The sequence below is a fragment of the Moschus berezovskii genome, chromosome 6, assembly GCF_049115385.1.
Source record: "Moschus berezovskii isolate FMDL1 chromosome 6, NW_MosBer_1.0, whole genome shotgun sequence".
Classification (NCBI taxonomy): domain Eukaryota; kingdom Metazoa; phylum Chordata; class Mammalia; order Artiodactyla; family Moschidae; genus Moschus; species Moschus berezovskii.
Window position 1 is genome coordinate 80095804 of NC_142465.1, and position 71378 is coordinate 80167181.

Sequence of the window (71378 nt, forward strand, 5' to 3'; positions counted from 1 at the left end):
CCCCAGCTGGAGGCTCAGATCCATCCTAATCTACAACAGGAAGAATAAACAGAGTGATAGATGTTTCCCAGCCCTCCTTAAAACTCTGTTCTTACCTCTGGGTCAAACCTTGTTTCTGAGAGCCAGAGGTACTTATGCCTGACAACTGAATCCCTACATTCCTCTCCATGACAAATTCTCTATTCTAAAAACTCAAGATGATCCTCAACTTCATAAAGAATATCTACCAAAAGACCTACCACTAACTTCATAGTAATGGTGAGAAACTTGAAACTTTTCCCCTAAGATAAGGCACAAAATAAGGATATTCCCTCTTAGTACTCCTTTCCAACATTATACTGAAAGGTCTAGCTTATGCAATAAGACAAAAAAAGGAAATAAAGGTGCACAGATTGGGAAGAAAGAAATAAAACAGTCTTTGTTAGTAGCTGACACGATGATCTGTGTAGAAAATCAAAAGAACTGGCCCAAAATATTGTCTTGAAAATAATAAGCAATTACAATGTTCGCAAGATATAAGATTAATATTCAAAAGTAAATCACTTTGCTGTGTACTAGCAATGAATAAGTGGAATTTGAAATTAAAATGACATATTATTTATGTTAGCAACCCCAAATGAAATACTTGGGTATAAAGCTAACAAAATATGTACAAGATCTACATGGGGAAAACTCTGATGAACCAAATCAAAAAAACAAAATATATGGAGAGATATTCCGTATTCATGGGCAGACATACTCAATCTTGTAAAGATGTCAGTTCTTCCCAAATTGATCTATAGAGTCAATCCCATCCCAATTAAAATCCCAGGAAGTTATTTTGTGGATATCACCAAAATGATTCTGAAGTTAATATGGAGAAGCAAAAGACCCAGAATAGTCATCACAATATTGAAGAAAAGCAAGTTGGAGAACCAACACCACCTAATTTTGACTCACTGTAAAAACTACAATAATCAAGACAGTACAGTATTGGTGAAAGAACAGATGAATAGATCAATGGACTAGAATACAGAGCTTAGGAATAGACCCACAGAGATACAGTCAATTGATCTTTGACAAAGGAGCAGATGCAATACAATGGAGCAAAGATAGTTTTTTCATAAATGGTGCTGCACAAGTTGAATCTAGACAAAGACTTTATATCCTTAACAAAAATTGACTCAAAGTGTAGATCTTGGTATAAAATTCAAAACTATCAAATTCCTGGAAGGTAACACAGGAGAAAGTCTAGATGATTTAGGTGTGGTGATGCCTTTTTAGGTGCATGCCACCAAATATACAATCCATGGAAGAAAAAACTGATAGGATGGACTCCATTAAAACTAGAAAACATCCACTCTGTGAAAGACAATGTTAAGAGAATGAAAGGACAAGTCACAGAATGGGAGAAAATATTTGCAAAAGACACATTTGATAAAAGATTATTGTACAAAACACTCAAAGAAACTCTTCAAACTCAACAATAAGAAAATGAACAACCTGGTTAAAAGATAAACCAAAGACTTTAGCAGATGCCTCACCAAAGAAGATATGTCATCAGGGAAATGCAAATTAAAACAACAATTTTATACACCTATTAGAATGGCCAAAATTCCGAACATTAACATTACCAAATGCTGGTGAAGATGTGGAGCAGTAGGAAAGTTTATTCCCTGCTGATGGGACTGCAAAATGGTACAGCCACTTAGGAAGACAGTTTGGCAGTTTCTTCCAAAGGAGGTGAAAACTTACGTTCACATGAAAACCTGCATATAGATGTTTATAGCAGCTTCATTTAGAGTTGCCCAAACTTGGAAGTGATCAAGATGCTCTTCAGTAAAGTGCATACGAAAGTGAAAGTCACTCAGTTGTGTCCAACTCTTTGTGACCCCATGGACTATACAGTCTATGGAATTCTCCAGGCCAGAATATTGGAGTGGGTAGCCTTCCCCTTCTCCAGGGGATCTTCCCAGCCCAAGGATTGAACCCAGGTCTCCTGCATTTCAGAGAGATTCTTTACCAGCTGAGCCACCAAGGAAGCTCGCTCTTCAGCAAGTGAATGGATAAATAAGCGGGGATACATTCAGACAGTGGAGTATCACTCAGTACTAAAAAAAAAAAAAAGATTAGTTATCAAGATGTGAAAAGACACAGAAGAAACTTAAATGCGTATTACTAATGAAAGAAGCCCATCTGAAAAGGCTACATACTGTGTGATTCCAACCATATGACATTCTGGAAAAGGAAAGACCATGGAGACAGTAAAAATATCAGTGATGGCCGAAGGTTAGGAGAGAAATGAATAAGTGGAGCACAGAGGAGTTTTGCAGTTGCTCTGTTGTAATACTGTAATGGTGGATATATATCATTAGACATTTGTCCAAACCCAGAATGTACAACACCAAGTGTGAACTCTAATTTAAGCTATGGACTTTGGGAGACAGTAAAGAGATGGGAATACCAGACCATCTGACCTGCCTCTTGAAAAATCTGTATGCAGGTCAGGAAGCAACAGTCAGAACTGTACATGGAACAACAGACTGTTTCCAAATAGGAAAAGGTGTACATCAAGGTTGTATATTGTCACCTTGCTTATTTAACTTATATGCAGAATACATCATGAGGAACGCTGGGCTGGAAGAAGCACAAGCTGGAATCAAGATTGCCGGGAGAAATATCAATAACCTCAGATATGCAGATGACACTACCCTTATGGCAGAAAGTGAAGAGGAACTCAAAAGCCTCTTGATGAAAGTAAAAGAGGAGAGTGAAAAGGTTGGCTTGAAGCTCAAATTCAGAAAACAAAGATCATGGCATCTGGTCCCATCACTTCATGGGAAATAGATGGAAAAACAGTGGAAACAGTGTCAGACTTTATTTTTTTGGGCTCCAAAATCACTGCAGATGCTGATTGCAGCCATGAAATTAAAAGACGCTTACTCCTTGGAAGGAAAGTTATGACCAACCTAGATAGTATATTAAAAAGCAGAGACATTAATTTGCCAACCAAGATCCGTCTAGTCAAGGCTATGGTTTTTCCTGTGGTCATGTATGGATGTGAGAATTGGATTGTGAAGAAAGCTGATCGCCGAAGAATTGATGCTTTTGAACTGTGGTGTTGGAGAAGACTCTTGAGAGCCCCTTGTGCTGCAAGGAGATCCAACCAGTCCATTCTAAAGGAGATCAATCCTGGGTGTTCATTGGAAGGACTGATGCTAAAGCTGAGGCTCCAATACTTTGGCCACCTCATGTGACAAGTTGACTCACTGGAAAAGACTCTGATGCAGGGAAAGGTTGGGGGTGGGAGGAGAAGGGGATGACAGAGAATGAGATGGCTGGATGGCATCACCGACTCTGTGGACATGAGTTTGAGTGAACTCTGGGAGTTGGTGATGGACAGGGAGGCCTGGCGTGCTGTGATTCATGGGGTCGCAGAGAGTCGGACACAACTGAGCGACTGAACTGAACTGAACCTCTAAGTCTCCTTTCTAGCGCTGGAGCAGTGGCTGCACTGTGCTGGAGTGACTTTGAGGCGATATCCCATGTCCAAGGGCAAAGGAGAAGCCCCAGCAAGATGGTAGGAGGGTCAAAACATGTTTAGAATCAAATCCCATATCTGCCAGAGAGGCACAGAGGGCTCACACCTTGTGCATACCGGGACCCAGAGACCCCACAGAGACTGAGACAGAACTGTGTTTGAGTGTCTCCTGAGGAGGGACAGGTCAGCAGTGGACTGCTGTGGTGACAGGGGCTCTGGGTGCAGCAGACCTGGGTACGGCAAAAGCCCTCTTGGAGGAGGTTGCCATTAACCCCACCATTGAGCCACCAAAACTTACATGGGACTGGGGAAACAGACTCTTGGAGGGCACAAACAAAACCTGTACACACCAGGACCCAGGAGAAAGAAGCAGTGACCCCACAAGAGACTGACCCACACTTGCCCGGGAGTGTCCAGGAGTCTCTGGCAGAGGCGTGGGTCAGCGGTGGCCTGCTGCAGGGTTGGGGGCACCGAGTGTAGCAGTGTGTGCATGGGACCTTTTGAAGGAGGCCACCATTGTCTTCATTACCTCCACCAGAGTTTGGCCTCAGGTCCAATAACAGGGAGGGAACATCACCCCACCCTTCAACAGAAAATTGGATTAAAGATTTACTGAGTATGGCTCCGCCCATCAGAACAAGACCCAGTTTCTCCCTCAGTCAGTCTCTCCCATTAGGAAACCTCCATAAGTCTCTTATCCTTCTCCATCAGAAGGCTGTTGCTGCTAAGTCGCTTCAGTTGTGTCCGACTCTGCGACCCCATAGGCAGCTCACCAGGCTCCCCTGTCCCGGGGATTCTCCAGGCAAGAATACTGGAGTAGGCTGCCATTTCCTTCTCCAGTGCATGAAAGTGAACAGGGAAAGTGGAAATCGCTCAGTCGTGTCTGACTCCCAGTGACCCCATGGACTGCAGCCTACCAGGCTCCTCCATCCATAGGATTTTCCAGACAAGAGTGGGTTGCCATTGCCTTCTCCAGAGGAACCAGAGATCAAATTGCCAACATCCACTGGATCATCGAAAAAGCAAGAGAGTTCCAGGAAAACATCTAATTCTGCTTTATTGACTCTGCCAAAGCCTTTGACTATGTGGATCACAACAAACTGTGGAAAATTATTTGAGAGATGGGAATCCCAGACCACCTGACCTGCCTCCTAAGAAATCTGTATGCAGGTCAAGAAGCAACAGTTAGAACTGGACATGGAACAACAGACTGGTCCCAAATAGGAGAATGAGGACGTCAAGGCTGTATATTGTCACCCTGCTTATTTAACTGATATGCAGAGTACATCATGAGGAACACTGGGCTGGATGAAATACAAGCTGGAATCAAGATTGCCGGGAGAAATATCAATAACCTCAGATATGCAGATGACACCACCCTTATGGCAGAAAGTGACAAAGAACTAAAAAGCCTCTTAATGAAAGTGAAAGAGAAGAATGAAAAAGTTGGCTTAAAGCTCAACATTCAGAAAACAGATCATGGCATCCGGTCCCATCACTTTATGGCAAATAAATGGGGAAAAAGTGAATACAGTAAGAGATTTCATTTTCTTGGGCTCCATATCACTGCAGATAGTGACTATAACCATGAAATTAAAGATGTTTGGTCCTTGGAAGAATAGTTATGACCAACCTAGACTGTGTATTAAAAAGCAAAGACATTACTCTGCTGACCAAGGTCTGTCTAGTCAAAGCTGTGGTTTTTTCTAGTAGTCGTGTATGGATGTGAGAGTTGGACGATAAAGAAAGCTGAGCACAGAAGAATTGATGCTTTTGAACTGAGGTGTTGGAGAAGACTTTTGAGAGTCCCTTGGACAGCAAAGAGATCCAACCAGCCCATTCTAAAGGAAATCAGTTCTGAATATTCATTGGAAGTACTGACGCTGAAGCTGAAACTCCAATACTTTAGCCACTGGTGCAAAGAACTGATTCATTTGAAAAGACCCTGATGCTGAGAAAGATTGAAGGCAGGAATAGAAGGGGACAACAGAGGATGAGATGGTTGGATGGCATCACCAACTCAATGGACACGAGCTTAAGTTAACTCCAGGAGTTGGTGATGGAGAGGGAGGCCTGGAGTGCTGCACTCCACAGGGTCACAAAGAGTCGGACACGACTGAGTGACTGAACTGAACTGGACTGATGAGTCAGTGCAAGTTCATCACTAGTGACTAATGTGTAGGTCTGATTTATGGGGGAAGCTGCCCAGATGTAGGACAGGTATATGGGAAATCTCTATACTTTCCTCTCAAGGTTGCTGTGAGCCTAAAATTGCTCTAAAGAAAAGTTTTAAAAAATCTTTAAAGCTCAAGTTGGAGGCCTGCCTGTTCTGTCCACACCCCAACCTCTGCCCCATCCCAGCTGCTTCCCTAATCTTGCACCTGGTACCCTGGGTCCCAGCCCTGGAGCATGGGGCCCAGCTCCCCCTTGACAGCAGTGCTTCTGAACAAACCAACTTTCACTGTCACTGTAATCAGGGGTGGGGACACCCCTCTCCTTGGACGACAGCTGTCTGTCACTAGTGATTGCCCGGAGCCTCTTAGTTCCGGACTCCACTGCCCAGAGACCCTGTGAAACAGCCCAGCATTTGAGGAGGGAGTCTGGTTTGTCACGCAGGGATTTTCCTGGACTTCATCACATGAGGGCAGTTGTTTTATCTGTCTCTGCATTGATGAAACCCTGACAGGCTCTTATCTTCCTCATGACTCCAAACCACACAGCTGGGTTCCTGGTATCTCTACCACCGCCTTGACCCACCCTCAAAAAACAGAGATGGTTTTGTGCATGGTTATCTGGCCTCATTTGCAGTTCCCCATTTTTGACACAGATGTCCCTACCAGTGGAGAGATATGTGGGGGGTGCTTCTCTGGTCCTGGAAGAGCTAGTGGTCCAGGGCAAAGCCATTGAGATGGTCCAGGGAGAGCAACGGGAGGTGGGAGAGGAGTGGTGATAGCAACTGCTCTGGAGATCTGTCTGCCCTGAGGCCTGCTCCTGCACTCCATTCATCCACTCAGCTTCACAAAAAAATGTCTGGGGCCACCCCTCCTAGCTCTGCGGAGTTCTGTGATGATATCATCCAGTGCTCTGTGATTCAGTTCAGTTCAGTTCAGTTGCCCAGTCGTCTCTGACTCTTTGCAACCCCATGAACTGCAGCACTCCAGGCCTCCCTGTCCATCACCAACTCCCAGAGTTTACCCAAACTCATGTCCATTGAGTCGGTAATGCCATCTAACCATTTCATCCTCTGTCGTCCCGTTCTCCTCCTGCCTTCCATCTTTCCAAACATCAGGATCTTTTCAAATGAGTCAGCTCTTCACATCAGGTGGCCAAAATATTGGAGTTTCAGCTTCAACATCAGTCCTTCCAATGAATATTCAGGACTGATTTCTTTAGGACTGACTGGTTTGATCTCCCCGCAGTCCAAGGGACTCTCAAGAGTCTTCTCCAACATCACAGTTCAAAAGCATCAATTCTTCTGTGCTCAGCTTTCTTTACAGTCCAACTCTCACATCCATACATGACTACTGGAAAAACCATAGCCTTGACTAGATGGACCTTTGTTGACAAAGTAATGTCTCTGCTTTTTAGTATGCTGTCTAGGTTGGTCATAATTTCCTTCCAAGGAATAAGCATCTTTTAATTTAATGGCTGCAACCACCATCTGCAGTGATTTTGGAGCCCAGAAAAATAAAGTCAGCCACTGTTTCCACTGTTTCCCCATCTATTTGCCATGAAGTGATGGGACCAGATCCCATGATCTTAGTTTTCTGAATGTTGAGCTTTAAGCCAACTTTTTCACTCTTCTCTTTCACTTTCATCAAGAGGCTTTTTAGTTCTTCTTTGCTTTCTGCCATAAGGGTGGTGTCATCTGCATATCTGAGGTTATTGATATTTCTCCCAGCAATCAGATTCCAGCTTGTGCTTCATCCAGCCCAGCATTTCTCATGATGTACTCTGCATATAAGTTAAATAAGCAAGGTGACAATATACAGCCTTGACGTCCTCCTTTTCCTATTTGGGACCAGTCTGTTGTTCCATGTCCAGTTCTAACTGTTGCTTCCTGACCTGCATACAGGTTTCTCAAGAGGCAGGTCAGGTGATCTGGTTTTCCCATCTCTCGAAGAATTTTCCACAGTTTGTTGTGATCCACACAGTCAAAGGCTTTGGCATAGTCAATAAAGCAGAAATATATGCTTTTCTGGAAATTTCTTGCTTTTCGATGGTCCAGTGGAAGTTGGCAATTTGATCTCTGGTTCCTCTGCCTTTTCTAAAACCTGCTTAAACATCTGGAAGATCATGGTTCACATATTGCTGAAGCCTGGCTTGGAGAATTTTGAGCATTGCTTTACTAGCGTGTGCTGCTGCTGCTGCTGCTGCTGTTAAGTCACTTCAGTCATGTCCGACTCTGTGTGACCCCATAGACGGAAGCCCACCAGGCTCCCCCATCCCTGGGATTCTCCAGGCAAGAACACTAGCGTGTGAGATGAGTGCAATTGTGCGGTAGTTCGAGCATTCTTTGGCATTGCCTTTCTTTGGGATTGGAATGAAGACTGACTATTTCCAGTCCTGTGCCCACTGCTGAGTTTTCCAAATTTGCTGACATATTGAGTGCAGCACTTTCAGAGCATCATCTTTCAGGATTTGAAATAGCTCAACTGGAATTCCATCACCTCCACTAGCTTTCTTCGTAGTGATACTTCCTAAGGCCCACTTGACTTCACATTCTAAGATGTCTGGCTCTAGGTGAGTGATCACAGCATCGTGATTATCTTGGTCATGAAGATCTATTTTGTACAGTTCTTCTGTGTATTCTTGCCACCTCTTCTTAATATCTTCGGCTTCTCTTAGGTCCATACCATTTCTGTCCTTTATTGAGCCCATCTTTGCATGAAAAGTTCCCTTGGTATCTCTAATTTTCTTGAAGAGATCTCTAGTGTTTTCTTCTATTTATATTGTTTTCTTCTATTTCTTTGCATTGATCACTGAGGAAGGCTTTCTTATCTCTCCTTGCTATTCTTCGGAACTCTGCATTCAAATGGGTATATCTTTCCTTTTCTCCTTTGCTTTTTGCATCTCTTCTTTTCACAGCTATTTGTAAGGCCTCATCAGACATCCATTTTGCTTTTTTGCATTTCTTTTTCTTGGGGATGGTCTTGATCCCTGCCTCCTGTACAATGTCAAGAACCTCTGTCCATAGTTCATCAGGCACTCTGTCTATCAGATCTAGTCCCTTAAATCTATTTCTCACTACCACTGTATAGTCATAAGGGATTTGATTTAGGTCATACCTGAATGGTCTAGTGGTTTTCTCCACTTTCTTCCATTTAAGTCTGAATTTGGCAATAAGGAGTTCATGATCTGAGCCACAGTCAGCTCCCAGTCTTGTTTTTGCTGACTGTATAGAACTTCTCCATCATTGGCTGCAAAGAATATAGTCAATCTGACTTCGGTGTTAACCATCTGGTGACGTACATGTGTAGAGTCTTCTCTTGTGTTATTGAAAGAGGGTGTTTGCTCTCTCCAGTGCATTCTCTTGGCAAAACTCTATTAGCCTTTGCCCTGCTTCATTTTGTACTCTAAGTCCAAATTTGCCTGTTACTCCAGGTATTTCTTGACCCCCTACTTTTGCATTCCAGTCTCCTATAATGAGAAGGACATCCTTTTTGGGTGTTAGTTCTAAAAGGTCTTGCAGGTCTTCATAGAACCATTTAATTTCAGCTTCTTCAGTATTATTGGTTGGGGCATAGTCTTGGATTACTGTGATATTGAATGGTTTGCCTTGGAAACAAATAGAGATCATTCTGTCATTTTTGAGATTGCATCCAAGTACTGCATTTTGGACTCTTTTGTTGACTATGATGGCTACTCCATTTCTTCTAAGGGATTCTTGCCCATAGTAGTAGATATAATGTTCATCTGAGTTAAATTCACCCATTCCAGTCCATCTTAGTTCACTGATTCCTAGAACGTCTACGTTCACTCTTGCCATCTCCTGTTTGACCACTTCCAATTTGCCTTGATTCATGGACCTAACATTTCAGGTTCCTATGCAATATTGCTCTTTACAGCATCGAACTTTACTTCCATCACCAGTCACATCCAGAACTGGGTGTTGTTTTTGCTTTGTCTTTTCTTTTTATTCTTTCTGGAGTTCTCTCTCCACTGATCTCCAGTAGCATATCGGGCACCTACCGACCTGGGGAGTTCATCTTTCAGTGTCCTATCTTGTTGCCTTTTCATGCTGTTCATGATGTTCTCAAGCAAGAATGCTGAAGTGGTTGCCATTCCCTTCTCCAGTGAACTACATTCTGTCAGACCTCTCCACCACGACCCGTCCATCTTGGGTGGCAGCACATGACATGGCTTAGTTTCATTAAGTTAGACAAGCTATGGTCTGTGTGATCAGATTGGCTAGTTGTCTGCGATTGTGGTTTCAGTCTGTCTGCCCTCTGATCCCCTCTCTCAGCTCCTACCATCTTACTTGGGTTAGCCGCAGGAGCGGGCAGCTGCACAATTGAGCAGGAGCGGCAGAGAGGAGCTACTTCACGTCCAAGGTCAGGGGCAGCAGCTGCACTTTGCTGGGGTACCCGTGAAGAGATACCCCACGTCCAAGGTAAGAGAAACCCAAGTAAGTTGGTAGGCTCTGTGACTGTATCCTTTAAACACGTCTGGAATGTACTCTCTTTTCTCTCCCCACTGTCACCACCATAGTCCCCTCCAGCATCATCTTCATCCAAATGACTCCCTACTCTGTGATAACCCTGGCTCCAGCCATCTTAGTGTGGCAGCCTGAGCCATCTGGTCAAAAAGCAAATCTGGGGCTTTCCTGGTGGTCCAGTGGTTAACAGTCCACTTGCCAGTGCAGACTGGTATAAGATCACGGGTTCAATCCCTAGTCTTGGAGGGCCAACTATGCCTGTGAGCCACAACTACTGAAGCCCATGTACCCTAGAGTCCATACTCCCCAGCAAGAGAAGCCACGGCAATGAGAAGCCCACACACAGACTAGAGCATAGCCCCTACTTGCCCCACCTAGAGAAAGCCTTCGTGCAGCAACGAAGGCCCAAAACAGCCAAAAATTTTTAAAAAGAAAAATTATAAACAAACAAAACAGCAAACCTTATTCTATCTCTGCTCTGTTGGAAATTCCTATGACTTCTTAGTGTTCTTAGGCTAAAGTCCCAGATTCTTACAGTGGCCTACGAGTCCCCCTAGAACGTGAGCTGTCACCAAATTCTCCATCTCCTCATGTCCCCCACTCTTCCTGTTTCCCCAAATAGCTCATATTCTTTTATCTCTGGGACTCTTATTGGACAGTCTTCCCTCCCCAGCCAACTCCTACCCACCCTTCTGGTCTCCCCTTAAAAGACGCTTGCGGTGGGATGCTGCCCTGAAGTTCAGGCTTGATCAGGCAACCCTGTGGTTTGCCTCCCGTAGCAGCTTTACTTTTCCTTTTACGATATTTTGAAAGGTCCATCAGATTTTTTGATTGTTATCTCTGTCCTGAGCGAACGTTTAAACTTCACAAAGGCAGGACCATGGCTGCTTGGTTCACTGCCCTGTTCCCAACGTCCTACACTGAGCTCTAAAAACCGTAGGAGCTTAGATTATTCAATTAGGATTGTATTCATTTGCAATTGTTTAATTTCTTTTCACAGAATAAGTCTGGAAGTGAAGGATCCCAGTGTTGGTCCATTGCCCCGGTGATGTCAGAGGCAGTGTGTGGATGATTCTCTTGGCTTTTCCCTCATCCCTGTTGTTCCATGGATGAAAGAGAGTTGTGCTCAAGGCTTTAAGTTCCTCTTCAAGGACAGAGGCGGGCAAAGACAAGAGGGCAAAGACCACCTCTTCACAAACCTATATCTTTTTATTTGTGAAGTGGAGCCCTCTCCTACCCTCCTTGTTTTGGTCAAAACAGGTCAGATATTCATACTGTAGGCCAGTCACTGCCCAAGCAGAAGGAAGCTTCCAAAACTGCTTTATTAAATTATGACTCTTTAAAAAAGTCACGATTCTGATTATGGAATGCAATAAAGAACCGTCTTCCCTGAGCATAAGGATCTCCCCAGATACCTGGAAAATCATTGTTCTGTTAGAAGAAGTGGGGAGCAGTTGAGAGGAGTACACAAATTGTTGCTGGGTATTGAGTTACTCCAAAATAAACAATTTAAAACAATAAACATTGTCTCATATAGTCTCATATGAGGGTCAGAAATCCAGGAGCACTTTAGCAAGGTGGTTCTGGCCCAGGATCTCTCATGAGGTTTTAGTCCAGCTGTTGGTTGGGCTGCATTCAGCTAAAGGCTGGACTGGGGCCAGAGGATCTGCTTTCAAGATCACTTCTGTGTTTGTTGGCAAAAGACTTCAGTTCCTTGTCACGTGGGTTTCTCCATAAGGCTGTTCATGACATGGCAGCTGGCCTCTCCAGAGTGAGTGAGCTGGGCAAGAGGGTTGGGAAGGAAGGAGGGAGGAGAGAAAAAGAGGAGGGGGGGCAAGATGGAAGCTGCAGTGTTTTTTATAACCTAATATCAAAAATAATACGCTACCTTCTGCTCTATTCTTCTGGTCACACAGACCAACCCTGGCCCACTGTGGGGTCGGACTCCATCAGTGTGAATCAGGAGAATCTGGGAGACAGTTAAGGCATGCCTGTAGAGTAGACAGCAGACCTTGGCTGCCATGGTGTACCTCTGATGAGTTGAACTGAAGGAAATGAGTTGAAATGAAGTGTCCTCGATTTCAGGGTGAAGAGAGGACTGGTATAAGAAAGATCACACTAGTTTCATGCCTGCTGTACACTAGCCGTGCAGCATAGGTAACTGCACTGACTTTCCCCAGCAGTGCTGAGACAAACAGGTGGTGACATCCCCATCGCACAGATAAGAGCACCAGGAGGCCGAAGCTCAGCCTGCTTCCTTTGCATCTGATTCCTTCGAAAGTCATCCCAACTCACAGCTGGCTGTCAACCCACGATACTTGGATTAGTTGAATCTGATTCTCTTCTGTGAACTTGAATGAAGAAGACTTGGTGAAAGAGTGAGGATATGGTCGCGGGAGCAGAAGCTGCAAACCACACTGTGGTGGACACACAGATACACACTGAGACCCCCACTGAAAAGGGCCTGTTAACCCAGGGGCTGAGATTCTGCTGACTCCATTGAAAGCCCATTAAGGGAGTTCCACCTTGCCCAAGTCATGAGCTTTCCTGAGGGACAAGGGAGAAGATATATAATAATTAATGGGTATAACACAAAGGCCTGGATATCCTGGCGTGACATAACTCTGAAGGAACATTTTAGCTCCTATGGGACTGGCCAGGACACCTGTGGGCCTGAATCACAGTTCAACTTCTCCCTCTACTTAGTCCTGTTCCCATCCCTTCCCCTTCGTGGCCTTTGATTCTAAGGATTCCTTAGTAAACACCCTGCACGCTGAACTATCTCCAAGTCTAATTCCTGAGAAACCTGACCTACAACAATCAGTAGCAGGAATGGTTCAAGAAAGCTGGCACAAAGATAAGGTTTTGGATCTGCCCAGCCAGGAGTGGGACCCCATTACTTGTGGCAGGTTGAACATAAATAGCCCCCAGCACAAAGTGGCAGGTCAAATGTACCAGTGGCAAATGACAGTGGCAGATGTTAGTGTCACTCTTAGAGATCTAAAGGATGCAGAGAAAAATAAATAAATAATTGAAGGATGTAGAGGTGGTGGTCTCCATCATGACCCCACTGTGTTCATCAGTTAATGTCCACTGAAAAAAACGCTGAGATCACAGAGAATGGCAGAGGTGTCAAATGGCAGACAAACTCAACCAAGTAGCAGCAGCTCCAACTGTGGCTGACATGGCAGATGTGGTGTCCTTGAAAGAGTGGATAAACATGGCCTTATGTCCATGGCATGTAGTCATGGCTTTAGTGAACGTATTTTCCACCCAGTCAGAAAGGAGGATCAGAAACCACTTGCTCTGGCATGGGATGGACGTAGTCTACAGTTAGAGATTTTCTGCAGAGCTCTGTTAAATCTCCAATCCCAGGTCACAATAGAAGACAAATATAAAGGCATCTGGACTATCTGGACACCCTGGAGAATATCAGGTTGACCCACTGAGTCAATTATACCATACTCATTAAACCAGATAAGCAAAAAATGCCCAGCACACTCAAGGCCTGGATAGTTCACATGTATCCCTGTGGGTAGGAAATAAAACTTATGAAAATTCAGGACTTTCCATTTCAGTACAAACTTCAAGGGTCTAGTGGTCAAGAAAGTACTGGGGCAGTCCATCCAAAGTCAAGGACAAAACATTGTGTCTTTGCATATTTCACCACAAAGGAAAACATTCAGTACTTGCTAGGGTTCTGCAAAGCTTCTTTTCAACCTGGGAACGGTTCTCTGACTCACATACTGGACCACATTAAAGCTGCCAGATTTTTCTAAGTTTATTTTTTAAAATGATCATTTATTTATTTACTGGGGTGCACTGGGTCTTCATTGCTGTGCTCATGTTTTCTGTAGTTGCAGCAAGCGGGGGCTACTCTTCACTGAGGTACACAGGTTTCTCACTGTGGTGGCTTCTCTTACTGCGGAGCACACACTCTAGTCACGTGTGCTTTAGTTGTTGCACCATGTGGGCTCAGTCATTGGAGCACACTGGCTTAGTTGCCCTGAGGCATGTGGAATCTTCCTGGACCAAGGATCGAACCTGAGTCCCCTGCATTGGCAGGTGGATTCTTAACCACTGGACCACCAGGGAGGTCCAAGGCTTCCAGATTTGAGAAGGACCCAGAGAAGGGAAGGACTGCGAAGCAGGGTTGAGATACAAAGCAAGCAGCCCTACCACTTGGGTCCTAAGGCTCAGCAGAATCTATGATAGTGGAGGTATCAGCAGCAGGAAGAGATGCCATGTGATAAGCCCTGGTGGGAGAACTGTAACAGAGACCCCTGGGGCCCAGGGGAAAGGCCACACCTTCGGTCATGGAGAACTGTGCACCTTTAGGAAAATAATCCTGTGCCATTGCTTTGCAGGGCCCTAGTAGAGACACAGTGCTTGCCTATGGGATACCCCGGGACCACATGGCCACAACCGGACATCAGGGCTTCACTTCATGAACCACCCAAGCCTTAATGTGGGGGAGGCTCAGAGCATTATGTCATCAGATGGAAGTGGTCCACCTGGGATTAAGCGTGAACAGGACTGAGGGGTGGGGGATGAAATCAACAAACCGCAGGCCCCAATGCCTCTCTCTTAGCTCATGCTTAGGCTACATAGGGTGGGAGGGTTGCTTAGGACAAGCCAATAGAGAGAGAAAAAGCTTGGTCCATTTATGGGTCAGCTAGTATATGGTTACCCGCAGAAAGGGCATGGTGGTTGTCGGCAGCCCTAGTGATGAGTGGTCTTGAAAGATCAATGAAAAATCCCCCAGTGGGTCATTTTGAGTAGAGCATTTGGCTATATGTATAGAGGGAGAAGTGGCCCAGGGTTAGAGTAAATATAGACAAGTGCTGGCTGTGGTGGGGCCTGCATCACAACTCAGCTTCTGCTGCTAGTTCTGCTTCCTCTCCTCTTCTCTTACAGGTTTTGATCCCAGGGCACATGTTAATAAAACTGCCACCATACACTAAACATCATCTCAGAGCCTGCCTAACAGGGAGCCCAGCCTGAGACATAGAGAGAGAAAGCAGATGGCAGGGAGCCTGCGATGGAAGAGCCCATGGGAGCCATGATCAATACGGGGATTCAGGCTGAGGATGCTGACAGGCAGGGAGGGGCAGGAGGGAGGGGGTGGAAATAGAGGGGCGTGGTCACCGTGGTGGCAGGTGCTGCTGCTGAGCGGATGACAGTGTAACCAGTCCCTATCGCTGTCTCAAATCTCAGCCACCTGCAAGTTCCCAACTGCTTTCCCAGTTCTGCAAAGCTTGGCTCTGTGGGTGCCCGGGGGTGTCCATTATCCTGCACGGGGCAGAGGCGGCCCATTGTCTTCACTTCCCGTTTCCTAATAAAAGGATCTGTGGTGGATACAGAGTGCGGTGGGTTCTCCAGAACAAGTCGGCACGCCAACCCCCAGAATGTGTAAATGTGACCTTACTTGAAAAAGGAGTCTTTGCAAATGTAATTAAGTTAAGGATCTCGAGATGAGACCATCCTGGAATATCCAAGCGGCCCCTAAATCTGGTGACAGGCGTCTTTAGAAGAAGAAAGTAGAAGATAGACACAGAGGGGACGAAGGACTGTATGAAGACAGAGGCAGAGATCGAAGTTTTGCAGCCACAAGTCATGGAACACCTGGAGCTATGAGGAGCTGGAGAAGGCAAGGATGGATCCTCCCCAGAGCCTCCAGAGAGAATACAGCTTTAAGACGTAATTTTGCACTTTTGTTTTCTGAAACTGCAAGAGGAGAGATTTCTGTGGTTGTGAGCCACCAAATTTGTGCTCATTTGTCACCACAAGCTGACATACACAGTTACCATGAATAAAGACAGTCTCCCAGTTTCCCGTGCAGCTGAGTGTGGCCATGAGACAAAGCCCCATCTGTAGGAATAAGCAGAAGTGATGTGTGCCTCTCCTAAGCTCTGTTTCTACCAAATGAGGCAGCTTTGAGAAACTTAAAATCCAGGGGAAGAACAAAACTTACCTGCAGAGGTACCTACCTCTGAGGAAAAACAATAAACCAACTGTTCCCAAATTTGTGGCCAAGATCAAGCTTTCACCAGTCTGAAATATAATGGAGAAAGTTAAAGCAATTATATTCAAGACTCCCATGGTGATACAATGTAAAAGAATATGCCCTCTAATGTAGGAGACACAGGTTCAATCTCTGGCGCAGGAAGATTCTACATGCTGTGCAGCAAAGAAGTCCATGAGCCAAAACTACTGAGCCTGCGAGCTGCAACTACTGAAGCCATGAACCTCAAGCCTGTGCTCTGCAGTAAGAGCTGCCACACTGAGAAGCCTGTGCACCGCAAAGGAGTGTTGGTCCCACTTGCCTCTACTAGAGAGAGCTCAAGCACAGCAATGAAGACCCAGCGCAACCAAAAAAACTAAATAAATGACTTTAAAAACAGTTGTATTCAATTTATGACAATTTATTCTGGGATTGTATCCTTGAAAAACAAACAAAAAAAAAGCATCTTTCTCTAGTGAAGTTAACAATGATAGACAATGCGATGACTGGTTTTGACGTTTTCATCCCATAGTTCCTTTTATTTACCTGATATTCCAGGAAGGGAACTAGAAGTAAGCTGAACACCCCCAGTGTAAGAATCAGGAATTGATGGCAAGTTACAAGAGCAGCCTTGAACAATAAGGAAACTGACTGATCTGTGTTTGCTTTTGAAAATGTCCTTAACTGCTCCTCCACCTAAATGCTGGCAACGCTATGGTGGTTGCTTTAATACTTTGGGAAAAACTGGGGTGGGAAATGTTATCAGTGTGTCACTTTGCAAAATCTGAGACTTCTGGGGTAGAGCATCATGCAGGACAGATACCAAGAGCCTGACAGCATCTTATTTAAAGAATCCATGTCCTTAGAGAACAGACTTGTGGTTACCATGAGGAAGGGGTGGATTAGGACTTTGGGGTTAGCAGATGTAATCCATTATATATAGAATATATAAACACATATATATATATAAATATATAAATAAATTCTATATATAAATATTATATATAAATGTATATTATAATTATATATAATAAATAAATATATATATATAAAGAAAAATATATATATAAACAGCAAGGTCCTACTGTATAGCACAGGGAAGTATATTTAATATCATGTCACCCTGCTTATTTAACTTATATGCAGAGTACATCATGAGGAACACTGGGCTGGAAGAAGCACACGCTGGAATCAAGATTGCCAGGAGAAATATCAATAACCTCAGATATGCAGATAACACCACCCTTATGGCAGAAAGTGAAGAGGAACTAAAGAGCCTCTTGATGAAAGTGAAAGAGGAGAGTGAAAAGGTTGGCTTGAAGCTCAACATTCAGAAAACAAAGATCATGGCATGTGGTCCCGTCACTTCATGGGAAATAGATGGGGAAACAGTGGAAACAGTGTCAGACTTTATTTTTTGGGGCTCCAAAATCACTGCGGATGCTGATTGCAGCCATGAAATTAAAAGACGTTTACTCCTTGGAAGGAAAGTTATGACCAACCTAGATAGTATATTAAAAATCAGTGACATTACTTTGCCAACAAAGGTCCGCTTAGTCAAGTCTATGGTTTTTCCCGTGGTCATGTATGGGTGTGAGAGTTGGACTGTGAAGAAAGCTGAGCACCGAAGAATTGATGCTTTTGAACTGTGGTGCTGGAGAAGACTCTCAGGAGTCCCTTGGACTGCAAGGAGATCCAACCAGTGCATTCCAAAGGAGATCAATCCTGGGTGTTCATTGGAAGGACTGATGCTAAGGCTGAAACTCCAATACTTTGGCCACCTCATGTGACGAGTTGACTCACTGGAAAAGACTCTGATGCTGGGAGGGATTGGGGGCAAGAGGAGAAGGGGACGACAGAGAATGAGATGGCTGAATGGCATCACGGACTCTGTGGACGTGAGTTAGGGTGAACTCCGGGAGTTGGTGATGGACAGGGAGGCCAGGCGTGCTGTGATTCATGGGGTCGCGGAGAGTCGGTCACAATTGAGTGACTGAACTGAACTGAATAAACCACAATGGAAAAGAATTTTTAAAAGAATGTGTAGGACTTCGCTGGAAGTCCAGTGGTTAGGACTTCATGCTCCACTCAACTCTGCAGGGGGCACAGGCTCGACTCCAGTTCAGGGAACTAAGATCCCACATGCAGAGTGCCATGTGCCATGGCTGAAAAATTAAAAAGAATATATATATACGTATACATATATAACTGAATCACTTTGCTGTACAGCCGAAATTAACACAATATTGTAAATCAGCTGTACTTCAATTTTTAAAAATCCACGTTTTAAATGTTTCTGTAAGGAAATTCTCCCATTTTTAGTTTTTCAATTTTTATGTATGTATTGGCCGCACTGGGTCTTCACTGCAGCGCACAGGCTTTCTCTACTGTGGCACGTGTATCTCATTGCCCTGCAGCATGTGGGATCCTGGTTCCTCGACCAGGGATCAAACCCGCGTCCCCTGAATTGGAAGGCAGATTTTTAACTGCTGGACCACCAGGGATGTCCCTTCCATTGTCTTTAGATTTTAAGGAAATTCTGACCACAGCTGCCATTTCATTGCAATGCTTCTGACTCATCAGCTCAGAAATCATGTGAAAGAGCTGAATGCAGGAAAAACTTTAGATACCAGAATTTCTTCAGGATGATCAGAGTGAAGTAAAGTTGCTCAGTCATGTACGACTTTTTGCGATCCCACTGACTGTAGCCTACCAGGCTCCTCCATCCATGGCATTTTCTAGGCAAGAGTACTGAAGTGGGTTGCCATTTCCTTCTTCTGGGGGATCTTCCTGACCTGGGGATGAAACCCAGTTCTCCTGAATTGCAGGCAGACACTTTACCCTCTGAGCCACCAGGGATACCGAATCTCTTCAGGATGATCAGAGTAATATACAGAATTTCAGGGACAAAATTTCAGAAAGTGGGAGTTAAAAAAAAAAAAAGGTGTCCCCTGGGTTGATAGTTGCTGGAGGTCTGAGGCCCACAGAGGGGGTTGTGCCTAAGCACCAGACAACAAAATGTAAAATACCAAAATGTCAGGGGAAGGTATGGGGTACTGATCAAAGGGAGCCACAACCAATGAAAAGGAGGGTAAAGCATCAAGTTAAACAGGTAAATTCAGCAGTGTAAGTCAAGCAGGTTTAAGTTAAGGAGCTTAAGTCATGCCATTGTTCTGTAGTCAGATCTTGAGTGGAAAAAAAAAAAAGACAAAATAGGCCAGAAAACAAGCAATCGCTGAGGATTAGCTTCTACCCTCAGGAGTGAGGGTCCCTAGAGCAGAGCTCTAGGCAGGTGATGCTGCTGCTGGTGGTTCAGGGATCACATTCTTAGTCACAAGGAACTGGCTGGCATCACTTTGGGGGAAGATCTGGGAGGGTTTGTGGAGCAAAGAAGGATGTCATGAAGGGGGTGAAGAACATATTGTATGTAAAAGGGCACAGTGATGAGGGCCTTCTCAGCTGCAAGCAACCAGAAAACCACTGAAAGTAGCCAAGCAGTAAGACATGGTGCCTGGAGGTGGGACAGTACCGTGTGAGTCAGTGCAAGGTCTCGACCTTGTCACGAACCCATGTGCTTTCCCTCTTTCTGCCCTGACATCGTGGAATGTGGGTGATGATGGCTGGGGTGGCTCCAGATTCACAGGCAGAGGACAATGTCAAGTGGCAGGAATGATGTCTTTCCTCGAAAGACAAGGTTTCCCTTTGTGAGTCACTGGCCATACTAAGTGCAGCTGCCCCTTCCCTAAGCTGATCTCTGGCAGGAGAATTACCCTGAGTGGCTCAGACTAATCAAGTTCTGCCTCCTTGGGTCTGGGGACAGGAATAGATCTTATATCCAAGATCTGATTATTCCAGTATTTTTGACTCTTGAGGGTCATTACCTATTGTTAATTGTTTCTGCTTACTCTCACCCCTGGTGGCTCGTTTCCTTCTGAACATGGTGACTGCTAATTAAGGACTTAGGTGGCTAAGTGAAAAGTCAACATGGTTTGGCCAAAAGTAAAAAAACCCCAAAATATGGTTTCTTCTACAAACAGACAACTAGAACTTGGTTCCTGAGAGGCGTTTGGGATTCAGTTGACCCACGGCTCCTCCTGGTCAAGTTGGGGATTGTTATAAGTCACAAGGTCCCTTGTCCACACTGTCACACCTGCTCTCCCTTTCAGCACGGCTGCCTGGAGCGAAACCACAGAAAGCACAAGCCCAGGGCAAACAGAGAAGGGTGATTTCTCTTCTAACACCCAGTACTGGTATTCACAGCAATCTAGGCAACCTGCCTTTACCACGATTCCAAGGTTGGAACAAAATAGGCTGTGACCATAAAAAATGGCCATTCACACCCCAGAGGAGTTCTCACTGGTTGGCTCTCTCCTTGGATTTCACTCATGATCATATTTGCAGGGTCTCTGCAGCCCACCACCAGCCTTCTGCTGTTCGTCCTCTTACCCTAGGCCTCAGGCTCTACCCTAAATCTTCCACTGAGCTGCCTGGGGACCCTTCAGATTTCTGCAACTTAGTTATGCTAAGCAAGTCTGGCACGAGGACAGGGACCTCATCTTTCATGAACATAAAAGTACATATAGATTTCTTCAGGGTTCAGAAATCAAACAGATTTGGTCTTCACAGCATGTTATATGGCTGAAACTCCCCTGGGAAAGCAGCTCGAGCTGAGTTGAGGGCCTGGTTGGGCCTCGGAAATACCGTCACTTAAAGGTTGGGCAGAGAAAGAAGAGGCCATGAAGGAGAAACAGAAGGAAATAGAAAAGCATGGAGTTCGGAGGCCAAGGCACAAACACACATCAGGCACTGGGTGTTCAGCAGCATCGAAGCCGTGTGCCCGCAGTGCTGTAGGTGGCTGTGGATTTGGCAGTGTGGAGAGAGAGCTCTGCTGGCTTTGTCAGAAGCAGTGTTTATGGAGCAGATTTTCCTGGGGTGAGGAGTTAGTGGGAGGCAAGAAGTGACTGTGGTGGTTGTAGGCAAGACTCTTTAGAAGTGGCAAGTATCTCTTTTGCCCAAGGAGGTGGACCTGACCATCCCATTGAATGCTGCAAGTTGCTCTCCCCTAGCTCACCCAATCTTCTTACCCGGCTTCACTTATTTTTTCCATGATGGCATTAATCCCCTTCCATAATATTACATGACTCTGTCCTTTACTTGGGGCTTTCCAGGTGGTAAAGAACTTGGGGCTAGTGGTAAAGAACTCACCTACCAATGCAGGAGACATAAGAGAGATAAGTTAGATCCCTGGGTTGGGAAGATTCCCTGGAGTAGGAAGTGGCAACCCAGTTGCCATTACAGTGTTTTGCCTGGAGGACCCCCATGGACAGAGGAACCTGGTGCTATATAGTCCTTAGAGTTGCCAAGAGTTGGACACGACTGAAGTGACTGAGCACAACACACACGGCACATCCTTTACTAACTTATGGTGTTCTTTGTTGATTGTGTCTCTCCCCTGTGAGACCAAAGCAGTTTTGAACATGGAGATCCTTGTCAGTTGCATTCACTGACACATCCTAAGTGCCTAGAGCCTAGAACAAAAGGCTAGCACCCAGTGGGTTTTCAAAAATGAATGAAGAGGAGAAGGACAGGGATTAAGAGAGATCCTGGGGTGAAGCAGGCTTTGGTTCTAAAGATGGTGGCAGCCTGACTATGTTTATGGCTTGGGGGACCTCTCCAGTTTGAAAGCACAGAAGAGAGAAGTGGGAAATAATGACTCAAGGTCTGAGAAATGGTGAGTTTCAGAGCATGCTTAAAAAAAACAGTTTGGTTTGGGGAAGTTGCATTTGGTGACATGTATAGGGGAGGGTAGGTCCATGGAGTGTCTTAAATAATTCCAGCGGGCTCAGAGTTAATGATCTGGGAAATGGAAAACCTGGGGTTGATGCTCTTTCTGAAAAAGGAAGAGACAGATCACCTCAGTGACCACTCAGGGTCATAGTGTTGCAGTGTCTCGGGACAGACCATTTAGAATCCTGTACAGCACACGGTGAATGGTGCCTTCGGGAGCTGTGCAACATGGCAGCCCTTTGTGGAGGGGCTGGTGCTGAGAAGGGTGCAAGGCAGGACTATATGATGGGAAACTCTTGGAGACATAATGAGGCCTGACTAGGGTGTGGAATAGGGCTGGGTAGAAAGTTCCAAAAGGCTGATATTTTTTTTCCAGCTTGTTGCAAGCTTTAATATCATTCACACACAACTGATTTCAGAATTTGTCCTGGTATTTGTACTCAAGATATACACAGGGATGCTTTTATTCATATTTCTACTCCTTTTATAAAGAACACGGTTGGAGAAATGTGTCCCGGGGTAGTGTTAATGCAGGTTTATCTCCTTTGGTTCTGACTTCATCACATGCTCCTTTCGTGGCCCCATACTGACCTCCATACTGAACAGAAGTCCCCTGCATTGGGAGGATGTGGCACTGGGTCTGCTTCATTGGCTGGAGTTCCCTTCCTGTGTTCCCCGTGGAAAGCAAGGCACTGACTCCAGAAGGGTGAACCAACCCCTAGAGGGGAACACTTGACTTTTATTCTCTGGAAGTGGAGAGATAGTCTAGTCCTTCTTCATCTGCCAGTGTTGGAGGGTCTACTGGGGAGATATGAGTCAGCAGTGGCTTGCCATGGGGGTGGGGACATTTGTGGCAGCAGCCAAATTCAGATCTATTGGGTTGACCAGAGGTTTCATTCAGGTTTTTCAGTAAGATGTTATGGAAAAATCTGAATGAACCTTTCGGCCACAGTACTAGTGTGTGGGCTGCAGCTCCACTACTTTGGGCACCTGATGCAGACAGCCGACTCATTAGAAAAGACTCTGATGCTGGGAAAGATTGAAGACAGGAGGAGAAGGGGATGACAGAGGATGAGATGGTTGGGTGGCATTACTGACTCAATGGACATGAGTTTGAGCAAGCTCCAGGAGATGGTGAAGAATAGGAAAACCTGGTGTGCTGCAGTCCATCGGGTCGCAAAATGCCAGACATGACTGAGTGACTGAACGACAAAAGCAACTAGTGGTTGGGAAGGTAAGAGGATCAGAATATGAAGTGTAAATTGTTTATAGAAAGCCCTGCAAAACCTGGGCTGGCTGGACTAAGGAGATAATGAACTGAGGTTTTGGTAGTTGCAGTTGCTCAAGAAAGAAGGAAGTCACTTAGATACCATAAAATGTTTTGTTAAAAGCATGATTGTAGATAAGTTCCCAAACAAGACCTATAAAGGGAATTTAGCACTTACCCAGAAAAGGACAACTGGAAGAAGTTGTGACCTTTGAGATTGATGTAGGGAGGCCACCTATGTCCTACTGAGATCATATTTCACTGTCTTTACTATTCTTACTGGATTCAATGTGATCTTGTCACCTCTGTAAGATTTAACTACATTCTAGTCCATTTAATAGATGTTAAAATGGGCATCTAGAAATCCTTGGCATCAGAAATACGAAATAAATGACATAGTCCCTGCTCTTGATTGGTTGTCAGACTTCCAAAGAAGACAGAAACACAAGCAACTACAGTAGACTGTGGTGGTGGTGGTGGTTTAGTTGCTAAGTCAAGTCTGACTCTTGGGACCCCATGGATTGTAGCCTGGCAGGCTCCTCTGTCCATGGGATTCTCCAGGTAAGAATACTGGAGTGGGCTGCCATTTCCTTCTCCAGGGGATCTTCCCATCCCAGGGATTGAACCCAGGTCTCCTGCATTGCAGGCAGATTCTTTACCAACTGAGCTATGAGGGAAGCCCTAATGTTAAAATGATGTTTCTATGGGGTTTGGGGAGGGCAGAGGGAGGAGAAGGTGGGGAGCATTATGGTTCCTTCTCTCTGAGTTTCCTATGGAGACTTTTCCTTAGTCATCTTTTCTGCCAGAAGTCCCAGGAGCTAGAGTGTACAGTGGGAGGAAAGAGTAAAGAAAGCTCAGGATTTCACGTTTGCTCCTGGGATCCCTGACTCTCCTCAAAGTCATTAGATGTAGCATTGGCCTCCACTCAACCTCTAACTGGCTGTGACCTTGAGGTGCCATTCACCGCTGGGGAGCCTGTGAGTAGGGATGTTGACCCAGTCTTATGTAGAAGCCCTTTTGACTGCCTGGTGCCTTTATTAGCAAGCCAGGTCAATGAGTAGACCTAGGGATGATGAGCAAAAACCCTTACCTCCAAGAAGCCTGCCCAGATAACCTTTTCCTTTGCCTGGCAAAGTCTCCATAAACTCTAAGATCTAGCTCCATGGATACCTCCTCTATGGAGCCTCCTCTGATCTCCTAGGAGATGTGTCTCCAGCTTCCACATGCTCCGACTGTGAGTGGGAGGTCCTCACAGTGCATAGGAGTGAGAGGTTTGCACCTGACCTCCCTGGATTGTGCATTCCACGTGGCCAGTCACCAACTTTTACTAAACTTCATTACCTAGCACATGGCAGGTACTCAGTGCTGGTTAAACAGATGAATATGTGAATGAATGTCAACATTTTACATCCTCCTTCACTCCACAGAGCTACCATCAAGGTCCTTGGAAGCTTCCCTTGCCTCCTTGGGCAGAAGTCATCTTTCCTCATACTCTCATCGAATGTTCTTTTACTATCTACTACAATATGCCATAAAACTTGGAAAACTCAGTGGTGGCCACAGGACTTGAAAAGATCAGTTTTCATTCCAATCCCAAAGAAAGGCAAGGCTAAAGAATGTTCAAACTAACACACAACTGCACTCATCTCACAAGCTAGCAAAGTAATGCTCAAAATTTTCCAAGCGAGGCTTCAACAGTACATGAACTATGAACTTCCAGATGTTCAAGCTGGATTTAGAAAAGGCAGAGGAACCAGAGATCAAATTGCCAACATCTGTTGGATCATCGAAAAAAGCAAAAGAGTTCCAGAAAAAGGTCTACTTCTTCTGTATTGACTATGCCAAAGCCTTTGACTGTGTGGTTCACAACAAACTATGGAAAATTCTTAAAGAGATGGGAATACCAGACCACCTTACCTGCCTCCTGAGAAATCTATGCAGGTCAAGAAGCAACAGTTAGAATCGGACATGGACTGGTTCCAAATTGGGAAAGGAGTATGTTAAGACTATAAATTGTCATCAGTGATCAGTAATCAGTGAAAGTCACTCAGTCTGACTCTTTGAGACCCCATGGACAGAATAGTCCATGGAATTTTCTAGGTCAGAATACTGGAGTGGGTAAACTTTCCATTCTCCAGGGGGTCTTCCCAACCCAGGGATCAAACCCAGGTCTCTCGCATTGCAGGCAGATTCTTTACCAGACGAGCCACAAGGGAAGCCCAAGAGTACTGGAGTGGGTAAATCCCTTCTCCAGTTGATCTCGCCAACCCAGGAATTGAAGCGGAGTCTCCTGCATTGCAGGTGGATTCTTTACCAGCTGAGCTATGAAACCCTGCTTATTTCACTTATATGAAGGGTACATCAGGTTAAATGCCAGGCTGTATGAAGCACAAGCTTGAATCAAGATTTCTGGGAAAAGTATCAATACTTTTCAAAACTTTAAAAACTCAGATACACAGATGACACCATCCTTATGGCAGAAAACGAAAAACTAAAGAGCCTCTTGATACAAGTGAAAGAGGAGAGTGAAAAAGTTGGCTTAAAACTCAGCATTCAAAAAACTGAGATCATGGCATCCGGTCCCATCACTTCATGGCAAATAGATGGGGAAACAATGGAAACAGTGACAGACTTTATTTTCTTGGGCTCCAAAATCACTGCAGATAGTGACTGCAGGCTTGAAATGAAGACACTTTCTCCTTGGAAGAAAAGATATACAAACCTAGACAGTATATTAAAAAGCAGAGACATTACTTTGCCGACAAAGGTCTGTCTAGTTACAGCTATGTTTTTTTCCAGTAGTCATGCATGGATGTGAGAGTTGGACTATAAAGAAAGCTGAGCACAAAACAATTGATGCTTTTGAACTGTGTTGTTGGAGAAGACTGTTGAGAGTCCCTTGGACTGCAAGGAGATCCAATCAGTCCATCCTAAAGGAAATCAGTCCTGAATGTTCATTGGAAGGACTGATGCTGCAGTTGAAACTCCAATACTTTGGCCACCTAATGTGAAGAACTGACTCACTGGAAAAGACCCTGATGCTGGGAAAGATTAAAGGCAGGAGGAGAAGGGAACGACAGAGGATGAGATGGTTGAATGGCATCACTGACTCAATGGACATGAGTTTGAGCAAACTCCAGGAGTTGGTGATGAACAGGGAAGCCTGGCGGGCTGCAGTTCATGGGGTCATAAAGAGTCGGACACGACTGAGTGACTGAACTGAATGGAACAAAACAGGAGCTGGCAAAGTTTTTTTTTTTCCTTAAAGGACCCGATGGTAAATATGGCTTTGAAGGACACGGGATCTCTGTTTCAACTTCTCAGCTTTTCCACTGGAGCACAAAAATAGTGGAATAATTAAGAGCAGGGCCTCTGGAGACAGATTAGCTATATTCAAATTCTGTTTCCAAACTCTGTTTCTTCCTTCCTTTTACAGTCAGAGTTCCTAGGCAGCCTGATGAGGGTGGGAAGGTGACAAGGACTCAAGCAAGGAGGGTGCTGTTAATGCAGTACCAGAACTGGGTAGCTCAAGACAACAGACATTTATTGTCTTATAGTTCTGGAGACTTGAAGTCCCAAGTCCAGATGTCAAGGGGGCTGAGCTCTTTCTGACAGCTTTAGGGGAGAATCTTTGCTTTGTTCACGCTTCCGGTGTAGGCTGACAGTCCTTGATTTTTGTTGCTTGCAGATGCTTCACTACTCTCTGTGTGTCCGTACATCTTCTTCTTTCTATGCGTGTCTCTGTGTCCACGTGTCCCTTTTATAAGCATACCAGTTATATTGGATGAGAGTTCACACTAATGACCTCATTTTCACTTAATTACTTCTATAGAGACCTTGTTTTCAAGGAAGGTCTCATAAAAAGTGTACTGCCCTTAATATTTTCTATAATTTGAAATTGTTTCAGAATAAAAGCAAAAAGAAAAAATATACAATGTAATTAGAGACTAGCTATTTGACAAGTTGTTTCACTTTTTATGCCTTAGTTTCATTAGGAAGGATAAAGCAACAACTACTTAAAGGATATTGTGAAGGATAGAGATCATGAAGCACCAGGTCCAGTGGCTGGCCATGATGTAAATGCTCATGCCATGGCTCTTATCAGTACTACGTTCTTGTCCGTAATTTGCAGTATTTCTTAGAATCTGAGATGTCATCAACTGTAAGGCACATTATTATTCTGTGTGCTACTGGGAAAATAAGAACATATCTAATTAAGCTGATAGAATGATTCTTTTCACTTAGACTTTTTCATATTTCTTGAGAGAGCTCTTTTAGATTTCTTTTAATGTAGATTTTAAAATTCTGTGTCTCTATATTGATTATGGCTCCAAAATCAATGCGGATGGTGACTGCAGCCACAAAATTAAAAAACACTTGCTCCTTGGAAGAATAACTATGACAAACCAAGAGAGTATATTAAAAAGCAGAGACATCACTTTGCCAATAAAGGTCCATCTAGTCAAAGCTATGATTTTTTCCAGTAGTCATGTATGGATGTGAGAGTTGGACCATAAAGAAGGCTGAGCACTGAAGAACTGACACTTTCGAACTGTGGTGTTGGAGAAGACTCCTGAGAGTCCCTTGGACTGTATAGAGATCAAACCAGTCAATCCTAAAGGAAATCAGTTCTGAATATTCATTAGAAGGACTAATATTAAAGCTGAAGCTCCAGCACTTTGGCCATCTGATGTGAAGAACTGACTCATTGGAAAAGACCCTGATGCTGGGAAAGCAAAAGGAGAAGGGGGTGACAGAGGATGAGATGGTTGGATGGCATCACTGACACAAGGGAACACGAGTCTGAGCAAACTCAAGGAGATAGTGAAGGCAGAGAAGCCTGGTGTGCTACAGTCCATGGTGTCGCAAAGAGTCGGACATGACTTAGTGACTGAACAACAGCAAAATGATCACATGAGAAGGAAATTATAAGCAAAAAAATGCATTGGTTGAGGTGTGCCTAAGATTTCTTCATATTTGCAGGCTGGTGCTCCCAGATGATTTAATTCAGAGTCTTCGTGTCTTTGCTTTTCTATCCAACAGCATCCTGTGTGCCATCAAGGGCATCAGTGATGCAGTGAATGTTCCGCGGTTAATCTCTGGAATGTTCTTCCTGGCTACCACCACCTCCATTCTGTGTATATTTAGACTTGTTATTCGAGGACAATGAAGGAAAAAGAGAGAGGGAGATTAGGAGAGTGATGACAGATTTTGTCTCTGACTTTTTTATGCGTATGTCTTATGTCCAATATCTGATTGCTCCATATCTGTATTTCTTGGGGGTCTATAATCCATTGTTTGTTGCTTTTGCTTACTTTCTGCAGCTCTTTTTCTTGTAGGTTTGGTGACTGCATTTGTGAGCTTATAGGTGGGGAACTGAGAATGCTTTTCTCCAGAGAGATATACATTTGTTTCCACAGGATAGTCAGGGACTGTCCTCCCCTAGACTTGATTGCAGTCTCCTTCAGGCCTCCAAGTTCAGGGTGAAAACCTTGAGTTCGCTGTCCCTGTCTTTGGGAGCCCAAGGCACCCATTCCATATGGTCAGAGCAGTTAATCAGCATTTACACTGATCGCAAATTTGACACCACATTTCCTGCTTGCTTAATACTCGGGGTTTCAGCTCACTATTTTTGCTGATTTTTTTTTTCTGTTTGTTTTTGATTCTTGTTTGAGAAGAGGGAGTGCCTTAGAGAATTCCTTCTCCCCTGGGAAGTCGAGCAATGCTTTTAAAGACGAAGTGGATGCAGAATCGAGGGACTTCAGAGTGAAAGAGATCCTTGGTGTGTTTAGATCATCACACCAGTTGACCTAGTAGATCTTCTGTTGTCTTTGCGGGATTGACTCATGGTCACAGTGAATGGAATGCCACAGTAGAGCAGCAGATGATGGCCTGATTATTATTATTATTTTTATCCCATGCAGATGGCATGCAGGAGCCTTGAGGGTCTTTTGTCAGATTTTTGTAGGGTGTCTACTTGGCTCCTTGATCAGCTCCTCTCCACTTTGAAGGGTCTTTCTGTCTGGGTTTGCTGACTCACCCTCTTTCTCAGTTTTGCTTGTGACTGTAGGCCAGAGGAGCTCCCTGTTCTTCAATGGGTTGCCCACCTCTTCAATGATTTCTTTGCTTCTGTGTCGTAAAATCAAGAGCAGAAAGTCACTTCTATGTCCTTGATTGGTTGCTTTTGTACATTTCTTTTCAATTTTCTTCATGAATTTTTTGTTCATTTTGATTAGTATCTGGGAAATACAATCTGAGATTTTGCTTCACTCTCTCATTTAATCTGGAAGTCTGAAATCTACATTTTTCACAGCACCTTAGAAGTCGCAGATGGTCTTAAGATCATAATTTGAAAGTCAAGGGTCATCCATGGCGAACAAGTTAGCATGAGTAAGCAGAGAAGATTATGAACAATTCTGGTGTCAGAAAGTCTTTGCCTATCACTTTGTTTAACTGAAGCACATAAAATGCCACTAAGCATAATGTGATTTCATACAAGTAAAGTTCAAAAGCAGATAAAATTCAGAATGGCAGTCCCTCAATCATTTAAATAGAAGTACCATAGGCTCATCAATTCCACTCCTGGGAATATTCTCAAAAGGAGTGAAAGCAGGGATTTGAACAGATATGTGTGGATCTGTGTTCATAACAACATTATTCACAATATACAAAAGGTAGAAACAGCCCAGATGTCCATTACAGTTGATTGGATAAACAAAAGTAGTCTCTTTACACAATGGAGTATATTCAGCCTTAAAAAGAAGGAATTCTGACGCGTGCTACAGCATGGAAGAAGACATTATGGCAAGTGAAATAAGCCAGTCACAAAAAGATAAACACTGTATGATTCCACTTACATGAGACATTGAGAATGGTCAATTTCAAAGAGATCGAAAGTGGAATGGTGGTTGTCAGGGATTAGGAGGAGGTGAGAAGAGGGAGTTATTGGTTAATGGGGGCAGACTTTCAGTGTTGGATGATGAAGAATCTCTGGAAATGGATGGTGGTGATGGTTGCCCAGCCATGTGAGTGTACTGAACTGAATGCCCCTGAACTGTACAACAGGGTAAAAACAGAAAATTTGTTTATTTCAGTCCAATTTTAAAAAAACAGCAAACAACAAATGTACAGTCAGGGAAATCAAAGTAATGGTTATCTTTGAGAAAGAATGATGGATGGAGGCACAGAGGAGCCTTCTGGGGTTTGGGAATCTTCTGTATATGATCTAGAGGTGATTATAAGAGCAAATAGATTTCTTAACAGTCCCTACACTATATATTTGGGATTTGTACATTTTAGAGTATGCGACTTTAAAATGTTCTAAATACAAATACCATGGAGAATTTTTTTTTTTTTACTTCCACAAGCAAAACTTGTTTGGTCCCAGGCATAGAGGAGTTGGGCTTCACGACATTCACGGCAGTTGAGAAAAGAATCACAGAGCTGGGAAAAGGCAGCCTGCCATGAACCAGGTGGCATCCTCCACCCTCCAGCGAGAGCCATGTTGAGTAACCACGCACCCCCTCCTGCCCTGTGGAAGTTCACACCCACGTCATAGTCACGCCTCAAGAACGCAATTCAGTTTCTCTTGGTTTATTTTTTGTGAAACTTGTTGTTGTTGCTTGTTGGTTTTTACATTATTGGGGGCTTTATTTTCAGACGTTGATGACTGTTAACCTCTCATGCTCCATGCTCAGGTCCCTTCACTGCTGGAAACACATCACTGAGTCCCCCACACGGAGCCCTGAGCCTGAGGGGTATCTTTGCCCACTGAGAAAGAGGGGTGAAACTCTTGTTGGGAACTCTGCTGAGCTGGGAGAGGGAGCTGGGCTGCCAGGTACCAGAGAGCTGATGACAACAGCCAGCTGACAACTGAAAGGGTTAACTGTCATCCCTTACTGTGATTGTGTAAGATGCTATAAGATGGTAGAAGCAAGATGGTAAAACAGGAGAAAGCGCAGACCCTTGTCCTACCTCCATAGGGTCAGATGGATCCTCTCAGTGTTGAGGGAACCGGAACACAAGGCTCCAGCCTTTTTATGGACCTTTGAGTTGGGTGAGGGCCAAGTGGAGGGCTTGGAGTTGAAAAGCACAGGGTTCTGAAGGGGGAAGTGTCCTCCAGGTGTCTCCGTTTCCCCCATAAGGAGACCTCCACCCAAGGCCTCAGCTAAGGGGCCTAGGAATGCAAGGATGTGAAAGAGCATGACCGACCATGGAGGGCCTGAGTCCTTGACCTCAACTCTGCCGGAGCTGGCCCTGCACTGTGTGTGCACAGTCTGGAGTAAGGGTAGGGGGCAGACAGGGAAAGCTAATCTGGGGTTAGGACTGAAAAGCACACACAGATTTTTAACCAGGAGCCAGACTCCTTAGCAGTGTGTCTCTTGCTCTCTCTAGGTGGGAAATGAGGGGGTGGAGGGTCAGACCTTCCCTGAGGAGACAAGATGGAGGTCCTCGGGCTCCCTGGAGACCTGGAGAGCTCAGCGCCTGTTGCTCTCAGTTCGCAGAGCTCAGTCCAGTGAGACCACCCCACCTCGACTTCCTAGAAGGTCCTGTTTCCTCTCTCTAGTGATCAGGCCTGGGGTGGCCCCTTTGAGGTGGGGTCCCCATCCCCTAGACCACAACAGAGGAGCACAGCCCACGCCTTCTCTGTCCCACAGGACATTCCAGGCATTTGGGCCAGGCCTTTCCTAGTACGAGAAAAGCAAAGAGCCATCAGGTCAGGAATCCAGTGGCCACAGGTTCCAGCCTTCCTCACCCTTCTGCTCCAGGCCCTGCCCTGTACCATTTCCCCTCATTTCTCCCCTTTCCCGTCACTCATCTCTGCTCAGGAGAAAAGATACTGTTTCTTGCTGGACTCCAGTATGGCTCAGGGTGGACCACCACCAACATGTCTTTATTTAAAATTTGGTATTTGTTTATCATGTATTTTAAAAAACTTGTTTACAATATTGTATTCAAATACCATCTTTAGGACTTCCCTGGTGGTCCAGTGGTTAAGAATCCACCTGCCAATGCAGGGGACACGGGTTCAGTCCCTGGTGGGGAAGATTCCACATGCCACAGAGAAACTAAGCCTGTGCGCCACAACTACTGAAGCCCATGCACCCTAGAGTCCATGCTCCGCAACAAGAGAAGCCACCGCCATGAGAAGCCTACACACTGCAAGGAAGAGTAGCCTCACTCACCCCAACTAGAGAAAGCCCTTGTACAGCAGTGAAGACTCAGCACAGCCAAAAACAAAATAAATACTTAACAATAAATTATATATATATAAATATATATTTAAAAACAAATAAAACTGTCATATTGATTACTGAGGGTTTGGGCGCCACCTGAAATTTTGAGCCAAGGGGACACCTTCATCTTGGCTCTGCTGTGCTCATTCATTCATCTGTCCCCCACACAGTTGTTAAGGGCCCCATCTGTGCCAGGGAGCATGCTGGGTACTGAGGAGAGAAAAGGAGCTCACAGGACAGTGTTGGGGAAAGACAGCTGGGGGCTCCAAGACTTGTGGGACCCTGGAGGACTAGGGTACAAGGCAAAGGGGAAGCAAAATTGTACCAGTTAACACCTGGGGGTCTTTTGTACCAGGCTTTGAGCTAGGGTCTTGCCCTGTGACAAAGTCAAGAGATGGGTCCTGAGCCCTGGTGAAGTTCAGTTCAGTTCAGTTTAGTTCAGTCGCTCAGTCGTGTCCGACTCTTTGCGACCCCATGAATCACAGCACGCCAGGCCTCCCTGTCCATCACCAACTCCTGGAGTTCACTCAAACTCATATCCATCGAGTGGGTGATGCCATCCAACCATCTCATTCTCTGTCGTCCCCGTCTCCTCCCGCCTCCAATCCCTCCCAGCATCAGAGTCTTTTCCAGTGAGTCAACTCTTCGCATGAGGTGGCCAAAGTATTGGAGTTTCAGCTTTAGCATCAGTGAAGTTACACGCAGGTAATTTGCAGATCTCACCCTGAGCAGGTGGCAATGGGAGGCCAGGTCCCTGTGGCTCTGAGCTCTCACCTGCTCTGGGTGTTGCAGCCCCCTCCCCCTGCATCCCCCCTGGGGGTGTCAGGGAAGCCTGCATGAAGGAACTTTGCACTGAGCAGAGAGAACACACGTGGAAGCTTATAGGGAGACCACATAGAAAAGATTGAAGTACTTCTAGAAGAAGGAACAACATTGGCAAAGCCAGAAAGGCTCAGAATAAAACTTCATATCTTGGTGTCCACAATTCTGAGAAGCCAGGCAATCTTGTGAAGAGGCACTTGTACAGAAAGAGGCCAGAGCCGGCCGCTTCCTCTTTCTGCTTCTCTGTTTCCTAACAACGTCAGCATAAATAGGAAGCCTGAGAGGCTCGCTGACTGCCTCCGGGAGACACCACAGAAGGTCCGTCTGTCCCGGCACAAAGAGGTACGTGTGGGCTTGGAGCAGGCTGAAGGGCGGGGTCGGGAGCAGGGGCGTGTGGGAGTCTGGGATGGGAAGGACAGGGAGAGCCTGGGGGTGTCGACTGGACAAGTGTGCCCCAGGGACTTGGGAGGTTAGGGCTTGGCCTCTTGGGAAAACCTGAACCCAGACTCCTGGGCAGCCAGTGGACGAGGAGATAGACAGCAGGAACCAACCAGCCTGGGTGTTGGGGGAAGGGCTTTGGGGGTCCAGTCCTCACTGGTCAATCCGACTGTCCTGTCAGTGGGGAAGATGCCTGAAGCAGTAGAGAGTTCAGGCCTGGGAGTCACACAGCTGTGTACCGTTGTTTTTACTTTGTCACTAAGGTGTCACTAAAGTGTTGGTGGCAGTGATAATATCCTGTCCTGGGCTTCTGTCTCAGGTCTGGAACAGGGGAGTGTCAATAGTCCCTGACATCCTGGTTTAGAAAAAGTCTGTGCGTGCACGCACAAGCACACACATTCATGTGTGTGCACACACATGTGTGGATGTCCACGGGGAGCAGAGATACTGGAGGCAGATGATGAAGCCAGGAACCTTGTTGTGCCCAGACCTAAGCTGGTGTGGGTTGAGAAGTTCATGTCGGAAGATAAGAAGGGAGCAGGTTCCTTCCTTACTTAGAGACACGTCTTCCCCCCTCCAAGAATGTTTTCTTTATGGTTGTACTCTGCCCTGACCACTGTCGATTAGTTGGGTTTGGGACCAGCTGTGGATGCCTGCTATTGAAGTGAGTTGGCTAGGTGGTGGGCATCTGAGGGTGCTTTCATCCAGGTGTGCACTTGCCCTTGTGGATGGGAAGGCAGGTGTTTCTCTGGGTCCCCACCGAGATAAGCGCCTGTGGGGACTCACTAGGCAGCCTGCAGCAACAAGTTGCAAACGTGCAGTGTTTAGTCTTTAGACACCTTGCTATTCCATTTTTGTATAACCAGATTCTAATTTTCTCTGCTTATCGTCTTCCTTGCTTTCTAACAGTTTAATAACAAGTAAAATCTGTCCTGTTAATTTTGGGTCACCCTTTTTTTTCATTCATTAGTTTTACTTATGTTGTGGTATATCCACTAACATTACAGGATACTTCTTGAGTTCTTTAATGAGTGTATTTAATATTAAACAAGTGAATCCACGGATCTATGCTTTGTTAAAAATTTAAAAATTGGGAGTATGTAAAAGTGATTATAACATACATGTTGTCCTATGGCTTAGTTTTCCAATTAGTATTACATTTTGGACAACATTCCATAATAAGATGTAGAGATTTGACTCATTAATTAGCCCTAAGAGATACATGACATTTATCAGTTTAGGTGTTACTGAAAGAGCATGATGGGGTCTGGCTGCTTGCCGTTCAAAAGCAAATATGCAGGCCAGGTTGGTGGAAAGGAAAGTTTGCTTTATGTCAGATGCTGGCAACTGTGGTGGCAGGGCGTTGTGGATGTCTGTCCAAAGGCAGACTCCCCACACTGGCAACCAGTGGAGCAAGAGCTTTTATAAACAGAAGGTGGGGACGGGGGCTACATACAGAAACAGCACAATCAGCTCTGACAGTCATCTTCAAATTGGTCATCGGTGATCCGACCAGTGTCATCATTATTGTTTTAAGTACAGTTAATCTTCAGTTCCGGGGTCCATTTGTTCCCATTTCTTTGAGGTCAATTCTCAGAATCGTGGCAGCTTATGTTGTGGGTACAGTCTGGTCATCATGTAGTTAACTTCTCCATCTTGGTGTTTTGGTATCTGTAAGACAACTCACAGGATATGGCTCAGAATATTATCTATAGCCCTTGAGAAAGCACTAAAGATCCTTGACTACGCTTAATGATTACATTATTATTATTTGGTCTCTTTTGACCATTTCCTTTGTTTCCTTTGTTTCCTTTTTCTGATTAAATTTATTCTTTGACTAAAGTTTTCCACAGACAAAAGACAGGCAGAGGACATGGTGGGGTGGGGGATGGGCAAGGACCAGGGGGTCCTGCTCCATTTCATAGGTACAGCACAATTTACCCGATACCATGTTGCTAGACACTTAGGTGGCTTCCAGTTGTCCACACCTGTGAAAGTATTCCTATGGCCCAGATTCCTAGAAGCAGAATTGCTGGGCAAGAGATTGCACATTTAAAATCATAATAGATATTGTCAAACCATCCTCAAAGTAGCTGAACTAACATACATCCCATGGCAGTGCATAAAAAGGCTGGTTTCTCTATAAGGAAACAGTCCATCTTTTAATTGTGTCCAGTGTAATGGATGAAAATTATCTGGTTCTCACTTGGATTTTTCCTTTCTCTGGTGATAGGTGAAGTTGTGCATCATCCATGTGTTGAAAGGCCATTTGGATTCAGTTTGTAATGTGCATGGAAATGTCCTTTACCTTTCTCAATGGGTTGGCTGTCTTTTATGTATTGAGTATTAATACATTTGGAGCATTTTAGGAGTGTTCCATTTATTATGTGTATGAACCATTTATTGACATATGTTGAAAATATGTCTTTCAGATTACCACTCTATTTTTTCTTTGGTGTGTTTAAAGATACTTTGCATTGTATAAAAATGTATTCATTGCTTTTAAGTCAAATCGGTCATTATTTTGTATTTCAGGCTTTCTGGATTCGGTGTCTTATTCAATCCCTGAGATTAAAGAAATATTTTAGAACTTTTATAATTTTAGCTTTGATATTTAAATCTTTAATCCATTTAGAATTTGGATGTGTAGGTAATAAGTAATCATCTAACTTTTAAAAAAAATGATTAGCTGGTTGTCTCAATATCATTAATTTTGAGTGTGCAAACCACGTGTTCTCTGTGATTTGAAATTCTATTATTACTTCCAATTCCTAAGTAGTTCTTTTCCTTAACATTTTCTGTTCCATCTGTCTACAATTATACTCATCATTTTTCTAACCAATAGAGCAAGTCCCTCATGTTGGATTTGTTATAATCTAGAATCAGCTTGTTAAGCCAGTTGAAAATCTTTCTGGAGTCTTAATTTGGATTGTCTTGAATTTAGAGATTACTTGGGGGAAGACTGATCCCCAAATAGGGGTCATTACAATAGCAGGCAGCCTTCTACTTTAAAGCAGAAGGTACTGACATTTCTGTTGACTCTAATGTTACTGTAGTTTTCTAGTACATACCCAGAAATGCCAACGTTCTTTTCAATTCCTCATTTGCCAAGGTTTATTTCTTTGTTTCATCAGGAATGGCTTTTGTATTATCACATATTTAAGGGCATCTGTCAACATAAGCTTATCTTTTTCTCCTTTTAATCTGTCTGTTGATCTATTTCTCTTAATTACAAATAGAGTTGGTTGATGAATTCTTCTTTTTAGTCTTCATCAGGTTGTCCTATGAAATTATTTTTGTTTGGAGTGAATTTGTGCCTTTTTTTCCCTTTTACAATTGCTACTTGTATCATTAAATTTCTGCATGAGTTTGAGAATTTTGGTGAGCATGTTTATTTTATTTTGAGTGAGAAAGCATTTGGTTTTTCTCTCCTCTTCCTCCCTCTCCTTCTCCTTTTTCCCTTCCTGTCATCCTCTGGTTTCCACGCTTAATCCTCACTCCTAGTGATCTTTAACCCTTACATTTTAAACACACATATTTATATTTAACTTATATTTTCCATCAGCATTTGGGCTTACTCAGAATACATACACTCCTCCAAAACAAGGCAAGATCCTTAGCAAGCTTTAGGTTCATCTCTGCTTCTTACCTTTAACCTCACAGCCAACACTTGTGTTAAAATGATCTCAGTTTTACTTCAATGTTGTTACTGTGTATTTATTTGTTTTTACTTTGAAAAGTGGAGTTGCTCAGTCATGTCCTACTCTTTGCAACCGCATGGACTGTAGCCTACCACGCTCCTCCATCCATGAGATTTTCCAGGCAAGAGTACTGGAGTGGGGTGCCATTTCCTTCTGCAGAGGCTCTTCCTGACCCAGGGATTGAACCCGGGTCTCCCTCATTGTAGGCAGACGCTTTACTGTCTGAGCCACCAGGGAAGTCAGTAACAATATTTCTTTACTTAAGAGTAAGTCCTATTGGTTTCTTTTCTCAAAACTGATTCCAGTATCATATGCTATCTCTCTTTCTTGGAACTTTTCTTTTTTTCTGAAATAGATGCTAGAGTTACTTTCTTTAAAAAATTCTGGAAAGATTTTTTTGTCCTTACATTTCCAAAATATTGTGATTTTTTCCCCCTTGAACTTCAAAGTAAGCTAGACTTTTTGTATTTCTAGGTTCAAACATATTTTCTTCTCAGTATTTTCAAGACATTACTATCTATTTAGAGTCCTGTGTTACTTGTTAGAGGACCTTGCAAACCCAATCTTTTTTCACTGAAAATAACTTTTTGCTTACTTCTGGAAGCTTCTAGAATTACCTTTTACTCTTTGATGACCAAAATTTATTAGCATGTGACTGAGCATGGTGTTGTTAAAAATGAATCTTGCTTTTAACTTAGTAGATTATTGCTTGATTTAAAGCCCTGTGAATTTTTCTTCAATTTGCAATTGTATCTCTTTGGCTGCACATGGAAAAACCCCAAATAACAGTAGCATAATACTATATATAAGCTTATTTTTCCCCTCACATGACCATGTCCAGAGGTAGACAGTCTCAGACTGTATGGTTGGGCCACAGCTAGAAGAGCGATTGACATTCGTCTTTTTCTGTTGCTTATGACTTCTACACTCAGGAGAACCTTATAATTCAAAATGACTGCTGGAACTCCAGCCATCACTGCAAACTGGAGAAAGGAAAAAAGGCAGTAGGGCAAAAATAGATTCCTCCTACCTGAGCCACTTCCTTTAAGCAAGTTTTTTTGAAAGGCACACCCAATGATTCTACTCACATCTTTTTGGACAAATTTAGTCACATGACCATACCTAGCAATAGGAGAGTGTAAGAAATAAAATCTCTTATTCTGTGCAGCAGTAAACCTAGGTAAAACCTAATCTTTTGTTACCAAGGGGAAAGGGGACAGCTAGGTAACCGACACTGCCGTACCTGCCCTCAGTTCTCTGTCTTCTGCTTCTAGATGTTGGAACTCTTGAATTTCTTTCCTAGGCCTCAATTTTTCTCTAAGACTTTTCATTTCCTAGCCTATTTGCTGTCTTCAATATCTACCTTTGTAACATGACAGTTTATAGTGTTAATTCTGATTTGGCCCATTATTGAGTCATGGTGTTTGTTTGTTTGTTTTATGGATTTCTTCAATAAAACTTATGCTAAGAATGCTGTTTATTTGTTCTTTGCATAGCAATCTGTTCTTAGATGGCCATGATTTCTCAAATCTCCCTGAGCATGCTACTTAAGACGTTATAACGTTTTGTTTTGTCTTTGCACAGACATCTGTGCATATTGTAGAAGTGTCTGTTGGGTCAGTATATGTCAGAATAGAGATGTAGGATACCAATAACTGGGAAATACAACACTATGCCAGTCACTGGTTATATCACTTATGACTGGTTAAGAACACAAATTCTAAAGCCAATCTCCTGTGCTACAGTCTCAGCCTTTGTCTTTCTGCTGTATCATCATGGACCTATACCAGTTTCCTCCTCTACAAAATGGAGATTTTAACCTACACGTTGATGTATTAATATCTGTAAAGCCTTTTGAACGGTGGCCAGATGAGGGCAAGTGTTTTGTAATTGTTAGCCACTAATACGAATTCTCTGCATGTAGGTTTCTTTTATGCTTGTGTCCTTGGGTGCCATTAATTTGTTTGAACTATTTATAGCATAAAGGGAGTCGCTTGTTCTCCATACTTCTGGCACAAACATTTATTTTGCACTTTGTCCTTTGCTTTGTGGTTCAGTTATTTTTATAAAATACTGAAGTGCTCACTTTTATGCACTTTTATTTGTCAGCCTTTGTCTTTGATTTCTTCTAGTGCTTTGAAGCTTAAATAGTTCAAAGATATTCACTTGTACAGTTCGCAAGTTTCATAGGATTTGACTGCCTATATTTAAATTTTTCATTGATTTGATACATGGGGAATGGTGTAAGGTAGGGATTTAGGCTGATATGTTTTAAGTTGTTATTCAATTGTCTCAACACTTTTTATTATTCCATCACTTAATACTGATTTGTGGTTCCTCTTCATCACACAGTACATTCTCTGGTGAAATACAGTTCATCTAATCAGAATGTCCACTGATTTGTTGTGTGTGTGTGTGTGCATGTGTGAAAATCCATTACTTTACTTATCAGATCTTTATAATAAATTTTGCTATTGAGTGGAAACTCATTATTTCATTGAACTATAGTTGATTTACAATATTTAGTAGGTTTCAAATGTAAAGCAAGTGATTTGGTTAGAAACTCCAATACTTTGGCCACCTCATGTGACAAGTTGACTCACTGGAAAAAGAGTCTGATGCTGGGAGGGATTGGGGGGCGGGAGGAGAAGGGGACGACAGAGAATGAGATGGCTGGATGGCATCGCCGACTCGATGGACATGAGTTTGAGTGAACTCCGGGAGTTGGTGATGGACAGGGAGGCCTGGCGTGCTGTGATTCATGGTGTCTCAAAGAGTCGGACACGACTGAGCGACTGAACTGAACTGATATATATATATTATCTGTATTTGTTTTACTTTTGATTCTTTCCCATTATAGTTTATTATAAACATAGTTTATTTATAATAGTTTATTACTGAGTATAGTTCCCTGTGCTACACAGTTAGTCCTTGTTGTCTATTTTATATATGGTAGCGAGCCTGGTGGGCTGCCGTCTATGGGGTCACACAGAGTCGGACACAACTGAAGTGACTTAGCAGCAGCGTGCATCTCTTAACCCCATTCTCCCAATTTACCCCTCCCCGTTTCCCATTTGGTAACCAAAAGTTTATTTTCTATTGGTGCTTACTCACTCAGCCGTGTCTGACTCTTTGCAATCCTATGGACTTCCCGCCAGGTGCCTCTGTCCATGGAATTTTTCAGGCAAGAATACTGGAGTGGGTTTTCATTTCCTCCTCCAGGGGATCTTCCCAACCCAGGGATCAAACCGGGGTCTCCTGTGTCTTCTGCATTGCAGGCAGATTCTTTAACGGCTGAGCCATCGAGGAAGACCCATTTTTCTATGAGACTTCTTAGTTTTAAAGTCTTATTAACTGTCCTCACACATATTTTTTCCTTTGTGAATTCCTGCCAAAAAGAAAGAAAATCTTGTTAAGTTTTGATTAGAGTTGTGTTAAACTTATAACTGACTTTCAGAAGAATTAACCTCTTTACATGTGAGGAATTTGCATTTGTAGTCAAACCCAAAGAGAAACTCTGAGTTTTTAGCTGAGTTCCAGGGAGGCAGAGCAAGCTGCACCAGCTCAGGCAGACTTTCCTTTGCCTGCCAAGGCACTACTCCCCTGCAAGAGCTAAAATACTCTACCCCAGCCCCAGACAGACCCACTCTTCCTTCCCAGGCATTTCTTGGACTAACCACCCTACAAAGATCATCAAGCTTTGTTCTCCCTCATGATCTAATGTGAGATATGTCGGGTTGGGCCCATTTTACAGATTTAGAGAGCAAGGTTCAGAGGGCACTGATAAGTCAGCCCAGGCCACCAGCACAGGAGGGACAGGGCCTGTGTTGAAAGTCAGTTTGGCTGAGCCTAGAGCTGTGCTTTTCCCAGCAACAGAGCTTCTGGTGTGTGTGTCTGTGCGGCTTGAGTGAAGTTTTTGACAATCTTACGGACAGAAAAGGAGTCCTGGTCCTCTCTGTTCTACTTTCCTGGTACTTCCCGGAGGCTGGATGAAATGAAGTGAGATGAGGAAATCCCCAACCTTCTGCAGAAAAAAAAGGGAACTGGCATTGCAGGGGGTAGTGTGGGAGGAATGAGGTAAATGGAACAGTGTGGGGAGAGCACCAGGCTAGTGTGTGTGTGTGTGTGTGTGTGTGTGTGTGTGGTGAGGGTGTGTGCACGCGCTCACTCCCAGGGGAGGATCACAACCCAACACCCGGTGACTCCCCCGGGTCAGTACCTGGTGGGGGGAAAAATCAAATACCAGGCTTCCCTCCTGGATTTTCTCATCACCAGGGCAGTCTGACCCAGTGGGAACCCACATCTGCAGAGGCCACTAAGTGCATCTCCTTCACGGTCACATCCCAGGCACTGAGCTGAGGAGCAGGGACGGTCCCAAGGGCCAGGCTGAGGCAGCACTGGGGCTGCAGCCAGGCAGCAAGGCCACTCCTGGGTCCGCCCTACCACGTGGGCCGAGTCCCATGGGCTGACGCTTCCTTCCGCAGGCCTGGAGGAGGCAGGATCCCGGAGAGAGGAGGATTCCCAAGAGCTGATGACATGGGTCTAGCCCAACCTCCAGCAGGGGAGGAACACAAGACTCCAGGACAGTGAGGAGCCCACACCTTGCCCAGACCTGGACCCAGCCGAGCGGGCCACCTGTTCTCCAGAGCTGAATCACGAGATGACACTGACCCGGGGGCTGCTCCCCCTGGCTCTGCTGGCGCTCTGCTGGGGACTCAGCATAACAGGGGACGAAGGTGAGCTGGATTACGCCCTCCCTCTCCGTGTCCCCCTTCTCACTGCCGGGCCACAGAACGCAGACCCCCAGCCTTCCCTCCCCCCCCATCTCTTCTCTTTCCTGATTTTCCCTGGAGACCTCCCTTCCCTTCCCCCACACTCCCGCTCATTCTTCTCTGGCCTCCTGTGAAGATCCTCTCTGGTTGTGGGCTTCTCTGTCCACATTTCCCAGTGTGGCATTCCAGACCTCTAACCTCCTGGCTGGCCATTCCAGTCCTTTGTCTGACCTTGTGTCCCCCCAGACACTCAGCACCTGGAGGTCTTGACCAGTTACCACCTCTGTACCTTTGCTCCTGGGGACCCTCAGCCGGGAGGGGGCTGTCTCTCCTCTTGCCTCAAGGCCCTGCTGAGACAACCCCCCCGCCAGGCTCCTCAGACCAGTGACCACCCTCCCCAAGGGCTCCCAGAGAACTCAGGTCCCCTGATAACCCTGGGAACCATATACCATTTTCCAAGCATCAGGCCCAGTGGGGCCTGATCCAAGAGCAGGGCAGGGAGGTCCCAGAGTAGGCCCCTTAGGGGTGGGTTTGTGCCTCTGCTCCCAGGCTGCACCCACTCAGGGGCCCAGGGGCAGAGCCTGTGTCTGACGCATGTGCCCACCTGTAGTGGGAGGGACTCTGTTCCTCCAGGAGCAGGGCAAGGCAGGGGCTCAGGACACGTGCTCTGAATCAACTAGGATACTCTGTTTTTCCCCAGGAGGGTCCACAGCTGGCTCCCTTACACCTGCACACTTGCAGAGACAGCCACCCTTGGCCCTGCCAAGGCCTCTGGGGACCTTCGCCTGGGCTCTAGGAGCCTCTACAAGACTCTGGGAGACTTCTCCGAAGTGCTGTGCACCCAGGAGGGGCTGCAAGGGGCAGTGACAAGGGACATCTGAGGGGGAAGGTGTGACCCTCCTTGTGCTTTCCTCCCTGGCAGAGACTGTCCCGCTGCAGACCCTGAGCTGCCATAATGACTACACCAGCCGCATCATCTGCAGGTGGGCGGACACCCAGGATGCCCAGCGACTGGTCAACGTGACCCTCTACCGCAGGCCCAAGGAGTGAGTGAGGCAGGGGCCAGGGTTGGAGGGCAGTGAGGGGCGCTGCTGTGTGGGCAGTGCCAGGGGTTCAGGGCTGGACAAAGGGTAGGGGGAGGAAACTCCTGTCCAGGAGCTCCTGACCCATCAGGCAGCCTGTCAGGCCCAGGGGCTTGTGTCTGCTGTCTGGTTTGGGGGAAGAACCTCCGATGTTAATACTGTTTTTGTCACAATTGAACAAAATCAATCGGCAGAAGTCCATTTTGGTTCATCCTCCTTATGCGGTGGGCAGGACAGGGACATGATGCCCAATTCACAGATGGAGAAACTGAGGCTGCAGAGGTGACGTCCCTCCCCCTGGCCACACAGGGGGGTCAAGGCCTTGGCAGGACCAATGGCCTGTGTCCAGCCTGCAAGGCTAAGCTCCATGTCTCCCCCAGACCCTGCTCCCTCCGGAGTGGGGGCTTCTCCTCTCTCCTCACCTAGTCTCCAGGGCATAGCCCATTTGGGAAGGTACTCCTACCATTCTGGGATCCGGTGATAGTCTAACTCACCATAATGGGAGGAATTAAACAGCAGGCATCACAGGGTCTGGGAAGACCCCTGACAACCTCCCCTAGGAAGAAGGGCTTTCGCTCCACAGCATCATTACCCCTGCACTCTCCCCTGCTCTCCCCAGAGCCTCCGTCCTCCTTGTCCACTTTCCCCACCCCCACCCTCAGCTGTGGCCTGCCTCCTCCTGCACTGGGACAGCAGACACCCCCAGAAAAGAAGCTTCCCAGCACTTCCCCCCACCTTGACCCACCACCTCCCTGGATACTCCCTGCAGTGACTGCCTGTCCCAGGCCTGTCTGAGGGCAGAGCCGGGCTCCCACCTGGTCTTGCTGCTCAAGGACATCAGTGCCATCCCAGTCTCCACTGTCCCCATGCTGTTGAGGGACACTGCCCCGGGATCTACTTACAGATGCCCACCAGACTGCATCCAGGGCCGCCCGGGTCCGGTCTCCTAGCCCGGCTGTCCATCCTCTGCTTCCCTCTGACGGAACCTCCTCTAAAGAGTGGTCTGGAGCGCTGTTTCCAGCGCCTCTCAGGTGCTTCCTCCAGAGCCCACTCTCCCAGGACTCTGCTGCCCCCAGCAGGCCATTTCAACTGCTCCCGCTGGAGTCAGGGATGCCCTCTTGGTGTAAATCAATGGTTAGTCCTGGCCTTCTCCCCACACACCCAGGCAGCACCTGACAAGGACTGGCTGGACCTAAGCACGAGGTCCCACTGTGGCACCTCCCTCCCTGACCCTGGTCAGCACCCGGGCCCTTCCCCATGTCCCCCTGGCCCGCCCTTTTCTGTCTCCTAGTCTATTTCCTACTCTGAAGGGGACGGTATCCCAGGGCTCTTGGACCTCCATTTTCTTGCATCTGGATCCAGCAGCAGAGATCTAGCCCCAGACTATGGCTCTGACCCAAACATGCTCTCTCCAGCCTGGACCTTTCCCCAAGTTCCAGAACCACATGTGCACTTGCCTCTCCACAGTGTCCCTTAGAGTCTTTAACTTCAAGTGTCCTAAACAAGTTCCTGTTCTGCCTCCCAAAGACAGCCCCTGTGCTAGATTCCCATCTCAGGTCACTAAAGGGGAGCTTCCAGGGGCTCAAGCCCGACAAATGGGGGCAGTCTTTTGTTTTTTGCTTTTCAGTCTCCTTTCCCTCCTTTCCTTCTTCACCGCAGCATCCAATCCATCAGCAAATGCGATCAACTTCATCTTCAAATAGAAAGTGAATCTGGCGAACACCCTGATTCAAACTGCTTCTTATCACTGAGATAGTCCAGAAGCCTCCTAACTTATCCCTCTACTTCCAGTGTTGCCGCCCCCCTCCAAATCAATCTATCCACAGCTCAGCAACCACAGAAATCCTTTCAAAATGTTTGTCAAAACATCACTCCTTTGATCCTAACTCTCAATTTTCCTCACTTCCAGTGAATTCAAAATTCCTTACATTCCTTTTAAGCACTGACCTCTGTAACCTCCCTCTACTAGGCTCCTGGACCTCCCACCCTCATGTCTCTACTCCGCATGCACTGTTAATTGCCTAGTCATACAACACTCCAAACCTATGCCTACCCCAGGACCTTTGCACTTGCTGTTCCCTTTCCTTGAAATCCTCTTTCCCCAGATTTGTCTTGGCTCCCTCCCTCATCTTTAAGTTTCTGCTCAGATGTCACCTTCTCCAAGAGGTCTTCCCTGCCTCCTTTATTTCAAATTGTCTCCCCAGGCCAGCCCTTCTGGCCTGCTCACACCTGTTTTCTTCCTGACCTGTCTATGTAGATTTCTCCATTTGACATCTGACATCATTCCTTCATTGTTTTGTGTATGTCTGCCTCTGTTAGGATGTCTGCACTGTAGACAGGGATTTGCACGTGTTTTGTTTCCTGCCAGGCTCCCTGGTACTAAACAAAGCCTTTCATGTAGGAACCACCCGTTAATGTTTGTGAGTGAGTGATTCTTCTCTCTGGGCTAACCTTGTCCTCTCCTGGCAGGGACCATCCACAGCGAGTGTCCTGCAATCTTAGTGACGACAAGCCCTGGTTAAACAGCCCTTGTCCTGGCTGTGTACCCAGAAAATGTGTTATTCCTTACCGACACTTTGTCCTTGCCGACTATGACTACTTCTCATTCCGACCGGACCAGCCTCTGGTCACTGAGCTCACCGTTAATCTGAGCCAGCATGGTAAGGCGTGGGGTCCCTGGCCAAGGGTAGTCCCCTGTAAGGACAGGGAACCCTGGAGTGTCCACAAGCTCCTGGGCTACTTGGGGAGGCAGATGTGGAAACATCTACTCCTCCAGGGTTGTAAGGACCACACAAAGGGTGTGGTGGACCAGGAAAAGGAGCAAGGGATTCTGCCTTGGGGAGAGGACCCAAGAGGTTTCCAGAGAAGGATACACGTCTGCTGGGTACTGAGAGGTGCAGGATGACCCTGGGCAGAGGAACTAATAAAGCGTGGACTGAAGAGGGAGTTACAGCAGTCACAGTGCCCTCTGCTGGGAAGGAGGCCACACAGGCCTCCTCGTGGAGGAGGAAGGAAACTAGCTCCCTTTGGAGCTTAATTTGAGCACTTTTTATGGAGCTTATGTTCTGAGGCCTAGGAATCTGCACAGCTTCATTCATTTTCATACTGAATCCCCACGATTTAGCAGTAGGCAGTCTGAGGTCCATGGAGAAGAGGGATATGTCCAAGGTCACTCAGCCAGTGGGAGCAGTGCCTGGCCTGGGACCCAGGCCTATCCACACATGAGACACAGAAGGCCTTCACCTCCCGCACAGTCGTCCAGCTCCTAGGGACACTTTCCTTCCTCTCCCTCCAGTGCAGCCCCCCACACCCAAGGACCTCAACATCACTGCTACCAGGGAGAGTTTTCTGCTGCTCTGGAGTATAGCCCATGAGGGTTTCCAGAGCCACTGGCTGTCCAGCCTGGAATTTGAGGTGGTCTACAAGCGGCTTCAGGACTCCTGGGAGGTAGGGACCCCACCAACTGTGCCCCAAACCCATAGGTACCCGGCCCAGCCAGCCCTGCTCCAACAGCCCCTCTCCCCTCCAGGATGCCCGCACCACCCACTCCAAGTCCCCCCAGGCCATCCTAGAGCTAAAGCATCTCCTGCCCAGCAGCACCTACGTGGCCCGAGTGCGCACCAGGCTGGCCCCAGGCTCGGGGCTCTCAGGACGACCCAGCCAGTGGAGCCAGGAAGTTTCCTGGAACTCCCAGCCAGGTAACAGAGTTGGGACAACGCTCCCTTGTGGAGAGGGGAACTCATTACAGCTCCAGGACAGGAGTCCAGTGTCCACACAACAGGATCCTCGGGTGCTCTGTGTTCAGAGTGGCTTCCTTGGGCCCACCCCATCCCTACTGTGACTCTGCAGAGGCAGCGGCTGCGTCTGACTCACCCCCAGGCCCCAGTTTGCTGTCCACGTTCTGTGGAGGAACAATTACAATTTAATCACAACGGCATATGGGCAGCTGTGTTTTCTTGAGGGCTGCATGACCTGTGGACATACCAACGTGATGATGTTATTTAATAAATCCCCGAACCCCAAGGCTGAGATGTCCTCCCCCTTTTGCACAGAGGGTGTGAAGTTTCACAGAATTCACCCTCTGACCTGAGGTCACACGGCTGGCAGGTCAGGCTGAGTTTAACCCCTGATGTTTTTGGCCCCACAATCTCTCTGTGATGAGTCTCACGGTGAGCCCACTGAAGGCTAGGGAATGAATGCATGAGGACAGAAGGAAGGTTTGTTCTCCCTCCCAGGGGATGAGGCCCAGCCTCAGAACCTCCAGTGCTTCTTTGACGGGGCCGCCCTGCTCACCTGCACCTGGGAAGTGAGGTCCGAGGTAACCCACTCCGTCTCCTTCACCCTCTTCTACAAGACCGGCCCCAGTGCACAGTGAGTGTCCCCTGCCTCTGTCCCTTACCCTCCTCTAAGCCTCACCCTCTCCAGGCCTCCTCCTGCCCCCGGAGCCCAGCAGAAGCCACAGCTCCTCCTGAGGTCTCACCCCTCACATGGCCCTGCCTCCCCCTGCTCTGACCTCTGCCGTGATCCTCAGGGAGGAAGAATGCTCTCCCGTGCAGAAGGAGACTGACAGCCCCTACATCCGGCACCAATGCCAGATTCCTGTGCCTGACCCCAGGAACTACAGCCAATACATCGTCTCTGTTCGACCAAAGATGAAAGAGAAACTTATAAAGAGCTCAGACAACAGTGAGTTTGCCCCTAGCCTTCAGTGTGGAGCATCTCCCAACAGCACTGTTTCGTTCCTCATGGTCCAGACATCATGTGTGTCAATTTCAATGAGACACCCCAGGGAGCTAAATGGAACCAAAATGATTCCAGTCTATCCTGGAAGTTCTCAAGAAGCAATAATGCAACAATGACAAATAATATGAAGGAAGATGCAATTGATATTCCTCAAGAATATCAGTATTAAAACACCTTTGATCTCAGTCTTTTAGCTCTATCTTCCCTGGTGGCACAGATGGTAAAGAATCTGCCTGCAAAGCAGGAAACCCCGGTTCAATCCATGTGTTGGGAAGATTCCCTGGAGAAGGGAATGGTTACTAACTCCAGTATTCTTGCCAGGAGAATTCCATGGACAGAGAAGCCTGGCGGGCGATAGTCAGACACGACCGACCAACTAACACTTTCACTTTATTTTCCCCTCCAACTTCCCAGTTGCTCGAAAGTTCCTACTTCTGCCCACGACCTCCTGGTCTTCCCACCGATTTTTCCCTTTGTTTCCCAGACTGGATTTTTCTTTTTTAAGTTTCCAAAGTCCTGCCCAGACTGATATTTTCAGTGTTCATAATAATTCATTTGTGATTTACTTCTTCAGTTGGGTACTAGGAGATATACAAATGGACCGTGGTTCCTTGCAGGTTAAGTTCCCCGGTTCCTAATAGCGAGGACCTCATGCAGAGGAAACTCCTGCATTGCTTCTCGATGATCAAGTTCTTCTTCCCAATCTCTAGTGTGTGTCAGGGACAGCAGCCGATTTGTCTTAGTTGCCTGGGTTTAAATAGGCTACTTATTGTTTGGAATCTTCAGACTGCAATCTTTGTCTCTACCACTTGATAGCTGCCTGTTCTTGGAAAGTTACCTAATCACTCTGGGGCTCAGTTGTTTGTCTGAAAAGTGGACAGATTCAGAGTACTTACTGCATCCAGTTGTTGTTATAATTGAGTGAAATTATTCACATAAATTTAGCATGTATAATAATGCTTAGAACAGTGTCAATACTCTAGATTAGAATAAATTAATAGTACACTCATTTCTATTTAAATACTAGGGGTAACCCATACTTTTAGTCACCTCACTACAAAACAAGCGTATATTAACATCTCCCAAGAGAAGGGCATTTCAGGTCAAAATAGATGACATGGTGAAACGGGGGTGCAAAGACCTTAAGATGGGTGGGACCTGGGGTCTTGGGTTAATGTAGAGAGCACCTGTGATGAGCAGGGAATGCAAGAAATGTTCCACTGGAGGAATAGTAGAAACAATATGCCTGAAAAGCTTTCCTCCCTCCAGTCCAGATGGCTCCCCCGACCCTCAACGTGACCAAGGGCAGAGATGGCTACATCCTGCACTGGAAAGAAGAAAAAATGAGCTACTCACACATCGCTTGCATCTTCCAGGTCCAGTACAAGAAAGAAGGAGCCTCATGGGAGGTGAGGGCCTGTGCCCAGGGAGGGGCCTGGAGGGGAGGAAAGGGCAGCAAGACAACACTTGGGAAAATGCCACCTGCCAGACGCCTGGCTCCCAGCATGTGACCAGCCACAGAGAGCCACTGGGACTTGGTGGTCACTCCTTCTGAGCAGTCTCGTTGTCTCTTCCTTTGCTGAAGGAACTGAGACTCACAGAGATGATGTGAACTTGGCCAAAATGTACGCGTGACCCTGAGTTGCAAAGGGGGCAGAGACATCAGGAGGGGGAGGACTGAGAGGCAGCTAGAGGACAGGTTTCCAAAAGTCATAATACGGTGACACTTCTTCGTAAGAATCTCATCCAGAATGCAAATGTGCAGGTGCTAAGAGCAGAGCAGCTCCTGGGGAGGCCGGCAGGGCCTCAGCCGGGGCTCAGTATCTGGCCCCGGCCCCTAGGCAGCCCTCGGGGCCTGTGGACAGAACCTGGGGCTCCACAGAGGGCAGATCAGACACCTCAGAGTCAGCCCCAGAACTTTCGGTTGGAAATGGGGAAACTGAAGCCAGGAGAGAGTGAGTTAGTGGTGGAGCTGGGAGTGGTCCTTGGGCTCCTGAACATCTGTTTGATGGTCCAGGGTTCAGTCACCCTGTACCACACTCCAGGGAGACCATATTTGGGGTCCAGGCTTCCCCAAGGCAAGCTGGGAGGGTGAGGGGGGACATGGTGACTCCTTAGGGTTTCTTCACCCCGGTGTTGTCATATGTGCCAGGAGTTCAGTACAAGAGGTGCTCCCTGGCCCTGTCCCTCTGGAGTGTGGTCCTCCGTGGTGGGGGTGATGCTGCTCAGATCTGGGGATTTGACTGCAAGCTGGGAACTGATGGGTAGCAGGAAGGCTAGGGTGCTGGGGCGGGAGGGCTTTGTAGCTGTGCCCACGTGCCCCAGACCTCAGCACTCCTGCTCATACACCTGCCTCTGCAGGAAACCAAGACAGAGGACTTCCAGAATGCCCACACCATGTCCCTGCCACCTCTGGAACCCGCCAGCAGGTACCAGGCCAGAGTGAGAGTCAAACCTGAACCGGGGAACTACGATGGGATCTGGAGCGAGTGGAGTGAAGCAAGGTCCTGGGACACCGATTGGGGTAGGTCTGCCACGCCCCCCTCACCCCTCCTGGCACAGCCCCGCTGGGCAGAGGACAGGGAGGATACGAACACAGAGACGTAACCCCACCCCAGGATGGCACCCTTCCCTCCCAGGCGTCATTAGGGATTAGAAAATTACACCACCTGGTGTGCAGCACAGACTGCAGGCAAGGTGTCTAGAGGACAGAGGAGGGAGCACGTCTCTCCAACAGGTCTCCCTCTGACTGAACCTTAGCCTGCTATTAATACGGCCCAGGCTTCTGTTGGCTTCCCAGGTGGAGCAACGGTAAAGAATCTGCCTCGCTTGCCAATGCAGGAGACACAAGAGATATAGGTTTGATCCATGGATCAAGAAGATCTCCTGGAATAGGAAATAGCATTTTGCTCCAGTATTCTGGCCTAGGAAATTCCATGGACAGAGGAGCCTGGCAGGCTACAGTCAGTGGGTTCACACAGAGTCGGATATGACTGAGCACACACATAGGCATGCTTTCATTAGCCTTTGTGGAAGCTACTACCCAGGGACCACTCAGCTTGAGGAACTACAGACTGGGGCCTGAGATTGGAAAGCTTTGGTCTGATTTCTCAGTCTTCTACTTTTGCTCATTTCATTCATCTACCACCGTCACGATGGTGGCCACCAGGAGACAAGTATAGGACAAGGTCCAGAAGGGGGCTGCAGAAAGAGGACACAGTGTTTGCAACAAGGTCCCCAGTCCCAGCCAACTGTCAGGGGAAGAGCCCCAGAGAGAGGACCCCAACCAAGCAGAAAGGAGAACTGGGACATAGGACCTAAGGGAAAGAGATCAGGGCAGTTCTGGAGGGGCCCAGCCAGTAAGGGGCTTCAGCCCAAGTGGACAGTTGAGAGAGTCTTTGACGGGCCTTTGCACCTTCTGGTTCCTCCACCACACCCCTTTCTCCATCTCTGCCTCTCCTGTTGTCCCTGTTCTTGATGACCACCTTATAGGCTGCCTCCTTCAGGAAGTGCCCTGTGATTGCCTCTGGCTACAGTTGCTGCCCTCCCACAGCAACTCCTGCCACTGGCCAGTATCTAACCCTCTGTGTCCTCCCACCAAGCCGACATTGTGGGTGGCTCAGACAAAGGCCCCCTTCTTCTTAGTTTCTGGCCTCCTCTCCCCCTCTGTACCCCAAGGAAGCAGCTGCACCCCATCTTCTGAGTCTCCAGCCCTTTTCCTCCCTGGATACTAATAATCCTTTTTCCTTCCTGGCTTCCTGAAGTGCTCCCCATGTGGGTCCTAGCCTTCATCCTTGTCATCAGCACCTTAATCCTGCTTCCAGTCCTGCACTTCTGTGGCGTCTACGGGTACAGGTAAGGGGACTCCAAGACGGGGGAGAGTGTTGTCCAGGGCCCCAGAGGATGCCAGGGTCACTATCTGTCACTGCTCTGTCACCTGCTCCCAATGGGGTCTTGGACAAATCTGAGCTCTCCCTGGGCTTCAGTTTCACCTTAGTACATGAACACGGCAGCTGCCCTGTGGTCTTAGGCAGTGGTCACCTCTTTGCTGTCTTTCCAGGCTGAACCGGAAATGGGAGGAGAAAATCCCCAACCCCAGCAAGAGCCACCTATTCCAGGTAGGAGCTGGCTGTGAGGGCGGCGGAGGTGCTGGGGCTCGCGTACTCCTGCGCCCATGTCCCCATGCCTGTGTCCTGCTCCCCTTCCTGTGGGCTTTGAGTGGGGCTGGGGGTGCAGGTGGCTAGAGAAGGGGCTGGGAAGCTCCAAGAGCCAGGCCAGCCCCGCAATCCCAGTGCTGAGACCCCCTGGTCTCCCCCAACGCTCAGGGTGCCCTGCCGGTGGGGACTCACCTGGGACAGGAAGGAGGGTTGGCATAGCGGGGCTGGTCCCTGGGAGGCTCCAGGAGAGGCATAGTCACATGGAGGGCAGGTGGATGGTGGGAGGCAGAGTGGCTTTCCGAGGACAGAACGGCAGAGCTGAGTGCTAAGGAGTGCAGGGTGTTGGCAGGTGGGAGAGGCCATGGCAGGCAGAAGGCCTGTGGGGGGTGGAGATGAGGCTCCTTTGAGAAGGGAATTGAGCAGGGAGGGCGGTGAGTCTGGGGCACATCGCGGGAGGCTGAGAGGATCCTGAGGAATAGGAGCCCTTTGGTCAAGTACACGGGGCCAGAGCTGCCTTAGGAGGGTCTCACGGCTGGTGCAGAGCGGGCTGGGGTAAGCACGGAGCAGGGACAGTCCAGATAGTGTCCTCAGGCAACCCGGGACCCTGGCGAGGCCCCAGCCCCTCTCTGGCCTCGTCTCCCTGGTGTCAGGAGGCTGTCCTGCTGGTGCGAGGATCTGCCTCGTCTGGGGGCTCCTGAATCTCCACCACCCTCAGTCTTCCCTCCATCTGCACCTTCTGGAGCGCCCTGACTCCCAAAGATGCAAATGCCCTTTCTCTTCCCAGAACGGGAGCGCCGGACTCCGGCTGCCCGACAGCATGGCCACCCTGGGCAGTGGGAGCCGCCCACACAAGGGCCCGTGGGGCAGCAGCTGCCCTCAGCTTGAGGGGTGAGTGTCGGGCAGGGGATCCCTGGGCAGTGGGAGGGTGGCCCCCTCTTGCACACCAGAGGTTTGGAGGAGGTGGCCTGGGTCTGGGCCTCAGTTTGAAGAGATCCATGGAGGCTGGTGGTACTAAAGCAAGAGGCATCCCAGGTTTGCAAGGGTCAGACCTCAGACTTGACTGGAGGCAGAAGACTGGAGCAGAAGACCTCCCTTCACCCTGCTGCCCAGGGAGACCCCCACATTGCCTTGGCCCCACTGGGTAGCAGAGGGTCTATGAACCTTCATGGCCTCAGCATCTGAGCCACCAGCTTGCCACTAACCTTCATGTGGGAGATGACCGAGCCCAGGCTGGACACTGACCTGGGGCCTAAAGCTGGGTGACATCAAGGAGCAGAGGGTGGGAGGGGTTCTTGACCTTGAACGAGAGCACGGAAGCTGGAGGGTCAGACCCATGGGGAGGCTGAGGAGCATCTGGTTTCCTGCTCTGGGGCTGCTCCCCAACCTTGCGCTGCTCTGAGTTTTCTGTGGGTGTGGCTGGGCCTCGCGTCCCACTACCCCCTCTGCCTGTGCATGAGCTGAGATGGCTGTCCAAGGAGGTCCCAGCATGCCCCTGTTCTCCCCACAGGGTGTTCCCTGTAGACTGCAGGCACAGCGAGGTGTCACCGCTCACCACAGAGGACCCTAAAGATGCCTGTGACTCATCATCAGAGCCTGACATCGCTCTGACCGCCTTGGACCTCCCCACGGAGCAGCCCCCCAGCCCCCCAACAGGGCTGGCCGCCCCCTCAAGCAGGCCTGAGAGCCAGGCTTCCGGCTTTGACTTCAACGGTCCCTATCTGGGGCCGCCCCACAGCCGCTCCCTGCCTGACCTCGTGGGCCAGCAGGTGCCCCCACAGACGGGTGTGAGCAGGAAGCCACAGTCCCCAGGGTCCCTGGAGTACCTGTGTCTGCCCGCAGGGGGGCAGGTGCAGCTGGTCCCACTGGCCCAGGTGAAGGGGCAGGGCAAGGCTGGGGATGGGGACACAAAGTCCAACCCAGGGGCCCAGAGGAGCCCTTCCCTGGAGTCAGGGGTGGGCCCTGCCCCTCCAGAGCCTGGGCTGATGGAGGGTGGTCAAGACCAGAAGGACAGGGCCCCCACAGTTCTGCCCACTGGCTGGCCTGAGGATGGCACCATAGCCTCTGGTTATGTCACCACTCCAGATCTGATATTCACCCCACCCACCGGGGCCCCATCTCCCTCCCAGGCTGCCCCTCCGAACCTCCCCTCAGACCAGAACTCCACTTTCCATCCTGGACTGGGTGATGGGCCCCCTGTAGCCTCAGCTCCCCGGAAACCAGAGTTCGAGGGCTACGTGGAGCTCCCTCCAGCCACAGGCCAGTTTCCGCAGTCCCCTCTGGTGAGCCCCGCCCCTCCTAGAGTCAGCAGCCCTGTCCTGAGCCCGGGCCCGCGCCAGGCAGATGCGTCCCCCACCTCCCCAACCCCTGAGGGTCTCCTCGTCCTGCAGCAGGTGGGGGACTACTGCTTCCTTCCTGGCCCTCTCTCCCCCCAGAGTAAGCCCACCTCCCCAGGACCCTGTCCTGAGATAAGGGACCTCAACCAGCTGGTCCAGGCAAAGAAGCCTCCAGCTCAAGCCTTTCCCCAGGTGCCGGCCATTCAGCTCTTCAAAGCCCTGAAACAGCAGGACTACTTGTCACTGCCCCCTTGGGACATCAGCAGGCCTAGGCAGGTGTGCTGAGATTCTGAAGACCTTGAGGGAGGGGAACAGAGGAAAGGGCCTGCCTTTCCTCCTACCCAGCCTGGCCCTCCTGCCACCCCTGCTCCCTTCCCTGGTCCTTTCTGCAAAGCCATGGAGAAGCTTCCATGTTGTAACAGATGGAGACCAGAAAAATAAGTTAACCATCTACCTCCTTCCTTGACCTTCAGCAAGGTCAAGCTTCTCTCTCTCCCTCCCTTCCTCTCTGACACATACACACACACACACAGTTCTTTGAAATTAACTTATTTTAGGTTCTGAATTATTGGAGCTTTATATATATACACACCGGAGAAGGAAATGGCAACCCACTCCAGTATTCTTGCCTGGAGAATCCCAGGGATGGAGGAGCCTGGTGGGCTATGGGGTCGCACAGAGTTGGACACGACTGAAGCGACTTAGCAGCAGCGGCAGCATTTATACACACGCTCCTTTCATTTGTCTCCTTTTCCTTTTTACTGAGTTTCACTGCTTTTGCAATTGTCTTCTTTCTCTTTCCACTGATTTATCGTTCGAGTTAGTTTGAGGTCCAGGCTAAGCCCATTCTGAAGTTTGTCCTGTCCCCGTCAGAGCCTTTTCTGATGCTGACATGTCTGGTTTTGTGGAGGATTTCTGTCTGTCCCTGGCAGGCATGAATGTGCACAAGATTCCAGCCTGGAGGCAGGAGGCTCGAGGCACAGTGTGGAGGCTTGGGGGTTTCAGACTTGGAAGAGCAGCCCTAGACTCAGCAAGCATCTGTCAGCCCCAGGTGTGGTAGCAAAGCACCAGCCTCAACTGTCACTCCAAGAATTGTCATTTCCCATGGACTTGGCATGGGAAGCACTGTGCTAAACTCATGGGAAACACTGCTAGTCTCTTCGAGGTGACTGGGGAGCCTCAGGGGACCCTCTAATCCCTGCATCTGAGCAGTGGGCAGTGCAGGTTGCTGGTTGAAGTGATCTCCTTCCTATACTTAGGCTAGTGGGGCCAGGAAACGTTTGAGAGGGGAGCAGAATTCAAAAACCACGTAGAAAAGTCAGAAAGAATTGCTCAACAAGGGAAAAAAGGAAAATGACCCAAGGGCATGGACACTTGAGCTTACAGTCCAGATCTCCCGGCTGCCCTCTCTCCAGAAAGACCTTACAACTCCCACCCCCACCAGCCACCTACAAGAGGTTTTTGGTCTGTGATTGGCCTACATTAAGGATCATGGTTCTTTTTAAATCTTTGCTTTCTGATATGCAAAAATGGCATTAAATTGTTTCAGTTTGCATTATTTGGAAACTATCATGTTTGCACGTATTTTCCTATTTCTTGGACATTTGTATTTTTTTTTTCTCAAGCTAAACTCATTAAGATCTCATTGTGTCAGATGTCCACTTTTTTCTAAGTAACCTTTAAAAAGTATTTAGCTCCAGCTGACCTTTCACAGATGGTACAAATTTATTTTCCTAGTTTGTGGTTTGCCTTTTAATTCTGTTCATCACACTTTTGAGTGTATTCAATGTAGACTTGTTTGGGTGGTCAAATAAATCTATGGGTGAACTCCTTCATGGGTCCACTTTTGGTGTCAGATTTGACAAAGGCCTTCCCCACTTGAAAACTGCATTTGTCCAAAGTTATATTTTTTCTGGTTCTTTTTTTGGTTCAAAAATGTATGTATGGAATTCTTTTGGAATGTATGCATTTAAGATGGAGAGCCAGCTTAGAGAAGCACCCTAGATGTTCTGGAATCATTGGTGGAATCACCCATTTTTCATCCGTGTATCTGATATAGAAAATCTGTGTATACACTTGGTCAGTTTCTAGACTTTCCTTTTTATTACATGGTCTTCTCCATGGACCCCACTGCTTTGACTGTTCTAGTTTTATCATATGTTTTAGTAAATGGAAGAGCAAATGTTCTTGTTTCTTTCATCCACAAAATCCCTGTTGATTATGGCATTGTTTATAGCCGAGGAAAATGATAAATGGTTAAAATCTTCACCCATAGTGAAACTAATCACAACATTTGAGTCCATTCTAAGGTGGAATCCTGTGTGCAAAATGAAGTGGACCTGAGTGCATTAGAGAGAAGTCAAAGATGTGAATTCCAAAATGTTTGGAAAAAAATGTTAACTGAAAAAAATTGCGATAAAATATTTTTATTACAAGACATTAATGTGTATATAAGTGTTTAGGTGGATGGGCAGGGGTGCCATTTGAAAGCACAGTCACCCTAAGAAGGATGTTTTCTGTTCAACAGAAGGGGCTTCGGTCTACCGCAGTGAGTCAGGGGCAGTTTTGATCAGACCTAAGATGCTGTTGGAAGGACTGATGCTAAAGCTGAAACTGCAATACTTTGGCCACCTCATGAGACGAGTTGACTCACTGGAAAAGACTCTGATGATGGGAAGGATTAGGGGTGGGAGGAGAAGGGGACGGCAGAGAATGAGGTGGCTGGATGGCGTCACCGACTCTGTGGACATGAGTTTGAGTGAACTCTGGGAGTTGGTGATGGACAGGGAGGCCTGGCGTGCTGTGATTCATGGGGTCGCGGAGAGTCGGACACGACTGAGAGACTGAACTGAACTGAAGATGCTGGTTGTAACAGAACGAGAAGCAAGTGGCAGTCCCAGGACAAGCCAGGAAGAGTGAGGGGAGGAGAAAGACGGGCTGGGGGTGAGAAATATAAAGGACACACTCAAGCTAAAAAAAAATGACTAATTGTAATCCAAAATTCAAATCGAACAGGGGCATCCTGTGTTTAGTCTCCAGTAAGAGTGGAGACGGAAGAGACTGAATTCCCCATAAAAATAGATGAGAATTATTTTGCTATTGTTGTGGACTTAAAATTTTATTTATTTATTTATTTTTATTTTTAGCTGTGCTGAATCTTCATTGCTGCTTGGCCTTTTCTCTAGTTGCAGTGAATGAGGTCTTCTCTCTAGTTGCAGTGCGTGGGCTTCTCGTTACGGTGGCCTCTCTGGTTTTGGAGCACTGGCTCTAGAGAGCGTGGGTTTCAGTTGCTGCACATGGGCTCAGTAGATGCAGCTCCAGGTTCTAGAGCACAGGCTAAGTTGCCCTGAAGCATGTGAGACCTTCCCAGAGCAAAGATTGAACCCATGTCTCCTGAACTGGTAGGCAGATTCTTTACCACTGAGCCACCAGGGAAACCCTAGATGAGCACTATTGAGAGCTTATGCCTCCCAGGCTCTGCTCCATTGATTTAGGGGATCGCAACCCCCTGAGACAAATAATATCTTTTTCATATTTTTTTTGTATGTCGGGAAACTAAAGCACAGAGAGGTTATATAACTCACTCCAGGTCAACCAGCCAGTGGGTGGCAGAGGCAGGATTCAAACCTTGGCCCTGTAGCTTAGATAAAAAAGAAAGCTAGTCATTCAGTTGTGTCTGAGTCTTTGAGATCCCATCATAGAGATCCTATGAACTCTAGCCTACCAGGATCCTCTGTCCATGGAATTCTCCAGGCAAGAATATTGGAGTGAGTTGCCAATTCCTTCTCCAGGGGATCTTCCCGACCCAAGAATTGAACTTGGGTCTCCTGCACTGGAGGTGGATTCTTTACGTCTGAGCCACCAGGGAAGCTCTGGAGTTTAGAATCTGCCCTCAAAAGCAAGGTCTCTCACCAGAATGTCCACCTGTGAATGCAAAATTATCCATATTGCTTGGAAAGACAGAAAAAAATTACAAAATGAGCAGGTTTGATGGTGGTGTGGGGACAGGGGATACTGAGCCAGAGCCAAGCAGAAAGAAATGTTTTTACTTCTTTAAGTGTAAGTAAGTGAAAGTCTCTCAGTTGTGTCTGACTCTTGCGACCCTATGGACTATACAGTCCATGGAATTCTCCATGCCAGAATACTGGAGTTTAGCCTTTCCCTTCTCCAGGGGATCTTCCCAACCTAGGGATCAAACCCAGATCTTCCCTTATTGCAGGCAGATTCTTTACCAGCTGAGCCACAAGGGAAGCCCAAGAATACTGGAGTGGGTAGCCTATCCCTTCTCCAGGAGATCTTCCCAACCCAGCAATCAACCCAGGGTCTCCTGCATTGCAGGGGGATTGTTTACCAACTGAACTATCAGGGTAACCCTTTTATCTCTTTGGGACCTAAATACTAAGGGTGTGGGTTCTCATTCACTGATGTCTTGAGATACCTTGCAGGTAGGACCATGTCTTCCTCACCTGTCTGCCCCTGAGAACCCAGCCCAGAGCTGTACACATGAGTAAGGGACCACCAAGGGGTTGTCATGACTGGAGATCTCCAGGAAGGTGTCCCTGAGATGGAAGGAGACACGCAAAGGACCTGCTGGGGTGTTGACAGCACAGCAGGGAGGGAGAGGCAGAGCTGAACGGGAGCTGTTAGGGTTTCCAGACCTGGATAAACATTCACCAGCCTACAGGGAGCTCCAGAGCAAAAAGGGCCCACTGAAAGAGCCCCACAATGGACAGAAATGACCAGGCCCTCAGGCCCTCGTGGTGTTGGCTCATGGTATTTTCTTAATAGACTTTACTTTTTAGAGAGTGTATCCCTGGTGGTCCAGTGGTAAGGAATCTGCCAGCCAATGCAGCAGACATGGGTTCGATCCCTGGGTCGGGAAGATCCCCTGGAGAAGGAAATGGCAACCCACTCCAGTCTTCTTGCCTGGGAAAACCCATGGACAGAGGAGCCTGGCAAGCTACAGTCCATGAGGTGGCAGAGTGAGACACAACTTAGCAATGAAACCACAACAATTTTTTTTCAAGAAATTTTAGGTTCACAGCAAAATCGAGCAGGAAGTAGAGATTTCTGATATATTCCCTATCCCACATATGCACAACAGCCCTCACTAGCCACATCTCTGGTTCACCAGAGTACATTTATTATAATCGATGAACCTACACCCATGCATTGTTATCATCCAAAGTTCATCTACAGTCCATGGGGTTGAAAAGAGTTGGACATGATTGAGCAACTAACACACACCTTGGTGATGAATATTCTATGGGTTTGGAAAAAGATGGAATGACATGTGTCCCCATTATGGTATCATACAGAGTACTTGCACTGCTCAAAAAATTCTCCAGGCTTTGCCTATTCATCTCTCCCTGCCTCCTAACTCTAGGCAGCAACTGATCCTTTTTACTGCATTCATATTTTTGCCTTCTCCAGCATGTCATATAGTTGGAACCACAGTGTGTAACCTCTTCAGTTCAGCTGAATTCAGTTCAGTTGCTCAGTCGTGTCTGACTCTTTGCGACCCCATGGACTACAGTATGCTAGGCTTCCCTGTCCATCACCAATCCCGGAGCTTGCTCAAACTCATGTCCATCGAGTCGGTGATACCATCCAACCATCTCGTCCTCTGTCATCCCTTTCAGATTGGCTTTCTTTCACTTTGCAATATACATTTAAGTTTCCTTCAAGTCATCTCATGGCTTAGTAGCTCAATTTCTTTTAGCACTAAATAATATATCCTTTGCATGTTACATTTGGATGTATCAGTTTATTATCCATTCACCTACTGAAGAACATCTTGGTTGCTTCCAAGCTTTGGCAATTAGGAATAAAGCTGTTATGAACATTCACGTGCAGGTTTTTGGTGAGCATAAGTTTTCAGTTTCTCTAGGTAGATACCAAGGAGCATGACTGCTGGATCATATGGTTAGAGTACATTTAGTTCTATAAGAAACTGCCAACCTGTCTTCCAAAATGACTGTACCATACTGCACGCCCACCAGCAATAAATGAGAGTTCCTGTTGTTCCACATCCTTGCCAGCATGTGGCGATGTTGGTATTATGGATTTTCACCATTCTAATCAGCGTGTAGTGGAATCTCATTGTTTTAATTTGTAATTCCCTAATTACATTTGATATGGAACATATTTTCGTATGTTTATTTGCCATCTGTACACTTTTTGGTGGGAGGGATCTGTTCACCTCTTTTGCTCATTTTTAAATTCAATTCAGTTCAGTCGCTTAGTCGTGTCCGACTCTGTGACCCCATGGACTGCAGCATGCCAGGCTTCCTTGTCCATCACCAACTCCCAGAGCTTGTTCAAACTCATGTCCATCAAGTCAGTGATGCCATTCAGCCATCTCATCCTCTGTTGTCCCTTCTCCTCCTGCCTTCAATCTTTTCCAGCATCAGGGTGTTTTCCAGTGAGTCAGTTCTATGCATCAGGTGGCCAAAGTATTGGAGTTTCAGCTTCAGCATCAGTCCTTGCAATGAATGTTCAGGACTGATTTCCTTTAGGACGGACTGGTTTGAGCTCATTACAGTCCTTGGGTTATTCATTTTCTTCTTCTTATTCACTTTCTTATTGTTGTTATAAGAGTTATGTGAACCATTTGGATAATGGTCCACTATCAAATATGTCTTTTTCAAATAATTTCTCCCCGTCTGTGGCTTGTTTTTTCATTCTCTTGAGCAAGTACTCTTACACTATTTTGGTGGGAAGTAGTTTTTTAGACAACAAGGAGCATAATGAAAAACATATCTTTTGACCTTGCAATTTTGTTTCTAAAAATATTTAAGAAACATGACCAAAAAGATAGGTATGTAAATGTTTATTGAAACATTATTTGTCTTTCAGAAACGGAAACCACACGGTGTGTTCCCTAAGTCTGGGAACACACAGACTTAAGCAACAGTGTGTTTCCTAAGTCTGGGGTAGGGAGAGGTGTGGATGTGTGTACTCCACCCTGTGGTATACTATATGGCCATAAAAAAGAAAGACTATTATGGAAAGATTTCCAAGATACATTAATTAGAAAAAGCAAGGTCTAGAACAATCTGTTGAGTGGAATCACGTATTTTAGGTGGGGAGCCTGGAGGGAAGTAGTGAATCTAAGCTCAAGTTTATAAATGCAAGGGGAGACAATGAGAGCACACGGCCACGCAAGACTGGGTTTTCCTCTGGTGAGGGCAGGGAATCGGAGTATTTTTATTCTACACCCTCTCAAACTGATCTTTTAATGTGTATGTGCTACTTGGAGAAGGCAATGGCAAGCCACTCCAGTACTCTTGCCTAGAAAATCCCATGGACGGAGGATCCTGGTAGGCTGCAGTCCATGGGGTCGCTACAACTCAAACATGACTGAGCGACTTCACTTTGTGTAAAATAAAACCGATATTTTTAAAATATTGTGATTGTGTCAAAAGCAAGGGAAGTGAAAAAGAGAAGAAAAAAAAATCAAATAACTATTTATTACCGTGAAAGCAAACAGAACCATAAGGCCAGGATTCTCAGATTGGATTACATATGTTTTGATGCAGCTGTAGTCTGTTTTCAAAACACATACACCGCACAAAGCGTCTGAAATTTAAAAATAATAGGATGGAAAGGGCAAATGCTAATAACAACAACAAAATGTAGATGGCAGTGCTAATATCAGATTGAACAATATTTAGGACCAAGCATATTAAATAGAACAAAGAAGGAAACTTATGGCAAAAATAAACAACAACCTTGAAGATACAGTGATGATCAACTTTTTAAAACTGAATAGCACGCAAGACATGGAAGCAACCTAAATGTCCATCCACAGAGGAAAGGATAAAGAAGAATGTGGTACATATATACACCGGAATATTACTCACCCATTAAAAAGAATGACATAATGCCATTTGCAGCAACATGGATGGACCCAGAGACTGTCATACTGAGTGAAGTAAGTCAGGCAGAGAAGAAGAAATATCCTATGACACCCCATATTTGAGGAATCTAAAAGGAAATTATACAAATAAATTTACAAAATAGAAAGAGACTCACAGACTTAGAGAATGAACTTATGATTGCTGGGGGAAGTGTGGGGGGAAGGGGTCGAGTTTGGGATGGACATGTCCACACTGCTATGTTTAAAATGGATAACCAACAAGGACCTACTGTATAGCACATGGGACTCTGCTCAAGGTTATATGGCAACCTGGATGGGAGGGGAGTTTGGGGGAAAATGGATACGTATGTATGGCTGAGTCCCTTCACCATTCATCTGAAACTATCATGACATTATTTGTTAATCAGCCATCAGTTCAGTTCAGTTCAGTTCAGTCGCTCAGTCGTGTCTGACTCTTTGTGACCCCATGAATCATAGAAGGCCAGGCCTCCCCGTCCATCACCAACTCCCAGAGTTCACTCAAACTCATGTACATCCAGTCAGTGATGCCATCCAGCGATCTCATTCTCTGTCATCCCCGTCTCCTCCTGCCCCCAACCCCTCCCAGCATCAGAGTCTTTTCCAGTGAGTCAACTCTTCACATGAGGTGGCCAAAGTATTGCAGTTTCAGCTTTAGCATCAGTCCTTCCAATGAACACCCAGGATTGATCTCCTTTAGAATGGACTGGTTGGATCTCCTTGCAGTCCAAGGGACTCTCAAGAGTCTTCTCCAGCACCACAGTTCAAAAGCATCAATTCTTCGGCAATCAGCTTTCTTCACAGTCTAACTCTCACATCCATACATGACCACTGGAAAAACCATAGCCTTGACTAGATGGACCTTTGTTGGCAAAGTAATGTCTCTGCTTTTTAATATGCTATCTAGGTTGGTCATAACTTTCCTTCCAAGGAGCAAGCGTCTTTTAATTTCATGGCTGCAATCAGCATCTGCAGTGATTTTGGAGCCCAAAAATATAAAGTCTGACACTGTTTCCACTGTTTCCCCATACCCCAATACAAAATAAAAAATTAAAGAGCTAAAAATAACCTGAATGGCAAAGGACAATCCACAAAGCAAATTTTTATAAATTTAGGAGAATCTGGTAAAACTCTCAGTTAGCAAATGTACTTATTTCATATTTGGCAGATCCCATAGATAAAATATTTACAAGGATTCAAGAAAGTAGCCTGGTACAGGGCACACAGTGGACTCTCAACAAAAACTGGTGAATGAGTGAGGGAAACAATTTAAAAGCTGACAAAGAGCATTAGATTTTTATACCAGGCACTTTACTCTCTTAATCTTCCTGCCGACCTTGTGAGATGGGCATGATAATCATCCCATTTTACAGATGAGGAAGCAGAGGCACAGAGAGGGTCGGGAATTTGCCTAAAGGTAGTAAGTTGCTGAACTGGGGTTTGAACTCAGGCAATTTAACTACAGAATCAGAGCGACTACCCTCTCCTGCCTCTGGAAATAACTTACATATGACAATAATTAACAAGTGAGATTATATAGGTGAATTCATAGCTGTATAATATACATATGCATATGATGTACAAATAAAGATTACCTTCTCTTGCTTCTTTTTCTTTTATTCCTAAGGAATAGATAGATAGACCGATCAACTTAGCCACAAGTAAAAGTTTAAAGAAATTCCAGAGAGGAGAATTTTCTATATTTTGATTACATTTTCTGCCACAATAAAAATAAAAATCAGTAATAGAGGGGATCAAAGAAGAATCTCGATTGCTTGCTTATAATTAATCTTAATTGAGAACAGTTTCTGGAAGTGACGGCTTAGACTAAATAAACTTGGCTGAGATGCCTTTGCCAGGCTGAGCGTGATGACAACATATAACTTAGATCTTCAAAGGGTGAAGCCAAGGCAGGATCCAGCACGACTGAGGAGTGACAGACAGGCCTGGAGAGGTCTGGCTCTTCCCTTGACTCAGTTGAGGTTCTGCATCTGCATTAAATCCCAGACTTCTTCCCCAGAATCTTCCATGTGTCAAGAGAAGGCTTCCCTCGTAGCTTGGTAAAGAGTCTATCTGCAATGCAGGAGACCTGGGTTTGACCCCTGGGTCAGGTAGATCCCCTGTCAGGGGGGTGGGGGGCTGCTCTAAGGGGGAGGTCCGAGGCCGTCAGAGTCATGTCAGGCTCTGATGATGAGTCACAGGCATCTTTAGGGTCTACAATTTAATTATGATAAATGTGAGTCTCCACACTTTAAATGCTGACATTTTTCTGGGTAATAACACTTTCCCAGCACTCTCAGCACCAAATCACTCCTGGGTTTCCTCTCCTACACTCTCGTAATGCCTAATGAACACTTGTTTGGATAATATCCAACTGTTGGAAAAATTCCTAATCTTTTGATGCACAGCTGAAGATCCATCAGTAAAAGTTTCCGGCAATATCTTTCTAAAAGAATTCTGTACCCAGGATTAATGGTTCAGAAAGATCCTAAAACCTTTATCTTTTACTGTAGAAAATGGTTGGCAGTCTAGAGCAGTCATTTCTAAAGCATTTTGTTTAGACTTTAGCCTCTGAGGACTCAACACTATGAGGAATGGCCTTCCTGAGTCATTCTTGTGATGTCTGCTATTTTGAGATTTGAATAAGAGGAAACAATGATTGGGTGCCTTGTTTATCTGTACAACTGGCTTCTTTTCTTCTTTGCTTCATCGTCTTCAGGGTGTCTGCCTCAAAGATAATTTATCATGAATCTGAAACTCAGTTTTGAACTTATTTGTCTTGGTGAAATTTGACATGGCTAAGCTGACATTTTGCTTCTAATTTATTCACATAAGATATGAACAGTTGGGAACTATAGTCAATATCCTGTGATAATGGAAAAGAATATAAAAAAGAATGTATATACGTGTATGAGTCACTTTGCTATACAGTAGAGACTGGCACAACATTGTAAATCAACTATATATACTTCAATTAAAAAAAAAGTACACACACAAAAAAGATGTAACAATTCTCACACTGGAGCTCTTCTTGAAGGGTATATCACCTAAGTGGAATTAAACCACTAAAAAGTTAACTAGAATTCTTAAAAGCATTCTGTTCCATGTGAGGAATATTGCTACTCTAAAATTTCTACAGTGATGAGACATAATTAAATCTCTATTCCTGCCTTTTATTGTTATTTCAATTTTAGAAGCTCAAGCCATCTATAATATTCTTCCTGAAATTATCAAGCAAATACACTCTCTTAATATTTGTATTAACCATCAATTTAGTCTCCTAGTCAATGACTTAAACCCTTACTTATTTTTCTTCAGAAAATTAACAGCTTTCACCACTATTAATTAGTGCAGCCTTTTTCTTTTGAAATAATAAATATGTGTTTATGCTTCAAGTGACTGATTCAATTTCAGCATAAAAAGTGTGTAAGCAAACATGTTGCAAGGAGAAAAAGAGAAGTAGATGGAGTAGATGCAAATTTTAAAAGGTAAAACTATGATACAATGTTTGGTGACATATCTTGGATGATAAAACAATAAAGAGGAGCCTCCGGTCCGGCAGCGTTTGAGCCGCCATCATGGTGCGGAAGCTTAAGTTTCACGAGCAGAAGCTGCTGAAGCAGGTGGACTTCCTGAACTGGGAGGTCACAGATCACAACCTGCATGAGCTACGCGTGTTGCGGCGATATCGGCCGCAGCGGCGCGAGGACTATACGCGCTACGACCAGCTGAGCCGCGAGCTAGCCCGGCGCCTGTGCGATCTGCCGGAGCGCGACCCGTTTCGCGTGCGCTCCTCGGCCGCGCTGCTGGATAAGCTGTATGGCCTCGGCCTAGTGCCCACGCGGGGATCGCTGGAGCTCTGCGATTTCGTCACGGCCTCGTCCTTTTGCCACCGCCGCCTGCCCACTGTGCCGCTTAAGCTGCGCATGGCGCAGCACCTCCAGGCCGCCGTGGCATTCGTGGAGCAGGGCCACGTGCGCGTGGGCCCCGACGTGATCACCGACCCCGCCTTCCTTGTCACGCGAAGCATGGAGGACTTTGTTACCTGGGTTGACTCGTCCAAGATCAAGCGGCACGTGCTGGAATACAATGAGGAGCGAGACGACTTCAATTCGGACGCCTAGCGGATCTCCCCTCGCCAGGACTGCATTTTATAGATGGGGAAGCTGAGACCCGAGCCTGAGATTCTGTGAAGGCGCGTCTCCCCAAGACTGTATCAGCCAGTCGTCGGTTCTTAAGAACTTGCCTCCTCAGCTACAGGCCACGCACGGAGCCAAAGGGTACGCCCTTTTCCACGAAATTTTCTTAGCCTTTGGACAATTGGTAATTCAGTGACTGCCATAAGAAACAATGGGAAGCGGTTTTGTGCTGCACTGGGGAATTGTTATGTTCTTGTACCTGAAACATTGCGGTGTGAACGCAAGGACTCGGGATGGGGGGTTCCTACCCCCGTCCCCAGCTTTCCTTTCATTTCCTTATAACAGGACAGTGTGTTTTAATTTATTTAACTCGAATCCTTGCTCTTGTTCGTGATTAGACTGTGTACAGGTGTCATAGAGGTTGGTCTCAAGTTTTCATAAAGTGGATGAGATTTTAGTGTTCAGAGTTCTTTCTCTTGTTTAAGGGAATGCTCTTCTAATGCCAATAAATGGCCTAATGGCTTTTTAAGTGCAAAAAAAAAAAAACCAACAACAATAAAGAGAGGATTTCCATAGTGGTCTAGTGGTTAGGACTCTGTGCGTCCAATGCAGGGGGCATGGATTCGATCCCTGGTCAGGGAACTAAGATCCCACATGCTGCACGGTGCAACAAAAAGTAAAAATATGTATATATGTTTGCAGGGCAGTAGTAGAAATGCAGACACAGAGAACAGACCTGTGAACATAGCAGGGGAAGCAGAGGAATGGACAGATTGAAACATATATATAGCCATATGTAGAATGGATCACTGGTGGGGATTTGCTGTATGACACAGAGAGCACAACTTGGTGCTCTGTGACATCCTAGGGGGCTGAGATGGGGCGGGAGGGAGGTTCAAGGAGAAGGGGATATATGTTTCCCTATGGCTGATTGATGTTGATGTATGGCAGAAACAAACACAATGTTATAAAGCAATTATCCTCCAATTAAAAATAAATACATGTTAAAAAAGAGAGAGAGATTCTAAAGTGATGGACTCTGCCCTAGAGGTCCATGTCACTCCCAAGCCCCAACAACTCCTTATCTCCCTAGGCCCCTTCTGGTGTGAGTCAGCCGTGTGTCTAAGCAACCTCCATCCTAATTTCTCAAGGCACATGCTGAACATTTCCTTAGACTCATGCAAGGCTATTAATTCAAAAGAATCGCATTCTATGGTAGAGAGGAAACAATGGAAAGGTCTGGACTAAGAGGAAGGCTGGCTCTTATTCTGGCCCCTAAGATCCTTGCATTTGAAGTTAGGAACTTGGGATGCAGACCTGGACTCACCTGGAAACCTTGACAGGTCATTGCCAATGGTGATAGCTGACTGGACAGAGGATAAGCCAGCTCCTCAGACCAGGGCTTGGGTCACAGGCTCCCCGTGGCTAGGCAGGGCCCCAGCTCAGGCAGGCCACTCCGAGCCCAGCCCTCCACACCCACCTCTCCTGCCTCTTGCCTCCTGACTCCTCCATCAGCACCACCTCTGCCCACAGGCCCTGCATTAGTGGCAGCCCTGAGCCTTGGGCTACACTCGCAGGATTAGTCCATCCACATCTCTCTGTGTCCAGTGGTAGGTCCTCCTCTCTCCTTCACTGAGCCACCTGTGCCCCACCCTCCCACTCCCTCCCTCCTCCCACTGCATAGCTGGAGGCAGCGATCCATGCTCCATCCTAGGACGAACCCTGGCCCTAGGCAGCAGGGATGCACAGGGCCAGAGAAGTTTTTGACCTCACGCACCTCTGTTCTCATCCTTATTCAGTTCAGTTCAGTCACTCATTAATGTCCAACTCTTTGCGACCACATGGACAGGCTTCCTTGTCCATCACAAACTCCTGGAGCTTGCTCAAACTCATGTCCATCAAGTCGGTGGTGCCATCCAACCATCTCATCCTCTGTTGTCCCCTTCTCCTCCCACTTTCAATCTTTCCCAACATCAGGGTCTTTTCCAAAGAGTCGGTTCTTCACTTCAGGTGGCCAAAGTATTGGAGTTTCAGCTTCAACATCAGTCCCTTCAGTGAATATTCAAGACTGATTTCCTTTAGGATTGACTGGTTGGATCTCCTTGCAGTCCAAGGGACTCTCAAGAGTCTTCTCCAACAACACATTTCAAAAGCATCAATTCTTTCATGCTCAGCTTTCTTTATAATCCAGCTCTCACATCTATACATGACTATTGGAAAAACCATAGCTTTTACTAGATGGACCTTTGTTGGTAAAGTAATGTCTCTGCTTTTTAATATGCTGTTTAGGTTGGTCATATCTTTTCTTCCAAGGAGAAGGTGCCTTTTAATTTCATGGCTGCAGTCACCATCTGCAGTGATTTTGGAGCCCAAGAAAATAAAGTCTGTCACTGTTTCCATTGTTTCCCCCTCTATTTGCCATGATGTGATGGGACTGGATGCCATAATCTTAGTTTCCTGAATGTTGATCTTTAAGCCAACTTTTTCACTCTCCTCTTTCACTCTCATCAAAAGGTTCTTTAGCTATTCTTCACTTTCTGCCATAACGGTGGTGTCATCTGCATATCTGAGGTTATTGATATTTCTCCCGGCAATCTTGATTCCAGCTTACGTTTCATCCAGCCTGGCATTTTGCATGATGTACTCTGCATATAAGTTAAATAAGCAGGGTGACAATATACAGCCTTGACATACTCCTTTTTCATTTGGAACCAGTCTGCTGTTCCAGAGTTCCAAAGAATAGCAATGAGAGATGAGAAAACCTTCCTCAGCAATCAATGCAAAGAAATAGAGTAAAACAATAGCATGGAAAAAGACTAGAGACCTCTTTAAGAAAATTAGAGATACCTAGGGAACATTTCGTGCAAAGATGGGCTCAGTAAAGGACAGAAATGGTATGGACCTAACAAAAGCAGAAGATATTAAGAAGAGGTGGCAAAAATACACAGAAAAACTGTACAGAAAAGATCTTCATGACCAGATAATCATGATGGTGTCATCACTCACACTCACCTAGAGCCAGACATCCTGGAATGTGAAGTCAAGTGGGCCTTAGAAAGCATCACTATGAACAAAGCTAGTGGAGGTGATGGAATTCCAGTTGAGCTATTTCAAATCCTGAAAGATGATGCTGTGAAAATGCTGCACTCAATATGTCAGCAAATTTGGAAAACTCAGCAGTGGCCATAGGACTGGAAAAGGTCAGTTTTCATTCCAATCCCAAAGAAAGGAATGCCAAAGAATGCTCAAACTACCACACAACTGCACTCTTCTCACATGCTAGTAAAGTAACGCTCAAAATTCTCCAAGCCAGGCCTCAGCAATATGTGAACCGTGAACTTCCAGATGTTCAAGTTGGTTTTAGAAAAGGCAGAGGAACCAGAGATCAAATTGCCAACATCTGCTGGATTATCGAAAAAGCAAGAGAGTTCCAGTAAAACATCTACTTCTGCTTTATTCACTATGCCAAAGCCTTTGACTGTGTGGGTCAAAACAAACTGTGGAAAATTCTTCAAGAAATGGGAATACGAGATCACCTGACCTGCCTCTTGAGAAACCTGTGTGCAGATCAGGAAGCAACAGTTAGAACTGGACATGGAACAACAGACTGTTTCCAAATAGGTAAAGAAGTACGTCAAGGCTGTATATTGCCACCCTGCTTATTTAACTTATATGTAGAGTACATCATGAGAAATGCTAAGCTGGATGAAGCACAAGGTGGAGTCAAGATTGCCGGGAGAAATATCAATAACCTCAGATATGCAGATGACACCACCCTTATGGCAGAAAGTGATGAAGAACTAATGAGCCCCTTGATGAGAGTGAAAGAGGAGAGTGAAAAAGTTGGCTTAAAGCTCAACATTCAGAAAACTAAAATCATGGCATCCTGTCCCATCACTTCATGGCAAATAGATGGGCAAACAGTGAAAACAGTGGCTAACTTTATTTTGGGGGGCTCCAAAATCACTGCAGATGGTGATTGCAGCCATGAAATTAAAAGACGCTTACTCCTTGGAAGGAAAGTTATGACTAACCTAGACAGCATTTTAAAAGGCAGAGACATTACTTTGTCCACAAAGGTCCATCTAGTCAAGGCTATGGTTTTTCCAGTAGTCATGTATGGATATGAGAGTTGGACTGTAAAGAAAGTTGAGCAGAATTGATGCTTTTGAACTGTGTTGTTGGAGAAGACTCTTGAGAGTCCCTTGGACTGCAAGGAGATCCAACCAGTCCACCCTAAAGGAGATCAATCCTAGGTGTTCATTGGAAGGATTGATGTTGAAGCTGAAACTCCAATACTTTGGCCACCTGATGCGAAGAGCTGACTCATTTGAAAAGACCCTGATGCTGAGAAAGATTGAGGGCAGGAGGAGAAGGGGATGACAGAGGATGACATGGTTGGATGGCATCACCGATTCAATGGACATGGGTTTGGGTGGACTCCGGGAGTTGGTGATGGACAGGGAGCCCTGGCGTCCTGCAGTTCATGGGTCACAAAGAGTCAGACATGACTGAGAGACTGAACTGAACTGAAGTGTTGTTCCATGTCCAGTTCTAACTGTTGCTTCTAGACCTACTTACAGATTTCTCTGGAGGCAGGTCAGGTGATCTGGTATTCCCATCTCTCGAAGAATTTTCCACAATTTGTTGTGATCCACACGGTCAAAGGCTTTGGTGTAGTCAATAAAGCAAAAGTAGAAGTTTTCCTGGAACTCTCTTGCTTTTTTGATGACCCAGCGGATGTTGGCAATTTGATCTCATCCTTGGGTCCAATCTTATTCCTGAGAGCTAGGGCAACTGGATGCTAGCCTCTGACACC

The 71378-nt window shown here is 46.3% G+C and overlaps 2 protein-coding genes across 3 annotated transcripts; both read left to right on the forward strand.

The window, feature by feature from the left end:
* The first annotated feature begins 33515 nt into the window (after window positions 1-33515).
* On the forward strand, window positions 33516-56957 carry CSF2RB (colony stimulating factor 2 receptor subunit beta). 2 transcript variants are annotated; one of them, XM_055395689.2, is made up of 14 exons: window positions 33516-33636; window positions 41918-42169; window positions 43128-43251; window positions 45757-45947; window positions 46583-46734; window positions 46817-46985; window positions 47523-47658; window positions 47819-47973; window positions 49300-49439; window positions 50392-50554; window positions 51795-51885; window positions 52091-52148; window positions 52972-53075; window positions 53695-56957. In XM_055395689.2, exons 2-14 carry the CDS (start codon window positions 42094-42096, stop codon window positions 54803-54805), a joined length of 2670 nt encoding a protein of 889 aa, XP_055251664.2. In that variant the 5' UTR covers window positions 33516-33636; window positions 41918-42093; the 3' UTR covers window positions 54806-56957. The 2 variants fall into 2 exon arrangements, with proteins under 2 accessions (XP_055251664.2, XP_055251665.2); XM_055395690.2 differs by lacking the exons at window positions 33516-33636; window positions 41918-42169; window positions 45757-45947.
* An 8464-nt stretch (window positions 56958-65421) lies between these two features.
* On the forward strand, window positions 65422-66962 carry LOC129537116 (U3 small nucleolar ribonucleoprotein IMP3-like). The gene has a single exon (XM_055396463.2). It carries the CDS (start codon window positions 65999-66001, stop codon window positions 66542-66544), a length of 546 nt encoding a protein of 181 aa, XP_055252438.2. The 5' UTR covers window positions 65422-65998; the 3' UTR covers window positions 66545-66962.
* Window positions 66963-71378: the final 4416 nt, after the last annotated feature.

Bases quoted from the DNA above. Each gene is read 5' to 3' on its own strand.
- LOC129537116 (XM_055396463.2), top strand. From the start codon at position 65,999: ATGGTGCGGAAGCTTAAGTTTCACGAGCAGAAGCTGCTGAAGCAGGTG.
- CSF2RB (XM_055395689.2), top strand. From the start codon at position 42,094: ATGACACTGACCCGGGGGCTGCTCCCCCTGGCTCTGCTGGCGCTCTGC. The intron at 49,440-50,391 runs GTGAGGGCCTGT...CTGCCTCTGCAG, and splicing joins AAGAAGGAGCCTCATGGGAG to GAAACCAAGACAGAGGACTT. The intron at 53,076-53,694 runs GTGAGTGTCGGG...TTCTCCCCACAG, and splicing joins AGCTGCCCTCAGCTTGAGGG to GGTGTTCCCTGTAGACTGCA.